The sequence below is a fragment of the Moschus berezovskii genome, chromosome 10 (genome assembly GCF_049115385.1).
Source record: "Moschus berezovskii isolate FMDL1 chromosome 10, NW_MosBer_1.0, whole genome shotgun sequence".
Classification (NCBI taxonomy): Eukaryota; Metazoa; Chordata; class Mammalia; order Artiodactyla; family Moschidae; genus Moschus; species Moschus berezovskii.
This window is the reverse complement of record NC_142469.1, coordinates 78017601-78088546: the sequence shown is the minus strand read 5'-3', so window position 1 is coordinate 78088546 and position 70946 is coordinate 78017601. Positions and strand designations below refer to the sequence as shown.

Genomic DNA, 70946 nt, shown 5'->3' with positions numbered 1-70946 from the left:
AAAGTAGCTTTCTATTTTACTTCTTTTGTAAGTTAGCCTAAATTATAATGGGAAGACTGTTGGTTAATCTATACCATACGTATTCTCCATCATAATATTCAATTGTCATCCTTCCAGGATAAAGAGCCTCCATTTCAGCCTAATCATTTTTGGCAGTGTTTCTATCCCTAATACACAAAATATGGCTACAGTTCATAGTCACATCTTCATTTTTAAGCACCATTTGAACAAAATATCTTACTAGGCATTAGGGAAAGTACATAAGAAGAGTGTTTCCTACCTTCAAGAAACTCTTACTCAAGTATGCAATTTATAAGCTAATATGGGCAGCACAAATGGGCAACCAGAAGGAAGGACAGGGAAAGAAGAATGATTATCTGACCTCTTTGCTCAAAGACCTAAATTGTAACTGAAAACAAACAAACAAAGGACCCAAAGTCAAAGGGTTTTCAAGGAAAAGACCAAGATTTTCAAAATACTTATTTTGTTTCTCAGGCAAAACAACAACAGAGTAATTCTATAGAAATAAAGTGAACATACTGTGTTAAATATCCAGTATGTTAGTACAGAGCAAAAGTTTCTTGTTTGGGAAATACTGTTTAGAATAAAAGCTCCAAATGACCACAACCAATGCTCTTAACTTAACACGCACGTTATCTATGGAAGTACAAAGCCAGTTGAGAGCTGAAGCCAAGAACAGAAGTCTGAACAGACATAAACTCCCACTGGGCAGAACAGTTTTCTATAATCTTTTTAAATAATCTTCAGACCAGCTTCTATGCATCCCTTAGGAATAGGACCCTAATAAAGTCCATGGCCTATGAAAGCTATTTATAAAACTTTTCTGAGAAGGTTACACAAATATATTGTCTCAAGCACGGTGTAACAAAAAGTTATAACCTACTCCTTAGAGGATATCCAAGTTTTTAACAGATCTTGAAGCTATCTTTATGTAGGTTAGGGATTTGCAAGGAAAAAGTAGTCTGATTATACTTCTTATATGTATTCAAATCTGCTGTGATAATTCTTTATCATCATAATAACCACCATCATTTATCTTCTAGACACTAAACTAAGCACTTTACATATATTTTCTCAGTTAATCTTCATACACACACGTACACACAGAACTATGAAACAGTAATATTATTTCTATTTTAGAGAAGAAGAATGGGGATTTAAATAAACTAAATGACTTTTCTAGCATCTCATAATAACTAACCAGTGAAACCAGGATTCACACCCAAGCCTCCACCCCAACCACTGACCATAAAGCCAGCATGGGCTGAGCAATCACTGTGTGTGTGTGTGTGCATGTGTGTGTGTGCGCGCGTGCGTGCGCGCTCACTGCAATACCCTTATCAAGTGGATTGGTATGGACACTATAACAACCTATACTAACCAATCTGATGCTCAGACATCAGCCTTACAAAAACACCAAAAACCTGTCAAATCCCATTTTTAAATTCTTCATGTGTCAAAAGGGATGAAAATTAGTACCAGTGTCTTTGTTTACAATTATTTAATGGGGAGACCCAGCATATTGAAAAAGAAATGTGGAATGGGTTTTAAAATCAGATATTCCCTCCCTACCAAGTATAGGCTCAGTGGTAAAGAATCCGTCTGCCAATGCAGGAGACAAAGGTTCGATCCCTGGGTCAGAAAGAAATCCTGAAGGAAGAAATGGCAATTCATTCCAGTATTCTGGACTGAGAAATATAATGGACAGAGGAGTCTGGTGGGCTACAGTCCCTGCGGTTGCAAAGAGTCAGACACGTGGAAGTATGTGTCTGGAAGTATGGAAGCCAGGATAAACCTCTGACCGCATTAGGATTAAATGTCTATGGTTTTCATTTATTCAAATTCACACTTAAGTCATTATTTCTGAAAAAAAAATCCTGCCAGTGATATTAGCTACCAAGTGGTAAACTAGATTTCAAGTTCACCTGCTGAATCCATAAATGCTACATTTATGCATTTGTTAACCCAAGATTTTAATGGAAAAAATGAACATATTAATAAAATGTTCTATTTAGAACACACAAGACAAATTTATGCCATTAAGGAAGGTTTGCTTTCTCAAAATGGGGCCAGGGTGGGGGAAAGGCAAGCACTACCCAAAGCAGAGTATATGCAGACTTGAGGAAATTAAAAATGAAAAGTCAGTGAAAATGAGCAACAGAAATCCGTATTTCAGAGGTAAGGTTTTTGGGAAATATCTCCTAAATGAAACTTCAAAGAATATAGAATTTTTAAATGAAAGTTGAGGCTGGAATGCAACTCACCAATGTAAAATAAGCCTTTGAATCTTTTATTTGCTAACCAGAGTAAAGACCTAACATAAGTAGCAAGAAAATTTCTCAATTTCGGGCCTCATTTTCTCCACTTTTTCTTAAAACCAATTCATGGTAATTCACCATGGTTAAATTTCCTGCAAGAAGCTAAGAAAGCATAAAAGTTCTTTACACACATGCAAATTTATGTATATGGATAGAGAGATATAGATACTGATATATATGTATTTTGGAAAGATCCAGTTGCACACTGCAGGCTTGTATTCCCTGGAAGCTTCCCCCTCAAGGAAAGCAAACTGGATACTAAATAGAAGCTGAGGTCTTAAGATCTTGAGTTCCATAGATTTACCAATCTAATCTTTTCTCTCCTGTACTAATATTGCAACAAAACAGACGGTAATAGTTCAGATGCATATATGTAATTTTTTTGACCTGAGCTCTGGGTTCCTTATTCCTTATTATTAAGATCACTTTAGAAATTTGAGAAGAAATAAGGAAGATGAGTCTACTGTTCTTAGAAAATTACGACTCCAAAGGAAAAAAAAAATAGAGATTAGAAATCCCCTAGCTGGGGATTAGGCATGTACAGCTTAGTTAGGCATGTACAGCTTTCTAAAACCCATAAAAATCTCAACATCTGACCCATTTCATTTTTACAAGGGAAGGGGCGATTGCTCTGGAAAATATGCGTAAAAATCCACAGCATTCAGAGGCATTAAACAGTTTTATTTCACATTTGTTTCCTGTGTATCCTGCTTGATAGACACACTGCAGCACCTGCTGCTGTAAGTCTGCTCTTCCTCAGCTCCCAGGCTTCTCAGTTCAGAAAGCACTGGTTTGTGCAGCTTTTCCAACAGCTGAGGTCATGCTGCCCTCTTCTGGTCACTGCACAGAATGTCCTGAAATGACCCTCGAAAGGAATGCAAAGTGGAGAACTAGAGATTGTTGGCTGGTTTATAAAGTGTTTTTCCGCAAGTAAATTAAAACCAATTTTATTCAAGATGGTGACTCTATAATAATTTTAAATTTGGTATGTTTTAGATAGAAGCTATTCCTGAGAAGTTTTGAAGTCTTTATCTAAACGTTAAATTGATAGCTCTGATTTTTTTGAATATTGTTTTCATATTACCTAAATTTTAATGATCTACTTTGTACTATGTTTACATAAATAAAACATTTTTAAAATATTAAAAATAACAATCATGTATGGTAAGCTGTAATATTGGGGGTGGGAGGAGACGGGGACGACAGAGAATGAGATGGCTGGATGGCATCACCGACTCGATGGACATGAGTTTGAGTGAACTCCGGGAGTTGGTGATGGACAGGGAGGCCTGGCGTGCTGTGATTCATGGGGTTGCAAAGAGTCGGACACGACTGAGCGACTGAACTGAATATTGGCTAAGGCATTCTATTTCTCTCCAATGAATCCAAATTTAGAAACACTCAATGGGAAGCAAGGAAGTGGAAGACAAAAGCTAACAACAACAGAAATTATACTGGAATTTCACCAAAGCACAAATACAAGAAAATAAAGGCACTTTTCAAAAGGTTCTTTTTGTCTCTAATTTTCAGAATCTGAAAACATATCCACTAGAATTCCATATCTCAAAAAAATAGTTTTTCTTCTGCTCTTGTTATCACTACAAATCAATAACTGGCATGTTAATGCAATTGTTTCTCCAAATTTTTGTGGACAGGAGCTGCATGTTAGTCTAGCATGAGAATCCATGTCTTACACTCATTCATCTTAAAGAGATCTTTAAAAAGCAGGTTCTTCTCTGCAAACATTAGCAACATTCTGTCAACACTATGGAATGGATACCTAATCCTGGATTATTTTTTAAAAGTTCAATTCCCCTAGCAATCAATTATAGATAGCAATATTCCTGTATTTATAACTGCTTCCAAAAATTACATTAATTTTTTACTTTATTTGATGGCAAGGTAAAGAACTAGCTGTTCAGTGCAGTTCAGTCGCTCAGTCGTGTCCAACTCTCCGCGACCCCATGAATCACAGCACGCCAGGCCTCCCTGTCCATCACCAACTCCCGGAGTTCACTCAAACTCATGTCCACCGAGTCGGTGATGCCATCCAGCCATCTCATTCTCTGTCGTCCCCTTCTCCTCCTGCCCCCAATCCCTCCTAGCATCAGACTCTTTCCCAGTGAATCAACTCGTCGCATGAGGTGGCCAAAGTATTGCAGTTTCAGCTTTAGCATCAGTCCTTCCAATGAACACCCAGGACTGATCTCCTTTAGAATGGACTGGTTGGATCTCCTTGCAGTCCAAGGGACTCTCAAGAGTCTTCTCCAGCACCACAGTTCAAAAGCATCAATTCTTCGGCGATTTCACCTTCAGGCAGGTTCTGTTCACATCACTCATTTCTGGACAAATGGCTCCCCACGTCTTTCCTTCTCTTTAAAGGCACATCCTTGAATCTGCTAGTTCACCTGTGTATTAAGGGCCCAACAAGGATTCTGTTGTTAAGTCCCTAATTCAGGAGACTCCATTGTCCTACATCACTGCTGGTGACCTAAATTAAAGGGAACAAGTGCAGATCAGGAAAATACTGCACAAACTCAAAGTGCACAGTGCAAATGATGGCCTGAGGGAGATGGTGCTTATACATATTGGCTTTGTAAAAGACATTCTTCCACATCAGTACACACCTCCATGGAAGCTAACAAATTGCCCTTATTAGCTTATTTTTCAGGCACTAAAAAGCATTAATGGACTCATAGTATGTTTATGGTCCTCATCCCTGATATTCTTCATCAATACACCCGTATCAATTTACAAAGTATATTCCTTCCACATACATTAAATAGAGAATATTTTAATCTTCAACAAAATGACAATTCCTGTCATCAGTTTAGCCACATGTCCAAAGGCTTCTTGGAGCATAACCTGGGATATGGGGCTCTGTCCTCTCAGATAGAAAATGAGGGAACCAAATGAGACCATATTCAGGTCTTTCCAACTGAAAAAATTCAGGTTCTAACTGCAAGTGGGGTCTGCAATGGGAGACCTCAGACCTAAATTCCCAGCTCAGTTCTCTCTGGTCAAGACAGAGCGTCTTCTCCAGAAATACAGGAGGAAAGTAGCAAGGCCACATTTTGTTCAGCATACACAGTTACTTATAGAAAATAACACAGCCAGTAATAACTCTAGAGAATAATTTACCATCAGTTCAGTTCAGTTCAGTCGCTCAGTCGGGTCCGACTCTTTGTGACCTCATGAATCGCAGCACGCCAGGCCTCCCTGTCCATCACCAGCTCCTGGAGTTCACTCAAATTCATGTCCATCGAGTTGGTTATGCCATCCAGCCATCTCATCCTCTGTTGTCCCTGTCTCCTCCTGCCCCCAGTCCCTCCCAGCATCAGTCTTTTCCAATGAGTCAACTCTTCGCATGAGGTGGCCAAAGTGTTGGAGTTTCAGCTTTAGCGTCAGTCCTTCCAATGAACACCCAGGACTGATCTCCTTTAGGATAGACTGGTTGGATATCCTTGCAGTCCAAGGGACTCTCAAGAGTCTTCTCCAACAACACAGTTCAAAAGCATCAATTCTTCGGTGCTCAGCTTTCTTCACAGTCCAACTCTCACATCCATACATGACCACGGGAAAAACCACAGCCTTGACTAGACGGACCTTTGTTTGCAAAGTAATGTCTCTGCTTTTTAATATGCTATCTAGATTGGTCACAACTTTCCTTGCAAGGAGTAAGCATCTTTTAATTTCATGGCTGCAATCACCATCTGCAGTGATCTTGGAACCCCCCAAAATAAAGTCTGACACTGTTTCCACTGTTTCCCTCTCTATTTCCCATGAAGTGATGGGACCAGATGTCATGATGTTAGTTTTCTGAATGTTGAGCTTTAAGCCGACTTTTTCACTCTCCTCTTTAATTTACCATAGTCACCATTAATGATTATTTTAGATGATCATATTAAAGAATATCACTTGTGCCATTAAGTAGAAGACTTTGTCTACTTCCCTAAATTTTGTATCATTTAGAAATAAGCTGAGAGGTAATCATGATAGATATTATAGAATATAATGTTTTTTTACACTAAATGATTCATCTTACATAGAATCCAGAACCCAGAATTACATAAGAACCCCTTCCTGGTAGACCCTCTTCAAAGGTCTAAAATCAAACATGAAGCAGTTTGGGAACTGCCTAGGACAGCAAAATGTCGAGATAAAAGAAATGTCTGTATTTCTTTTCACAGTTGTTTAACTTTCATTATCAAAGTACCAAAGCAGAAATCAAGGAATCATAGAAATATAGGAGTAAAGGAACAGTTTACATGCTGTTCCACTCAATGTGACATAGGGGTTTTGTTTTTGTTACATGTTTATATGTTGGAGAAATTTTCCTTTGGTTATTTTCCTGTTTAGATAAAGCAATAAATAAGACTTTGCATCTCTTATCCAAACTGATTGGTAATTGCCAAATGTGAATGCCTTACTAGGAAGGGTTGAAATGTATAGGTAGAGCAAAATATTTTAGTTTGCTGCTGAGAAAAAAATTTCAGCACGTAAGTACAAGTCTGGGGACTGGCAATGATTAAAGCACACAGATACCATTTCAGTTGAGACTCACAAGGGAAAATAACTACTGGGGCAGTGCCCAATGCAATAGAAGCATGACTGGTCAGCTAATATGCAACTAAATTATATTTATTTTCAACTAATGATTTCTAATGTTGTGAATGCTGACCTTCTAATATCAAAGATGAATGTTGACATTCTCTAACTGAAGAAAATAATGTGTAGAATAAATAAATCTTTTTAACTATTTCAAAATAAGCTGAATACGCATCTCCCTCTCTCCGTCTTCCCCTCATCTCCCTCCTTCCGTCTCTCTTCCCGTCTCCTCCACCCGCCCATCACTCCTTTCCAGTCTTGTCTTTCTCTGCCTTCTTCTCTCCTGCATCCCTCAGAAATACAGCTTGCTTTAAAAATGTTACCTTCACTTGCCACAAATAATCTGTAATCTTACTTGAAAATGGAGAGTCCTGAGATTCATCCAACAGGCAGGTTTCTGCTTCATTAAAGAAACTGTTGTTGTCCACTGTTCTACTAGCCTGATAGAAGAAAGGTCCTCGGCAGTTTTACCAAAACACAGAAAGTTCTTTGAAGAGAAGCTCATTTCTTACCCTGTCTTATTTTTCAGTTCAGTTCAGTCGCTCAGTCGTGTCCGACTCTCCGCGACCCCATGAATCACAGCACGCCAGGCCTCCCTGTCCATCACCGACTCCCGGAGTTCACTCAAACTCATGTCCAGAGTCGGTGATGCCATCCAGCCATCTCATTCTCTGTCATCCCTTTCTCCTCCTGCCCCCAACCTTTCCCAGCATCAGAGTCTTTTCCAGTGAGTCAACTCGTCGCATGAGGTGGCCAAAGTATTGCAATTTCAGCTTTAGCATCAGTCCTTCCAATGAACACCCAGGATTGATCTCCTTTAGAATGGACTGGTTGGATCTCCTTGCAATCCAAGGGACTCTCAAGAGTCTTCTCCAACACCACAGTTCAAAAGTTTCAATTCTTCGGCGATCAGCTTTCTTCACAGTCCAACTCTCACATCCACACATGACCACGGGAAAAACCATAGCCTTGACTAGACGGACCTTTGTTGGCAAAGTAATGTCTCTGCTTTTTAATATACTATCTAGGTTGGTCATAACTTTCCTTCTAAGGAGTAAGCGTCTTTTAATTTCATGGCTGCAATCAGCATCTGCAGTGATTTTGGAGCTTAAAAAAATAAAGTCTGACACTGTTTCCACTGTTTTTCCATCTATTTCCCATGAAGTGATAGGACCAGATGCCATGATCTTTGTTTTCTGAATGTTGAGCTTCAAGCCAAACTTTTCACTCTTACTACCACCCAAAAGGATAGTTTCAAACTGTAACTGAATGTTAGCTAAAGCTCCATCTGACCTGCAGGCTATTAGCAAGACTCCACAGGGCAGCAGCACAAGCTGGGACCCTTTGAATGAGCCTCACTTTACACAGCAACACTAGGCAGGCGATAATAAAGGTAATAACAAGTTTTATGCCTTGACCAGTTATTTAAAAATCGAAAAAAAAATCTCAGTTTCCTCTCCACATAGGGCTTTGAACTTTGCTTCTGCACGTTAACATCATCTGCATTATCATTTTCATATTTTCTTGAAAATAAAATTTCTAGACTCTCTACATGACAGAAATCTGGAATCAAATTTTGAACTGGATTATTTTATTTCAAAATGCAGCTTGTGGATGGGGGTAGAAAAAGTTTTATTTCTTCTTTAAAATTATACATGCATACTCCCTACTAAAAATAATGGCCTAACTGTATCGCTTTATGATCCACGTGTGGGTAGGTACCTCCCAGAAAGACACAACACACACCATTTAGCCACACATCTGCTGACCCCTGGAACTCACTAAAGTATATCCAAGTATCAAATCTAAAAGAGAAGACAGAATTTTTAATTTGCAGTGTTTTGTATGTTAATACTTTATTTTCCCCTTATAGATCTCATATTTACTTTTTTATGTGCATTTTGCTCCTTTTAACCTGGTGTCAGCCCTGCAAAATATCATAAGCCTTTGACCCCATATTTCTCTAACAAGCCAACCAGGTTCAAATGGTATTTTTACATCTGTTTGTAAATCTTAGTTGGGAACAGTTGAGAGAAGGAAAAATAAAGGCATTACTACGTTTGTGTAAGGTTTAACTCACATCAGTTGTACAATACTGTGCTGTTGGCATGTGTCTCAATAAATAGGCTTCAAAAAGAAATTACTGCAGTGCAAAAATACTTTCCCTGAACTCACATGCTTTTTACTGTTCCCGGGTCTCATAATAGCTTTTAAAATTATTTTTTCAGACTCTTAGATCCATGTACCCCATATTGTGATAGGATATGTTTCTCTGCCCTGCTCCCTAGAGGAGAGTTGGAGACAGGGGAGGTTCAGACAATTTGGCACCATCCTAGTCTAGAAGAGGGCCAACTTGGAGTCATTCTGGTGCCAGAAAAAAAAAAAACATAAGAAATTTAAGTGTCAAAAATGGTTGAGAAATTTAAGCCTATGAAGAGAACCCTCAAATTAACTAAATTGGCAGTTCATATCTACTCATCCAACAGAAAATATTTGAGTGCCTATCACACCAAGCACTATTCTAGGCACCAGAGATACAGCTCAGAACAAAGTCAGTGCTTCCTTGGAGCTATACTGTGGGTTATAATTCAGAGTACAGCTGTGGCTTTGCTGCTTTCGAAATTATGCCCATTTTTCAGAATAGGCCTGCTCTGAAACCTTTTGGCTTTCAGGTGGCTTCAGATAAATTCTTGGTATAGTGGCAGAGAAAGAGGCTTAATAAGAATACATAATCAAAAAAAAAAGAATATATAATCGACTATCACAGAGCAAAACCTCTTCCTCGAGTTTCTTAGTTGTAGTTAGTCACCACTATTGACTTCCCCAGCTAGGGAGTGTGGATTCTGCAATATCAAGACAAAAAGCAAGCGCAACCAGAAATGTACTAAAGCCCAACAATTTTCCAGGGGTGGGAGAAGAATCTTCTTCTACCGGGAGCTTGCAGCATAGTCTATGCTTATCTTCACACGGATAGGTCGCTCTGACACTAGCTTCTTACCGCCCTCTGCTGGCCAGGTCTAAATTCAGTCTTTTAAACCAGTCCTGATGCATCCAAGTGCTATTTTTACTGTTGGACAAACCACGTGTTCACAAACCATAAAAAACTGTTAAAGCTTTATATTAATGCTATTTAAAATTAACCCTAAGAATATCTTGTACCATTCTCACTTCAAGAATTTTTTCTTACTAAAAATGCAATGCACATTAAAGCAAAAAAAAAAAAAAAAAGCAAAAGAAGCAAAACACCCACCTTTCCAGAAACAACCATTAAAACCTTGATGTATAATTCTTTCTTCTGCAGGGATGTGCCCTTATATTCCTTTCTTAATTTTTACAAAATGTGGTCTTACTGTGCATTTTCTGAATATTGCTTAAAAATATACTGACAAATGCCCTTCCATTCTGTCCTTATAGCACTGTAAAATCCCACTAATGTACCCTTTATCATCAGAAAATGCAAGATTAACAGAATCTTCCAGGTTGGCGGAGCCACAGAATAACCACCAGTCTTTGTTTCACAATCCAGTTTAGCTCCTTAACAGTAAATTTGAGGCTCAGCTTCTACGTACAAGAACACTTTGGTTTCTTCTCCTGTTCACTCCCTTCCCAAAGCCAATGTGCCACTGAAAACAAACTAGGAATGTATGTGGTGAAGGCAGTCACCGAACATAACACTCTTAAGGAAGCTACACTTCATACAAACTAGGAGAGAGCTTAGAAAACTGTCCATTTCAGTGCAGGTCTTAAAAACTCAGGGTAACCCACCTCCCTCATTTCTAAGTCTCTTCAAGCAAAACCCAGGTTGCAATGCAAATCTAATCAGCTGACTGTGACTCGGCCTTGTAGGTTTTAGATAAAAAGCTAAAGTATCTCACACATGATAAAGCATTAATTTAGGTGTGCTTATGCCATCTGAGGGGCTTCCCTGGTGGCTCAGAGGTTAAAGCGTCTGCCTCCAATGCGGGAGACCCGGGTTCGATCCCTGGGTCGGGAAGATCCCCTGGAGAAGGAAACGGTAACCCACTCCAGTATTCTTGCCTGGAGAATCCCATGGACGGAGAAGCCTGGTAGGCTACAGTCCACGGGGTCGCAAAGAGTCGGACACGACTGAGCGACTGAACAGAACAGAACAGATGCCATCTGAAGTGTAAGCCTTGCTTTTTAAAAAGGGTTCAAATTTTTGCCGAGAGCAACAGCACCACCAGTCCTTCTGAACACTGATGTATTATTTCTGTAGCCCAAACTCTAATCACCCCCTGGGAAATTCATCTTCAACTTTGATCCCCAACTACCCCTCTTCCCCCAGCACCTGGCCACCTGCAATGACTCAAGACTTCTTTCAACAGGTTCTCACTGGGAGGTTGGGAAGGTGTGGTTGCCTTTTGGGCACCTCTACAGCCCAGCCATGACACCTCCATTGCTCTTGTGGATTGAGCTTCAAGAGGACCCCAGCTGGGACAATGCCCTATCCCTCTGTGCCATCATCCTGCCCCATCCTCAGCCTGGAATGAAGGCCAAGATCTTATTTCCACCCCTTGGTTAAATACCCTCTCTTCCCACTATCAATCAAGTGTCCGGTGCATTCAAATCTTGCTTGTGCCTAACATTTTCCTTGAGCCCAACTCTTTGTACACTCATCTATAAAGAAAATTAAAAAAGCAAATTCAAGCACCATATTAACGGTTAGGTTAGTCTTCAGTAAGACTAACAGGTATTTCCATGTTTCCAGGTTTTGTAACACCTCTGCCTATATAGTGGTTTCAATGCCTGAAGAGGTCTCAGCCTGATACAGCATTTTTACAGTTTTTCTATGGATGTCCTGGTTGTTCTTTGGTAAGAATTTGAAGTGGCTTACCAAAAATACACATACTAGAAATTTTAATAAAATCAGGACCACACAAAAAAATAGGAACAGCAAAAAAAACTGCCATGGAGGTTTTCTTGCAGCTCAAATGAACTGGGAGTCTCACTGTCCCTGGGAGAAAAAAAACAGTACCGTGTAATGGACTGGCCAGAATTCCTTTGGTAATGCCAATTATTTTCCCCAGTAAAGACACCTGCTTCTGCCCTGACATTTTAGGATGGATGAGTTCCCTCATATAAACCTGGACTTCCCTGGTGGTTTAGATGGTAAAAGTGTCTGTCTGGAATGCAGGAGACCCAGGTTCGATCCCTGGGTCGGGAAGATCCCCTGGAGAAGGAAATGGCAGCCCACTCCAGTACTCTTGCCTAGAAAATCCCACGGACAGAGGAGCCTGGTGGGCTACAGTCTATGGGGTCACACTCAGACACATCTGAGCGACTTCACTTTCATATACAAGTCACAACCAGAAATCACAACTATAATTCTTAGAGCTGGGTTTTGAAGGATGCACCTCAGGAGAGGTAAAACAGGTCATGAAGAACGTCAGTCCACTGCAACTGAGCAGTGCAGATCCAACACTGGGGCCACTGAAACCTGGTCTATGGGCTGTGAAACAAGGTAGGAGCAGAGGACACTCAAGGGCTCTAGCTTGGGGAACACAGGCTAGCTAACTACTTAGTGCAGAGCCTAGTAAAGCTACTCAGTCTGGATCAATAGGCCTTTCTCTCAAAAGTCACTCAGTCCCAGCTCTACAACCCCATAGACTAGCCTGCCTTGCTCAGACTATGGAACTCTCCAGGCAAGACTACTAGAGTGGGTAGCCATTCTCTTCTCCAGGGAAGCTTCCCAATACAGAGATCAAACCCAGGTCTCCCACAATGCAGGTGGATTCTTTACAGCTAAGCCACCAGGGAAGACCCTTGTGAAGTGGAAGTGAAGTCGCTCAGTCGTGCCATCGCTCTTTCTGACCCCATGGACTGTAGCCTACCAGACTCCTCAGTTCATGGAATTTTCCAGGCAAGAGTACCAGAGTGGGTTGCCATTTCCTTCTCCAGGGGATCTTCCTGACCCAGGGTTGAAACCCTGGTCTCCCGCATTGCAGGCAGACGCTTTACCATCTGAGCCACCAGGGAAGCACTTGAGTCCTGTCCAACTCTGCAACCCCATTTACTGCAGCTCACCAGAATTCTCTGTCCATCATCTCTTGGTGTTTGCTCAAACTCATGTCCCTTAAGCAAGGGCTTTGTGCCATCATCCTGCCCCATGATGGACAGGTCCATGGGACTGCAGTCAGACACAACTGAATGAGAGTAACAAAGGTCAAACAAAGCCTTCCTGGCACTAATTTTGAGAAGGGCCCAGTGAGTCAATACGAAAATGCACATTACAGTAATTCAATTTTTCCTAGCCTGAATTACACTAATTCCCATAAAAGATCAAACAGAAATATGGTTTTCCTACTACATAAACACACTCAAACAGCACCAAATACAGTACAGAGAATCTATTACGACATATAAAGAAACAATTAAAAGCAATTACTTTTCCCATGTGCCCTGTCACTGCACATTTAGACTGGTAAACTAAGAAACTCAAAGTACCCCATTTGGTTATCTATGAGGGAATTTCATATTCCTACAGTCTCAACTTGACTCAGGCTTCAAGTACACAGCTCACCATTCCCTCTCCCTGAGAATTTTGGGGACTTGAGTACATGAAAGCACATGCTTCTGTGACTGAAATTCAAATAAGAAACCCTGACCTGCCCTAATGGGCTTATACAAAAACACACCTGGACTACATGTACCTTCTAGAGCCCCACAGCCTAAATCCAATCCAGTCCCCTTTGAATTTTGCTGATTTGTCCAGTTCACTTTACTAGGCTATAGGTTGGCTTGTCAGTCATAAATAGCCACCCAAGAAAACCCTGACCATCACCAAGCCTATCTTCTCTTGGGCTCTTCTACTTGCCAACTGAAATTACTTACTGGTCCGGAAAAATGCTTTCACTTAGAAACCAGGACAAACAGCATGCATCCAGTTATTTTGCAATGAATCTTTTGTCCTTCATTAACATGCTTTAATTTTACTGCCCCAAATAAAAAGCCAGAGATGGAAAACAAAACTTAGTTTTTTATTTCATCATTTCTTGCATTTGAAGTACTCCTCGATGACATCCTTGGCCTGAGATTCTTTGCCATAGTCCTAAAAAAACAAATTTGATTTTACTAAAATATACAAACTCCCAAGTTGTTAGCACTAGTTACAGTGAAGCTTTACAAAAAACAATAGCACATCTTATGAAGTACTTCCCACCATTAAAATGCCTTGTAGCCATTTTCAGGGACCTTAATGACTTCAATGTCTTTAAGGCTCGTAACATGGCTTTCCTATTGCCAGCATTTTCTAAATTTCTGCAGAAACACATTCAGGTACGCAGATTCTTTGGCTGGCTTAATTATGGCTTATTTCCTTTTACTGTAAGACTTTCTACATCTGTTGAGAATTACACGTTTGCTTTTAAGTGACTTTTGACTTATTACAGGGTTAATTCATTACTGACCAGGGGATTTTTGCTGAAACTAACACCTGTGGCCTGGCCAAAAATTGTTATTTCATTTAAACTTTCAGGACTATCACATTCAATATTTATATCTGATACAACTGTATTATCCAGCACCATGAGTTTCATTTTCACTTTCTATATCAGAATCAATCACTAAGATGTTTTTGCTTGTTTTCAATCTGCCTGTGATGTGGGAGACCCGGGTTTGATCCCTGGGTCAGGTTTGATCCCAGGTAATGACCTAGGTCATTACCCCTGAAAGGGAATGGCTAGCCACTCCAGTATTCTTGCCTGGAGAATTCCATGGACAGAGCCGCCTGGTGGGCGATAGTCCATGGGGTCACAAAGAGTCAGATATGACTGCATGACTAACACACTAAAAAACAATCATCTCTGACACTAATGTTACTTGGACATAAGATATCTACATAAAACTCATCCAAAAATTCACACAAAATTCCACGTTGTGTCATTTCTGACAATTTTACGGTAACACGTTTGTGTTGTAATATACACAAAGATGGGACAGAAATCTAACCACAAAATGTTAACAGTCATACTTTGTATAATGAACCCTCAATCACTTTAAGCTCTAAAAGTTCTGCATGGTAATGTAACTAGTATCACTTCTCCAGACAGACATTAATACATATCCCATGTTAAGCATGGTTACCCAGTACAACATTTAGCCCAGACATAAATATCAACTTACCTTAACCACCACACAACTGCAACCAACCACTTTACGGGGTTTTCCCTCTCTGTCAATTTTACAGAGGCCTACCCATTCCCCTAGTTTCTTGTTGTCATCAACCTATTAGGGGGAATAATAACAGAAATAAATCACCACACTAGCAGGCACTAGTGCTACTGACAATACATTAGATGAAAGGTGGCTATAGTCAGATAGGGTGACTTGGCAGTTTCCTCACCGCGGTTCAGTAGAGGGAGCCAGTTGTCATCATGTACAGCCCGAAGAAACCTATCAATACCCTACGTAGCTTATTCTGTATAACATAAAACTAGCATTTAAATCTTCAGGAATAAAAATGCTTCCCTAACTAGCTTTAGCACAGCCCACAAATGCCAAGTCTGTGATGCTTTTCAGACCTGCAGAAAAGAGTTCTTTACAAACTTTCTCTGGTATTATAAAAATCATAATGGGTAGCCTTTATATGGACACAGGTCTGCAACTGGCCTTATTTATAGTAAGCTAATTTCGCTTTCACAAAAGAAAAATCCAACTTACCTTAATCAGGTTGATTTGATGCTCAGCACAAAGGGCCTCCACCAACTTGACATACATAGGCTCATCACAGTTGGATGCAAGCACACATAGATGGGCTTGGCGCCTGAAATGCAAAATCCAATAGAAGCTAAAATTCGGATCTAAATTCACCTGCTGTCTGTAAGAGAATTATCTTTGCACTGGATAAACTGGCAAAAAACCTAACCAGGCATTGAAGAACACAACTTCAGTTTGACGTAGCTGCCAGAAGGCATATTATTCCTCTACTTCTATCGATCTATAGAAGTACCTAATCTTCAATAACTTGTAAAACTCATAATTTCACATACAGCAACTGTTTAACTGTTACCTGTTACAGGGCCCAATCTAATATTGCACAGTATCTTCCTGCAGAATAGTAAAGGAGATTCTATCAGCTTTCCAAGAAGGGCTGGTTCCACTGGGCAATTTAACTCAAATGAACAGATTTAAATTCACTCAGCTTAGACCTTAATTTTGTCTTTAAACCTTAACAGCTGTTTTGCCAAGATAACCAGCCCAAAGACCTGAGTAAATTTACAAGTATTTCTCATCCACGTTGACCTCTACAGCTACTGCTCTTACAAACTTCATGCTAAATCCGAATGTTTTTGCCACAGTAATTTAGTGGTTTAAGTCTCCAAAGTTCCAAATGAAGGTTCCCATCTATTCCCGAACTAACAGTGAGATTAGCCCCCAAACCTACAGGTTTGTCAGACTATGAGATTTCACTCATAGAAGGAGTGAAGGGGTATCCGACAACTTAAGTCATCATTCAAACACTGTAGTTTTACTTCAATAATCAAACGTTCATCCCCATTCAAAACCCACACACGCAGCGGGCCATTAGAGTTCTGAGCTGATACCTTTTCCTATGTTTCCTGTAGAACGGATGTCATTCAGAACTTTTGCGCTAACACCATGAACTTCACGCTTTCTTCCCTCGGCTGCAGTTTTGCTCCGGTTCCAACACCCCACAGTATTGAGACTGATACACGTACTTGTCTAAAGCTTTCGCAGCTTCGCGAATTCCACGTGCTAAGCCATCGTGGATGAGGGCGGTCTTCAGCACCTCTTGCAGAGCAGTATTAACGTCCATTACACCTCCAGCAGCGATGCTAAAAAACAAAAATTTTAAGTTTTTTAAAGTGGTAGATTCTCGCCCACCATCTAACGCCTTGGACTCGGCAGTCATCAGCAAGATAGGCCAGGTTCGCTTACGGCTCCACGGCACACCTAGAAACCACGCTATCGGGTCCAGGCCCACGCTTTGCCCGCCCCACCACCCAGCCCTGGGCTCACCCTTCCTCGGCCATGGCGGTGGGTTACGGGTGGAGCCGAATCTTGAATGCACTGCAAAACAAACAGCAATAAAGTAGTTAAAGAAACGATCCCGATTAGCCCCAGATACTCAATTCCACTCCAAATAAAATGCAGCCACGCTACATAACCAACACCCTTAGTTTCCCTTACTCACCCCGAGCCTCCGCCTCCGCGCGGCTCCGCGGCGGCAGGGAAAGAGAACGAGTGCGCCCGCATGACGGTATTTAAGGGTTTCCCAGGACCCCTGGGAGCATGCGCACTTCCTTCTATGGAAGAGCTGGCTCTGGCAATGCCGGGCCTGGGGAATTTCTGTTTCCGGATTGAGGCGGTCCTGAGACAGGACTCCTACTAACTTTCTGACTCTGGTTGGCCGGTCATTGGCTCGCGGACCAGGCAGTAACGCGGGCAGCTTCTGAACGTCATTTCCCGCCAGAGGCGCGGCCTGCGGAGGCCCAGAGAGCTTCTTCTACGGAGCGCGAGAAGGGCCAGGCTCTCGTGTCCTCGCGATCTTGTAAAGCTCTGGGAGCCCAGGCAGCCCAGGCTGAGGCGGAAAACTAACTTTAACCCTTACTACGCCGTAATTGTAATTTCCTGTCGACCCCGCTAACTGGGCCTCCCTGAGCGGCACACGCGCTCCCTTCGTTTCTAAGTCACTCTGAATGCTCGTGAATTTGTCCATCTGTGGGTGATCGCGCGCGTGCTTGTGTGTCTATGTGTTTTCCTGAAACGACAGCCAACACATTTTCGCTACTTCTGAAGCACATCGCAAATTCCACTTTCCTGATCACTGTTAAGTGAAACCCCTGGCCAGCCTAGTGATTGGTTACGTTTCCTAATGTAGTTGGTTCTAAAAGAAGTTTTGGTTTGGGGGGTTTTGTTTTTAGGGTTTGGATTTTTGTTTGTTTTTTTAAAACGCTAAATTGCCCCGTGGATTCGTAATCCCGCCCCAATCGGGATTTAGCAGGTGCATTTGAAACACAGTGTACCAAACATAGAGACAGGGTCTGTGAATACAGAGAAGAAAACGTAGTCTTTGAGAAATCCGGCGTTAATTTCGCCTTCCAGGACTGGCGGAGTTAGTGGAATCTTCTCTGAGAAGTCAGTTTTAACTTCGACTTTCTCGGAAAGCAATATTCTGAATTTTGCATCGACTGACCATTCCCCCACCAGCATTTCCAACACTAATGAAATACATGAAATACAGCCTGATGTCATCAGTACACTCCTTTTTCTTGTGTTCTAACTTCCTCTTCTGACAAGTAGCCAAGACAGCAATTATTAAGCTTTTGATAGGTGCTAGCACCTGTGCATCCAGCGAACAACGAAGAGCAACAGATAACTGAGTACTGTGAAAAAGAACCAAAGATGAGTAACATGTTCAGAGAGTGAGGTACAGTTAGCCAGAATAGTAATATACTGGAATTGTAACCCTTGTTCAGTATTAACTGTCAAGCTTTTGTTGTATTAATGTTGAACCTACTTATTTCCATCCATGCTGCTGCTGCTAAGTCACTTCAGTCGTGTCCGACTCTGTGTGACCCCATAGAAGGAAGCCCACCAGGGTCCCCCGTCCCTGGGATTCTCCAGGCAAGAACACTGGAGTGGGTTGCCATTTCCTTCTCCAATGTGTGAAAGTGAAAAGTGAAAGTGAAGTCGCTCAGTCGTGTCCGACCCTTAGCGACCCCACAGACTGCAGCCTACCAGGCTCCTCCATTCATGGGATTTTTCTAGGCAAGAGTACTGGAGTGGCTTGCTATTGCCTTCTCCGATATAGTCACTAGCTGTCCATAGCTCATCCTAAAAAGTTGTTCACTTATTCACTTAACTATTGAGCTTTTTTTTGAGGGGGGGCAGTTTATAAAGATGATTATATTTATTCCTGCTGCTCTCATGTTTGTGGTGAGATTAAGATTTGAGCCAAAGTTGATAACACCTGAAGGCCTCAGGGGAGTTAATAGCTAGAGTCATTCTCATACTGGCAGATTATAACGCTTAAATAATGTACACAAATATATGTCTGAAATACCTATGAAAAATAAATTCTAAAGTTTGTGTGTTTTAGAAGCGTTAATGATAATAGGTAATTTTGTTTAGATGTCAGTTTATGTACTATTGATTATATTTTCTCCCTTAAGTATCATCGAAACTTCATGTGGTAGTGGTGGTGTTAGCCCTTTTAATAGGGAAAGAAATTTAGGCTTAAGGAGTTGCCCAAGCTACACAGCTAGTAAATGTGGAAACTGGTATTTGAGCCCAACTGACTTCAAAGATGATGCTTCTAACCCTTCAGCCATTTGGATGATTGCCCAAATGTGGGAGGGAGATCAAGATTTCAAAGATAACTCTTGACATTTCACATTTGGCAATGATACCACTGGTTCTACCTTCATCATGTAAAAAGTCACATAAACAGAGAAAGGGAATATTGCAGTGTCAGGCAGAAAAAGAGTCAGCAGTAGAAATTGGAGTTTCTGAATCGTCTAAGTGTAGATGTACTAGTTTGCTAGGGCTGCCATAACAAAATATGGCAAACTGGTAGCTTAAACAACAAAGTTATTTTCTCATAGTTTTGAAGACAGGAAGTTTGAAATCAAGGTATTTGCAGGACTGGTAACCACTAAGGGGGGAAATCTGTTTCATGCATTTCTCTTAACTTCTGAGGTTTGCCAGGAAACTTGATATTTCTTCGTTTGTGACAGCGTAACTCCAGTCTTCACAAGATGTTCTCCCTGTGTGCATATCTGTCTCTGTGTCCAAATTAGTTATATATAGAATAATTCTATTTCCAAATAAGATCTTGATATGGGGTGCTGGGATTGGGACTTTGACCTATATATTTGAATTTGTGCAGACACAATGCAGCCCGTGACAGATGTGAAAAGAGAAGGGGATGAAGAACTGTTTAAATGATAGGAAAGATCTTTGTGTTGAACTGAAAAAAAGCTTTACTTGGAAGACCAAAGGTGAGAACAGAAGCTAAACCAGTGCACAGGAAAGATTTTATATCATGGAGTGGTGGGGCCTAGTGGAGCTGAGTTCAAATTCCGGCTAACTCTGTGGCCTTTGGCAAATGGCTTACTTTTCTGAGTCAGTAAAGTGGTGATACTACTAGACTATTATGAGGAGTAAAAAGAGATAATTGTTAGAAGTGTTCACCACTGCCTGTGAGGTAGTAGCTGTTGTTCAGTCTCAGTCATGTTCGACTCTTTGTAACCCCACGGACTGCAGCACGCCAGGCTTCCCTGTCCATCACCATCTCCCAGGACTGGCTCAAACTCATGTCCATTGAATCGGTGATGCCCTCCAACCATCTCATCCTCTGTCGTCCCCTTCTCCTCCTACCCTCAATCTTTCCCAGCATCAGAGTCTTTTCCAATGGGTCAGTTCTTCACATCAGGTGACTGAAGTATTGGAGCTTCAGTTTCAGCATCAGTCCTTTCAGTGAGTATTCAGGGTTGATTTCCCTCAGGATTGACTGGTTTGATCATCTTGCTGTCCAAGGGACTGTCAAGAGTCTTCTCCAGTGACATAGTTACTTACCTTATAAATAACTTCACAGGAGAATACATGGAAAGGTTTTTTTGTTAATTTTTTATTAGAAAACTGAAATTTACGATGTGTTTATATCACTCACTGAGTACACGGCATTTAAAAACAACATCATTACAGAAAGGTAACAAAAAATACAAAGTCTGAAAACCTACGGGATATGGAAAACATTATCCACTGAGGCCTTAAATGTAGTAGACTTTACATAAAAAGGAAAAGCAATGAGTATACAAGTATACAGCCAGTTTAAGAAGTTAGCAAAATAAACAGAATAATCATAAAGAAAAGAAAGCAACTAATACATACCAGGTATTAATGTAATAAAAATAAAGATAAAATTGAGAGGCTCAATTTAACCTTTCTCCTGTCCTAAAGCATCTAGAATTTAGTACAGTGACTTCCATATTGGAGTCACGAAACCAGTGTGCACTAAATGAATTCATGGAATGAAATAAGATCAAAGAAGCATCTGGGTAGTCAGCACACCAAAAAGAAAGCCATGTTGACATCTACTGTGACAAATTAATGCCTGTTGTGAGCTAGTTGGAGGCTTTGGAAATCCCAGAAAACCACTTTTAATTTGAAAATGTTTAAATGTTTCCACTTTGGGGAGTAGAAATAAATATAATGGATGGAAATGGAAGCTAAAAACATGAAAACAACTCAAAACTATTATCCTGCTGAAGCTGCAGAACATAGGTCTAGCCTCAGCTTATATAGCATATAATTTTAAACATATTGAAGAAAAATAATTTAGCTGAAAAATAACTGTAGCAGAATCCAATTATATCAAAGGATGAATCAAAGGAGAAAGCAGTTGGTGAGAGGAAACAGCATAAAAAAGAATAAAATAGATGAATGAGAGTAGAGTGGAATAGATTAATGAAGTCTCTAAGCAGCAGTTTGTAAAAATAATGTGTAAGTTTTCTGAAGTCTTCCTAGAAATGTTTGCTCAGCCCTTGTTTTTCTTGCTACCAGATGCTACCCAGAGCTGTCTAGGTGCTGTGACGGCTCACCACAGGCCTGGTTCAGGATTGGTAGGAACGAAACAATTAGAGGCAATACTTAATGTTCATGAATAAACTAGTTATAAACCAGCAACACGGGCAATTTATAGACCAAGTAAACAGTGGCTAATGGAGCAAACCATACATTTTTTTAAAAAATATTTAATTGGAGGCTAATTACTTTACAGTATTGTATTGGTTTTGCCATACATTGAAACCCTACATTAACGTTAAATTTATTCACTTGGCCAACAAGGAGGACCTGGGTGTGCAAAATTTCAGCTCCCAATACTGCTTCCTGTAGACCAGCGCTGCTGTTATCTGTGTAACTTTTTTTTTTTTAATGAGTCCTGATGCTCTAAGGTGTACTCAACAACTGCAGTTTTTATTGAAGAATCATTGGAATGAAGGGGCAGGGAGGGGGCGGCTTCCCTGATGACTCAGACAGTAAAGAGTAAAGAATCTGCCTGCAATGCGAGAGACCTGAGTTCGATTTCTGGGTTGGGAAGATCCCCTGGAGGAGGGTATGGCAACCCACTCCAGTATTCTTGCCTGGAGAATCCCCGTGGACAGAGGAGCCTGGTGGGCTACAGTCCATGGGGTTGCAAAGACTCTGACACGACTGAGCAACTAAGCACACACATTAAAGGGGAAAAAAAAGTCCTTCTTACACAACCGTTTTAATCCCAACAAAGAAGTTAAAAAGGAAGACTGGTAGTTAAGAATTCTTCATATAGATGCCACTCTATATATACTATTTTCTAACTCTGTAGGCTTGGTCAAAGTACTTCTAGTCTCTGGGTCTCAAAAGTGCTTCGGCTGTAAAAAGAAGTAGAGAATTGATGAGATGCTCTTAGGCACGTGGTTTGGACATTCTATGTCATCCTTTAAACACTAATTTTAACTTTTGGTAAATGCTGAGCATCTGTGTGGTCTGCCATAGTCATTTTGCAATATTGTATGACTCCAGACACATGACAGTTAGCTGTAGTTGCTGTCAGCTTCCCTCCCATGTCTCCAGATTACAAATGGTTTCTTTATTTGTAAATGACAGCTCTTCCTTTTTTATATTAGGACAAGTAAGCATGTTCAGTATAGAAAAATTGGATAGTTCAATTCAGTTCAGTTCAGTCACTCAGTCGTGTCTGACTCTCTGCAAAATTGGATAATATTGTATCAATTACAGTTCACTGCATGCAACAGAGTAACCTATTGTTTACATAAATCACCCCCTCCCACCCACCCCCTCCCCGGGCTGCTCCGAAATGAATATGCTATAGAAAGCAACTAGTTGGCTCAGAGAATAAAGTGGTTTGCTGAGTAATCAGGTTTAGGGAATGATAGAAATAGGGTCACTCCAGAGATTTTGGGTACAGGAACTTTTACAAATTATTTTAACTTTGTGCTTCTCAAACTATCTGGCTAACTATATGACTAAATGAAGATCTTTCACCCAACCCATCACAGTTAAATAGTTTAATAAAATACAATAAATATTAATTACTAGTGGTTTTGCAAGACTAACCCTCTTGCAGATAACAAATGTAAGTCTAAAAAATTTAAAAACAACTATCTGAAGATACTGAAGGATGGCCAAAAGCAGACAGAAGTGGAGAGTGGGGTTGGAGATTGACACCTGGGAAAAGGAATGGCACTGGCTGCATTCCCATGTTTATGGTTTTTAATATGAGGGGAGCCCCCAGTCAGTGCCACGTGGAACAACTAATAGTCAGAGGTCCTCGATTTTACTGCCTTGAAAACCAGAGGACAGAGTTTACAGCAAACATAGCTGCTGAAAATGGAGGGGTGGGGTAGTCCCAGGAAGGAGAGAGCCAGAAAGGTGAAGACCAGTATTCTGTGTAGTTATTCTGTGTAGAGACTCAGCTAAATCTCTGATTGGCCCCTGTACACATGCATATTGTTCATTGTTGTTGTTTTCCAGTCACTCCTGTCCAACTCTCTGTGACACCCTGGACTGCAGCACACCAAGCTCCCCTGTCCCGGAATTTGCTCAGATTCATGTCCATTGAGTCGGTGATGTTATCTCATCATAAAGTTTGAGTCAAGGTAGCTTAACTCTGCTGAAATTAGAAAAGAAAAAGCAATCAATATTCTTTGAAAGAACCCAAGAGAATCCAGTTTCCACAATGTATTATTCATGATACATTATTTTTCTCTTATTAATTAAAAATACATACAACTAAAGTAAAAAATTGTAATGCTTATGAAAACTAAAACATAAATAATTGGAAGCTGACACTGGATAACTGGATCTACATGGTGGTAAGGTTCTCATGCTTTGCATGAAGTGCTACAATATTAACTCAAAATAGACCAGAAATGTTAGGAATGTGTTTTGAAAACACTAAACAACCACTAAAAAATAATACAAAATGACATAGCTAGAAACACAATAGATAAATTACAATGTAATTCGAAAATATGTTTTCAATTAAACAAGAAAACCATAAGAAAGAAGAAACTAATTTAAAAAATAAACAGGAAGATATAAAACAAATAATAGAATAGCAGACTTAGGGGACTTCCCTGGTGGCTCAGTGGTAAAGAATTCACCTGCCAATGCAGGAGAGATACGGGTTTGATCCCTGGTCTGGGAGGATCCACATGCCGCACAACAGCTAAACCTACGTGCCACAACTACTGAGCCTGTACTCAAGCCGCAGTGACTGAGCCCACACACCACAACCACTGAAGCCCCCATGCCTAGAGCCTGTGCTCTGCAACGAAGAGTAGCCCCACTTGCTACAACTAGAGGAAAGCAGAAGCCACAATGAAGACCTTGCACAGCCAAAAATAAGTAAGTAAATAAAATTTAAAAAAACAGTAGACTTAAATCCAACCATGTCAATACCTTAAATGTAAATAAACTATTTGCTCAAATTAAAAAATAGAGATCATTAGAATGGATTTTTAAAAAATCAACTATATTCTGTCTATTAGAGATGCATTTTTAATATCCAAGACATGGATAGGTTAAGAGTAAGAGGATGGAAAAAGATATATACCATGCAACCAATAAACACTGGATGTGATTTTAGGCATGTAGTTCCTGAGTGGTGTGTACAACCCTCCTGATGTGTTACCAAATAACTTATGATAAATTCATTTTCTGCTCAAATGAACAGAAATAACTTATTTTAATAGAAACAGGGAACCCTGATTGATACAGATACTAGGAAGAAAAATAAAGAAGGATAAGGGACAAAGGGTTATGGTATGGGGCTGTATTTTGGATAGAGGGGTAAGATTGAACTCAGAGGAGGTGACATTTAAACAGAGACCATATTATTATTCCATCTTAATTTGCGAAGAAAAACGTCCATATTCTAAATCCCTGCAAGTTATAAACGTTACCTTTTGAAAAAAAGGGACCAGGTGTGATTAAGTTAAAGATCTTGAGATTAAGAGATTGTTTTGGATTTTGTCTCCGTGAAATTGATCTTGAACTATTGGCCTGCAGCGCTGTGGTTATTTTAAGCTCCCAAGTCATGGTTATTTGTTACAGTGGTTGCAGAAAACTAATAACATGATAATATTTTCCACAATAACACTAAGGATCTGGAAGGAGGATTGGAAAGAGAGGTTAGATGTGAGAGGAAGATAGGAGTATGAATATATGTACCATAAAATCTTTATGTAAATTAAAAATAGATGGTTGCAAAACAAGAATATGCATTTTATGAAAATATATACAAACAAATTTTGTATTAAACATGCAAGAATGATTATTGATGGGGAGAGAATGGGAAGAGGGATACAGAGAAAGAGATGACAAGAAATGAAAAATTCATTTGAAGGATTAGAAGATGAAGTTAAGGAAACTTCTTATGAGATGGAGCAAAAAGAAAAAGAGATGAAAAGTAGAGTAATAAGAGGACCAGTTTAGCAACCCAAGAGCTGCATAAAGAACAGTCTGGAAAGAAAGAACAAAAAAAAAAAAGAGAATGCAGTCATCAAAGAAGTAATTCAAGAAAATTCTCTTCTATGGTTTGATGTTAGATTGGAGCGAGAATGTAGAGTAAAATAAGATTGGAGAAACTGGCAGGGGTTAGAGCAGAAAGATTCTGGAGTCCACCTGAAGAAAATTTTGCTAGAGCTAATCCTGTTTAGTGTCTCTACAGGCTCTCCTTCAGTTCAGTCCAGTAGCTCAGTCGTGTCCAACTCTGCGACCCCATGAATCACAGCACACCAGGCCTCCCTGTCCATCACCTTACCTACTTGTTTTCCCAGAAATATTTACATAATCTTCGAGACTCACTGTAATACAAGTAAACAGTTCTTCCAATATGTTTCTGTTATAGAACTCATTGCATTATAATAGATTGTTAATCGGTGTCTGTTTTATCTGCTAGAAGGGAGTATGTATGTTACCTAAGGGCAGAAACTGGATGGAGCTCACTTATTTTTGAATTCACAATGCCTGGCACAGGATAGTAACTCAATAGTCCTAAGTTATTGTATTTCACCTTGATCCCAAATTAAGAATTTTCCATTCCTTAAACTTTAACCCTTCCCAAACAGTAAATCAGTTGAAGGTAAGTGAAGCCTCTATTTTTTTGCACCAGAAAATTGTGAGGGTGAGAATAACATAGCAGTCTTCACTTTCCAGAGCCAAGTTCACATACTTTATCACCAGTGCCCACAGCCACTCTCCATGACAGGTGTTACAATCCCAGTCACACAGATGGAGAAACTGACCTGTGATGCAAAGTCACAATCAGCTAGTACAGTCATCTCTGGATATCCAAGGGTATCTGTTCCGGGACTCCCAACACCCCAACTCAGATGCTCAAGTCCCCTATATAAAATGGCATAGCCTTTGCATATAACCTACAGCACATCCTTCTATGTGCTTTAAATCTTTTCTAGATGATTTATAATACCCAGTGCAGAGTAAATGTTATAAATGAAATTTAAATAATTTACAAATAGCTGCTCCTGCTTGGCAAATTCAAGTTTCGCTTTTTGGAAATTTCTAGAAAAAATTTTAAAAAATATTTTCAATTTCCTTCCTCCTTATTTGAATCCCAGGAATGCAGAAGGAGGGCATGTCCCGCTGAAGACAAGTGCCTGAACTGAACCTCAAGACTCTCTTTCCAGAAATAGTTCTCCCAGCCACTTCACCATGTGTCTTCAACATTCATTATAATTCTTGCAATTTTTTTAAAAAGCTCAGAGTACTTCACATCAGTTAATTCATTTCCAGGTTACTAATGTCTGGCTTCAGTGGTTACAAACACTACGCCATTCACCCATTATAAAGAATAACTCACTCAATAAAAATTGTCCTGGCTACTCTCCCCTTCTGAAATAGGCTGCATTCTGCCTATGGAATGAACATCTCTCTAAATAAATTTTATTTTACTTAAAGAAAAAAGAGTCGTAATAAACCTAATTTTCTAATTCATATTTGCATTTTTAAGTTTCTCAGTTGTGTCCGACTCTTTGCGACTATGGACTGTAGCCCGCCAGGCTGCTCTGTCCATGGGATTTCTCAGGCAAGAATACTGGAGTTGGTTGCCATTTCCTTCTCCAGGGGACCTTCCCCACCCAGGGATGGATCCCACGTCTCCTGACATTCTTTATCACTGAACCGTCAGGGAAGCCATTTTTCAATTTTATGTATTACCTATCTTTTCTGTGTCTACATAAGCTTCCTTTCTTACTCTTGGTATTCCTAAATTTTACTCATTTTAAGATAGAGGGTTCAGTTATATGAATTACAGACTCATTTTTTTTTTTTTCTTTCCCATACAGAAAGAAAATGGACAAGACATGAGAGTTTGTGGACAGGACAGGTCCTGACTGTCGGTGGATAACAGGCTGAGCCTTAAAAAAAATAAAAAAGTCATCGCCCCGCCCCGCCCCGCCTCCGGGAGCTCCGCCCTGCTGTCCAGGTCTGCGTGGAATTCCGAGCCGCGCGGCCCTTAGGCAATCCGGGAAGTCTAGGCCGCGCTGAGCGGTGGCCGTCTGCACTTCTGCTCGTTCGAGGTCGAGTCCCAGGGACTTGGACCCGGGAGCCGAGGCGCCGGAGACCGCGCACCGCGATGGACTCACTGGAAGACCCCGAAGGCCCACGCCCCCCAGGAGGTGACGGAGAGCCGGAGGCCAGTTGCACCTCCTGTGGCTTGGGTTCTGTGTCTTTTAACAGCGATTGAAGTGCCTTTAGCTTGGTTTGTTTTAGAGAGTTGGGAAAAGGCAGGGTCCTGGCAGTGGGTTTTTTCCTCCCTGGAAAGGGTTAAAGTTTGGACACTGGCGTGACAGGATGTGGTCTCCTCTTTTAAGTAGCGGGTGTGTTTAAGAATGCATTCAAATAAGTATGCCCTTTAGGAAAACGCAAATGGTGACGTTTCCAGCCCCTCTGTTATTCCCCTAACCCCTTTAACTCTTTCAGTTCCTTTCCTCGTCCACCACCAAAATTTTTAAAACTTAAGACTTTCTTGTGTTTCACGGATTTCTTTTTCTAGACAGCAATGGCAACCTCTGAAATTACAGAGCCATTCAAATATATTTTCTTAGATTTCTTTTCTCTCAAAACCATTTATAATTTACAAATTGCAAATAGATTTACTGGGTGTTTGGAACTGAGTAATTGACCTGATGTCTTTAAATTAAATGGTAATTTAGCCCTGGGAAAAAATATTAATTGATGCAGAAGGCCAGTAATTACTGTAAAACACTACTGATTTATAGATTTATGACACTTGTTTTCCCAGGAGCTTCCATTGTAAGTATTGCTTCTCCATTTCAATGATTTATTTTGTTTTTTCCTATTTACACTTCATTTGACTTCAATAGTTTTTCTGCTATTCAGTCAATAAGTCATGTCTGACTGGTTCAGATTCCATGGACTATAGCCTGCCAGGCTCCTCTGTCCATGGGATTCTTCAGGCAGGAATACTGGAGTGGTTGAATTTCCTTCTCCAAGTGATCTTCCTGAGCCAGGAATCGAACCACATCTCTTGCTTGGCAGGCAGCTTCTTTGCCACTGAGCCACCTTAATAAACCACTAACATGAAGTGGTTAAAACATGATTGAGTCCATGTAGCATATGAAGCTAGAAACCTGAGAAAGTGGGCTTCCCTGGTAGCTCTGACCGTAAAGGATCCACCTGCAGGTTTGATTCCTGGGTCGGGAAGATCCCCTTGGAGAAGAGAATGGCTCTCCACTCCGGTATTCTTGTCTGGAGAATTCCGTGGACAGAGGAACCTGGCAGGCTACAATCCAAGGGGTCCCAAAGAATTGGACACAACTGAGTGAGTAACACTTGCACTTTTCAACCTGAGAAAATACATTACTTCAGAGGACAGTACCATTTGGAGAGCACCCTGTGGCCTCATCATTCTTGAAAGAATCTATTAAAGGTGCAATGAATAAGCCTTAAGGTGAAGGCAAAACAAAGCAGATGGTTTGATAAATACTGCTCTGAAATTCTAATAGGGAACAGTAATGTAAATGAAAGTGATATGTTTTGAAAATTGCAGTGATATACAAGGATTGTGTTACATTGGACCAAACATGCTATATTCAAAATAGCCTTTAGCTAAGCAGATATTACCTTCAGAGTGCATTGTCTGTACACAGAAATGACATTTCTGTACTTTGATCAGTAGCCCCAATTACATGTCTTTAATTGCAGCCTATTTGCTTTCAAGGTGATGGCCCTCCAGGAGGTGCAATGGAGACATCCAGGCGGCTTTCAAGAGAACAAATTTTTGTACTGATATCAGCAGCTTCCATTAACTTAGGTTCCATGATGTGCTATTCTATCCTTGGACCCTTTTTCCCCAAGGAGGTAAGACATTTTGATATTCATATGAACTGTTAATGTTTTTAAAAAGCCTTTGACAAATTTCACTTGACAATATGGAGAATGTAAAAACCTGCATATAGCAAAGATGATGTATAGAATTTTAGCCAACAGAAGAATTCTTATAGAATATTTGATACCAGAAGGGAAAAAAATCAGTCATAATAACATCATCTTGAGAAGTAATTCACCTAAATATAATTGACCTTCTGAAGATTGCTTTGCTTACCATGAAGTTTGATTCATCTGTTTGGTTTCTGCAACTGATAAAAAAAAAAAAAGGAAGTACACTGAATAACTGAGATTTCAGTGTTCTTGCGAAAGATCTATATTAAGACAGTAACAGTTTCCTAGAGTTTGGGTTTATGAATATTTTGGAATTAGGAAGGCATGGTCCACTCCATTTTCTGAGTTGAATTTCGTATGAAATTTTGTGTGGAATCTAGTTGCAATATTTGTGCCAAGGAGGAATTCTGATTAATATTGATTAGGTCCTTCTAATCATAGCATTTTATGTGGTGTTTGGGTCTATGGATAATGGCACAGACGTGAAGGAATAACCCCTAGAGAATCCATCTGGAATCTGGAGGTTGGTGAGGTGTAGTCTGGAAGAAATGACACTGTCTTGGCTGAGTGTAGACAATATGCCTGTGTGTTCTGCTTCATGCCCTCTTCGAAAGCCTCAGCTCATGACGCAGCGGTCCTCCCCAGTCCTCTGACTTCTTTGATAACATGTGGTCCTTCCTTCTGTGTGCTACAAAAGACAATAAACATGGCTTCTCTGCTAAAAGGACAGTAGTATAACCCTGTACCCATTAAGTTCTTTTTAGTTTTCAGTGTACTTGCAACATGTTTATCCCATTTGGCTTCTGAAGCAATTCTGTAAGGTAGGCAGAATAGTCAGAATCCCATCCTATTGCAAATGAAGAAACAGACCCCAAAGTTAAGTGACTGGCCCAGTTCAGTTCTGTTTACTGAATGACAGTGGGATGTTTAACCATTTCCCACCCTAGAGTGTGCTAGGTATTGGATGTATTAGGGCTGGAAAAAAATTAGGAAAATGCCCCTGTCTCATCTGTCTATTGGGAGGGAAGAAGTATGAAAAGAAAGTTGCAGAGTATTTGAATCTCCTTGAAGTGGATGTCCAAAGTGTAAGGAGACTCTAGGGAAGGGAATGGTTACTTTTGCGATGAGTGAGGCTGGCTGGTGTGGGAGAGGAGAGACAGAGTAATACTGAAAGGGACTTGGCAGGGTAATCCCAAGGTGAGTCTTGGAAGTGGTAGTTCCCAAGGTGAACAAGAAGGGCAAGGGTCCTCTAGGTTAGAAACTCACAGGAGACAGTCACGAGATTAGCAAAGTAAATAGCATGTTCTTAGGGAACCATGGACAATGGTGGGGCTTGTGTCTGGGTGCAGTAAGGTCCATGGGAGCTGAGGATCTGAAAAGGCAGGTTGGTGCTCAAATGCAAGGGTCCTTCCATGCAGGTTAAGATGTTGTCAGTGAGAAGTCATCAGAGATGTTTGGATAAGACAGATTAGACTGGACAGATATGGATTTGGGGGAAAGAAAATGAGGAATGGAAGCTGTGGAATTAAGACAGAGAAGAACAGGAGCAGTGGCCAACTAGGTAGAAGGGCGTGTCGAATTCAGCTGGAACTCAGTGAGAGTAACTAGTGTTAGATTCTTCTTAGTGAAATACAGTGGAGAAGGCAATGGCAACCCACTCCAGTACCCTTGCCTGGAAAATCCCATGGACGGAGCCTGGTAGGCTGTAGTCCATGGGGTCGCTAGGAGTCGGACACCACTGAGCGACTTCACTTTCACTTTTTACTTTCATGCATTGGAGAAGGAAATGGCAACCTACTCCAGTGTTCTTGCCTGGAGTCCCAGGGATGGGGGAGCCTGGTGGGCTGCCGTCTATGGGGTTGCACAGAGTCGGACACGACTGAAGCGACTTAGCAGCAGCAGCAGTGAAATACAGACATAGGAAAAGCAGGCTGTGGGTGTGTGCTTTCTTTCTTTTTTCTTAAGTGTTTGATTTCGTTTTTTGCTTGCAAAAGGCAGGAGAGAGAGCATTCTAACTTTAAAAGGTATAGACATGAAGAGTGGGCTCCTCTTTTTCATTTTTAATAAAACCATTAGGGTTGACAAACACACTGGCAAAACTTGCTCTTCCCACTTTGTATTCTGTTATTCTTTCCTGTTTTGTTTGTGTTTAGTTGCTAAATTGTGCCGGACTCAGTGCAATCCCATTGATTGTAGCCTGCCAGGCTCCTCTGTCCATGGGATTTCCCAAGCAAGGATACTGGAGTGGGTTGCCATTTCCTCCTCCAGGAAATCTTCCTGACCCGAGGATTGAACCCTCGTCTCCTGCATTGGCAGACTGTTTCTTTATCACTGAGCCACCAGGGAAACCCCATCATGCTTCTTATTAACGAACTAATTAGGTCAAGGAAAAACAAGGTCCTTCTTTTAACTTGTGTAGAATTAATGTTTCTACTCATCCTCTTTCTGGCCCCCTCCTCCTTTGGCAGAGGATAATGAATAAGCTATTGCTTTTGATAACCATTCTTGCCATCCTAACATGCAGCAGGATCTGCATGTCAAAGCAGTATTCAGTTGCTGCTGTGGTGTGTGATTCTAGAACATGCTAAGTCCCCATCCCGCTTTCACAGAGAATGTGGGAACCTATGCAAGATGGAAACTGACAGGACTGCTATGACCATGACACAAGTAACTTTTGCAAGTCTGAGTCCTCATCTATAAAAAGGGGCCAGCTAAAAGTACATTCCTTACTTGTTGTTTGAAACCATATAGATCAGCTCATAATGGCTCATAATGAGGGGCCAATCAATGTTAGTTGCTGTCACTACTATATGTTTTCAGCCAGACTTGAGAACTAAATAACTTTCAGATCTATTAAGCAAACAACATGGGTATAACTTGACCAATGAATGTTCTTTCTGCATTTTTGGGGGGGCCACATCTTGGCCATTGGGATCTTAGTTCCCCAACCAGGGATCGAACCTGTGCCTCCTGCATTGGGAACGTGGAGTCTTAACCACTGGACCACCAGGGAATTTCTTGTTTCCACATCTTAATTGACCCCTTTGATAACACCTTCCCTTTGAGTTACCTGTTCTGTGTGACTAGGACTGCTATAAAGTACCACAGACTGGGGACAACAGAAATGTATTGTCTCACAGCTCTGAAGTCCAAAATCATTGTCATTGGTAGGGTCGGTTCTCTGAGGGTTATGAGGGGAGGATCTGTCCCAGGCCTCTCTCTTTGGCTTGTAGGTGGGCAACTTCTCCCTGTGTCTTCTCACATTATCTTCCCTCTGCACTTGTCTCTCTGAAGACACTTCCCCTTTTTACAAAGATACGAGTAATACTGGGTTAGACGCCACCCTTCGTGACCTCTTTCAACTGGTTACTCCCGCAAGACTTTCTCTCCAAATAAGATCACCTTCTAAGTTGCTGTGAGAAACCTAGACAGTGTATTCAAAAGCGGAGATAACATTTTGCCAACAAAGGTCCATATAGTCAAAGTTATGGCTTTTGCAGTAGTCATGTACAGATGTGAAATTCAGACCATAAAGGAGGCTGAGTGCCAAAGAATTGATGCTTTTGAACTGTGGTGCTGGAGAAGACTTATTAAGAATCCCTTGGATAGTCAGGAGATCAAACCAGTCAATGGAAATAGTCATTGGAAGAACTGATGCTGAAGCTGAAGCTCCAATACTTTGGTCACCTGACGCAAAGAACTGACTCATTGGAAAAGACCCCGATGCTGGGAAACATTGAAGGCAGGAAGAGAAGAGGGTGACAGAGGATGAGATGGTTAGATGACATCACTGTCTCAATGGATATGGGTTTGAGCAAACTCCAGAAAATAGTGAAGGACAGGGAAGCCTGGCATGTTGTAGTCCATGGGGTCACAAAGAGTCGGGCATGACTTAGTGACTCAACAACAACAACAGCTGAGGTGCTGAGAGTTAGGACATCAGCATAAGAAGTTTGAGGGACACAGTGAGCCCCCTGGCACCCCCTGATGCTTGGTGTGGTAGAAACATGGACTCCATGTTCCTGTCTACATACAGCATGACCTTTGTCTAGGATGCCAGTGAAGACGTTTTTCATAGTGAGAGCTCTCTATACCGTTATCTCATATGATGATGAGTGATGGAAAAGGAATGGTTAATCCTGAGTCTCATCAAATTATGGGCTGAAATCCCACCCAAGCAGTGTCTAGAATGCTCTAGGTCCAACTTCTCCACTCGCTCCCACCACCAGGCACTTAGGGACCGCACTTCAGGGGTAGGAAGTGCTTCCCAGAGTGAGAGGGCCTTTCCTTCCTGTAGTTCAGCAATGAAAAGTAGAGTTCACCTGGACTTCCCTGGTGGTCTAAGAGTTAAGACTGTGCTTCCACTGCAGGGGGTACAGGTTCAATCCCTGGTCTGGAAGTTTCACAAGCCATGTGATGGGACCAAAATTAGAAAAAAATAAAGTTCACCCATCTGGTTTCCTGTGGTATGATGCTTTGAGAAATGTAGGATTTATTTAGAAACACAATGTAAGAATATATTTTTTTAAATACAAGGATTGAATGATTATCATAACTTCCTACAGGAAGTGATAAATATTTTTATCTTAAAATTATAATTAGGGTGAAAAGATAAATAGAATTAAGGCTGTTGTGGATGACTGATTTTAAAGGGAGTATGTGTGTGCACACACATTTCTATATTCAGAGTAGAGTGATTTGTGGAAGAGCTGAAGCTCTGGCAAAGGATGACTCTAAGTCACATCTTCTAACTATAAATATTCACTGCTGGCTTCTGTGTGATGCATAGAAGGTGCTGGATAAATGACCACTGACTGCTCGAGAGAACAGATGTGTGTTTCAGACTTAGTGCTTCATGGTTTGCCAAGTTGTCAATCTTATCTTAAAAAATTAAACTCATATTTTAACCCCTTAAATGGTTATAGCTAGAACCTGATCTAAGGATCCACCATAATTCCAGGGTTTTAGAAAAGTTTTCAAACCTCTGTCTATTCAGTTGTACAACACAACTAATAGTAGCATTTAAAGTTCAAAAAAATAGTTTTAGAATAAACACTATATCATCTATAGCAATTGGAGAATGTAATGGCAACCCACTCCAGTACTCTTGCCTGAAGAATCCCATACATAGACAGAGGAGCCTGGCAGGCTACAGTCCATGGGGTCATAAGAGTCGGACATGACTTAGTAACTAAACCACCACCACCACCACCATCTGTAGCAAATTTCGGAGCCACTGACAGAGTAGTCTATAAACAATCATAGGAGTCATTGATGGGCGATAAATTACTCCAGATGTTTCAGCAGCATGTTGGGAAGACAGGGGGCTTCTTTCGTCTGTGTCATTGATGTCAGGAAAGGAAGCTTTATCTTCTGTGGACTGTTAGGTAGTTGTTATCAGAAATAGAGAACTGAATGGTCTGAATGGTCCTTGGGATGATTCATGTACCAGCTTAAGGAACTTTCTGTTCTTAGATTTTTTGACCAGCAAAGTAAAGTAGTTGTTTGGGGATTTTTTTGTGTTTTTTTTTTTTTAGTGGCATTTGATCCTATAACTAAATGTGATATTGAGTTGGAAAACCTTCTTCCTGTGTATTTCACCTTTATGCTCACACTGCTACCACACTCACAACACGTTTGACGCCAGATCTGTAGGTTTTTTCCTCATACCAAGCAATTCTCTGTGACACCAGTTGGATGTCCTACCATTCAATTCAGTTCTGACACTGATCTGCATTAGCCTGGACCCCACAAGTTAAGAGCTAAGTCCCACAAGACTGCCCTCTGCTTCAGATGCCAATCGCAAGTAGTAGGTCTCCAAGTTACCCCCAACTTCTGTCTAACTTGGCTACAAGTCACAGGTTCCCATATATTGTGTGTGTGAAGCTTCTTCACTCATGTCTGACTCTTTGCGAGCCTATGAACTGTGGCCTGCCAGGCTCCTCTGTCCATGGGATTCTCCAGGCAAGAATACTGAAGTGGGTTGCCGTGCCCTTCTCCAGGGGATCTTCCCAACCCAGGGATTGAACCTGTGCCTCTTATGTCTCCTGCATTAGCAGGTGGGTTCCTTACCACTAGCACCACTTGGGAAGCCCTCCCATGTGTTAGGGAAATTAAAATGGGGGAAACCTTGTTCAGGCTTCAGAAGCAGGAGAGCAGGCCTCTGACCTACTTCTGACCTCCTGGACACTGCGGATCCTGCCTGCAGGCACAGCAAGTCAGGCAGCACTTTAGATAAGAAAAGGAGTGGGTCTTGGAATTGTTGAGCCTCTGAAGATCTGGCCAATCCCTGGGGTCTAACAAAATCCTATGACTCACAAAGCGAAATAAACTGCAGTGTAAAAGTTTAAAAAGAACCCCAAAACCAGAGCTGCATTTTTGCATGCAAACTAATGATGATATCATTTTGAGGCCTGGGATTATAAGTGGGAGCCCCCTAACCACAATTTGCAGTCTCACCCATGGGGTGGACACACCTTTCGGGACCTTTTCCTGTTGCGACTCCAGATTGCTATTAACAAGGGACTTCCCAGCACTGTTCAAGTCTGGATGTAGGTTGTTGGCTCAGTTTGGTGGTGTTTTGTCTGTTAGTTCTCTCTCTTGTTTCTATTTCTTTTTCTTTTTTAATGACTGCGTTTTGAAATTAAGTCAAATCTATAAAAATTGAAATTGTTTATTTGTGTGTAATGAATAGTTTCTTTTGTTAGCAAATGCTTTGAACTTATAGGTAAAACCTTAGGCAAGACACAATGACACCCCCCCCCCCCCCCGCACTTCTCCACCTAGGATTCAGTTACTTCCTGGAATGGCTTCCAGAACTCAAGGGAAACACTTGCTTAACACTATTATAAAAGGATGTGATAAAGTATATAGCTGAGCTTGTAGATGGAAGCGATACAGAGGGTGAGGTATGTGGCAGGGGCATGCAGCTCCCATGTCCCCTGCAGGTAAGCCACATTCCGAGATCCTCCATGTGTTCACCAACCCCAGAGCTCCCCAAGTCCCACACCTTAAGGATTTTTATGGGGACTTAATCACATAGGCACGATCAATCATTAACTCAGTTTCCAGCCCTTCTCTGGAGAATGGGGTGTGAGACCAAAAGTTCTAAGCTTCTAATCATGGCTTGGTCTTTCTGGTGACTAATCCCCAAGCAGGAGTCACCAAGAGTCACCCAGGAGATGCCAAGGGACTAGGAGCTTAGTGTCAGGAACCAGGGTCAAAGACTGAATATTAGAACATTATTACTCCTAGGGCTCTTATCACTAAGGAAGTTACAAGGATACTCAGAGTTCTGTGCCAAGAACTGGGGGCTGAGACCAATAAGTATATTTTCTATGAGCTCAAAGATACCAAAAAGAAAGCATTTCAAGATCAACCGTTGGCTTAGTTCTATAGGAGAAGCAGAGCTTACATTTCCTCAACCAAGGCTTTTTGTTTTGTTTATAATCTGATTCTGATTTTGGCCTCTTAAAGCTAACAATTCTTATTTTGGTTGGGGGCAGACTTTATTGAGGTATAATTGTTAAACAAAAATTTATTTAATATAATATACTTATTTAATTAAATAATATACTTATTTAATATAGCCATCTCAATGAGTTTTGACATATGTACACCATCTACGATGTCATCACTGCATTCAAAATACTAAACTTATTCAGCACCTCCAAAAAGTCCCTTGGGTTTTCTTGTGGACTTTTACTTTCTTCTTCTTCTTTTTATGGTGAGAACATAACATGAGCTTATCTTACTTAACAGAAAATTTATATCCAAAGAGCTATAATTTCCCACTGCCCCCTTCCCAAAGTCCCTGACAACCACCATTCTGAGCTCTGCTTCTCTGAATTTGGCTATTGTAGATACTTGATACAAGCGGAATCATTGTGTTTGTTCTTCTATGAAGGCTTACTTCGTTTAGCATAATTTCCTCAAGATGCATCCATATTGTTGCAGATGCCAAGATTTCCTTATTTTTGAGGTGACTAATATTCTGTGTTATGTATATACCACATTTTCTTTGTCCATTCATCTGTCGATGGACATCTGAGTTATTTCTATATTATCTTAGCTATTTCTTAGTTGTTTCTGTATTATCTTAGCTAATGCCACAGTGAGCATGGGATTGCAAATATCTCTGAGACTCTGCTCTCAATTCTTTTGGGTATATACACAGAAGAGGGATTGTTGGATTATATGGTAGTTCTGTTTTTAATGTTTTGGGGATCCTTCATATTGTTTTCCATAGTGGCTGCACCATTCTGCATTCCTGCCAACAGTGTGTGAGGGTTCTGAGTTCTTCACCTCCTCACCAACACTTGTTATCTTCTGTGTTTTCAATTATTGCTATCTATCCTAACTGGTGTGAGATGGTATCTCACTATGATTTTAATTTGCATTTCCCTGATGATTAGTGATCTTGAACAGCTTTTCTTATACCTGGTGGCCATTTGTATGTCTCTTTTTTAGAGAAATGTCTGTTGAAATCCTTTTCTCATTTTTAAGTCATGTTCTTTGTTGTGGTTTTTTGTTAATAGATTATTGAATTGTAGGAGAGTCTTACATATTTTGGATATTAGCTGCCTATGTGGAGATGGTTTACAAATTGCTTTCTCCCATTCTGTAGATTGCGTTTTCACTCTGTTGATCGTTTCCTTTGCTGTGAAGATTTTTAGTTCAGTATAATTCCATTTGTTTGATTTGTCTTGTTGCTTAGGTTTTTGGTGTCAAATACAAGAAATCATTGCCAAGATCAATGTCATGACCTATATGGGAAAAGAATCTAAATAAGAGTAGACGTGTGTATATGTATAACTGATTTACTTTGCTGTACAGTGAACTAACGCAACATTGTAAATCAACTATACTCCAATAAAAATATTTTTTAAGAAGTCCCCCAGCCACCATTTTCTTCAAAAAGTTTAACAGTTTCAGATTTTATGTTTAAGTCTAGTTTGCTTTGAGTTTAGTTTGTGAGAGGTATAAGAAAGGGATCCAGTTTCACTCTCTGCTGCTGCTGCTGCTGCTAAGTCACTTCAGTCGTGTCCGACTCTGTGTGACCCCATAGACGGAAGCCCACCAGGCTCCCCCGTCCCTGGGATTCTCCAGGCAAGAACACTGGAGTGGGTTGCCATTTCCTTCTCTCTAGCATGTGGATATCCAGTTTTTCTGACATCATTTGTTGAAGAGAATGTCTCTTCCCCATTGTGTGTCCTTGGCACCCTCGTGGAAGATGAATTGACCTTGTTTGTTTAGGTTTATTTCTGAGCTCTCTCTTCTGTTCCCTTGATCCATATGTCTGTCTTTAGGCCTGTATTGTACTGTTTTAATTACTACACATTTGTAATCTTATTTTCAAAATCAAGAGTTGTGATACCTCCAGTTTTGCTCTTTTTTTCTCAAGATCGTAAAGTTAACAATTTGTTTTACGCTTGGTGAGTGAATTCTTTTCATGTCAGAGAACTAGGTTTTACTACAGTTCCCTTTCCTTTCTTTGCCTGTTTATTCTGAAATAATAATCTTTGAAATTGCTTTACAGATAAAGGTTACAGAAGGATGATCCTCTGATCTAATAGCTCCATTTTTTTCCATACTGTTGCTAATTTATCTTTCAATCTTTTTCTTTTCTGTTTCTTTAAAGGCTGAAAAGAAAGGAGCCAGCAATACAGTTATTGGTATGATCTTTGGATGTTATGCTTTGTTTGACTTTCTGGCATCTTTGGTATTTGGAAAATATGTAAGTATTAATTTTTTAAAATGGTGTAATGAGTTATTCTAATTTACAAGTCTAAAATTTCCACTGATGCAGAAATAACAGCATTGTATGTTATGAACTGTGCTTCATTTGACAGTTCCAATCTTATGGTTGATTGATTTTTAACTTCGTCCATGTTTGTAAGAATGCGTGTTGTCATTCCACTGAAGAATTACATTTTGTTAACTATATATATCGTCCCCAAATCTTCTGTTTCCTGATACAGTGGATTTGTTTATGTCACTATAGACCTGTAGCAGTCATCAATTTACCACTTTTCTTTGACATTTATTATAGCTTGTACATATTGGAGCAAAATTTATGTTTGTAGCAGGAATGTTTGTCTCAGGAGCAGTTACAGTTCTCTTTGGGTAAGTCATGTTCTGATATGTTTGGGAGCCTGAACAGATTTCCTAATTTATCTTCAGTTTAAAATGTTAATGGTTTCTTTAAATCAATCATTACCATTGATTATCAAATTCCTGGCATGTGACTAATGGTGAAGGAAGTTGGATGGTGTGGAGAATGAAATGAATGACATTAATCTTAAGAAAAAAATCCTTTAGGGGATCACCATTAAGTTGGCTGCTGAATCTATTCTTTAGGACTTCTGTGACTTTAGTGACAGAAACTTGCCTCACTTTTCTGAGTCACAAATTTTTTTGGTTTAAGCAAAAGGGTGAGTTTCTTATCTAAACAATCAGCTAAAGAAGATCAGAATACAGATGTTAAGATAATGTTATCAGAAGTCTTTCTCAGGTTCCTGATTTTACTTTTTTTTTTTTGCTTGGTGAAGACCTAAATCTGAGTCTTTCTACATAGGTTATTGTTAGATTGACTCTACATTTTTCAAAATGCTTATTTAGTATTATTATTTAAGACATCAAATATGTCAGTAGAAAAGGACAATGAGGCTGTTATTATGACTCAAATTGTTCCTACTAAAAATATAACAAAGAAACTGAAAAATTCATGTTCTAAATTGACTTATTTTAATAACTATGATTGAGGTATTACTGTTTTCAGTGAGTACAGTTTAAAAAAGTAAAATCATTTTGGCATTTGAGGATTATCTTATTCTTTTTTAGTCTCTTGGACCAAGTTCCAGAAGGACCAGTGTTTATTGCTATGTGTTTTCTACTGAGAATAACTGACGCAGTAAGTTTCGAGGCAGCAATAACTGCGTCTTCTTCTATCCTTGCAAAGACTTTTCCAAACAATGTGGCTACAGTATTGGTAAGTATTTTATACACTTTTCCTATTTTCCTTTTAGTGTAGGCGAAAATATTTGCTTCACCTTTCAAGCCAAAGCTGGGGCCCATTCTTCTAGACCTGCTTTTGTTCTGTTCTCTGTTTCTTACCTTTTACCCCATTTTCTACTTTCCTGGGCTTCAGTTCAGTTCAGCTCAGTCGTGTCCGACTCTTTGCGACCCCATGAATCACAGCACGCCAGGCCTCCATGTCCATCACCAACTCCCGGAGTTCACTCAAACTCATGTCCATCGAGTTGGTGATGCCATCCAGCCATCTCATTCTCTGTCGTCCCCTTCTCCTCCTGCCCCCAATCCTTCCCAGCATCAGAGTCTTTTCCAGTGAGTCAACTCATCGCATGAGGTGGCCAAAGTATTGGAGTTTGAGCTTCAGCATTAGTCCTTCCAATGAACACCCAGGAATGGGCAAAACCAAATGCTCTTTTTTACCTCTAAAAAAAAACGCCTCCGTAGTAATATTTGTTATCTCTCTGTAGCCTAGATTGTGGCTGGGCTGCCTGAAGCAGATTTATACTAGAGTCCTGCTCCCACTTTTCCCAGAGTCGTGGATAGGGTCTTAGAGAGTGTCTTGAATTCCATATGTGCTTCTGTGCAATGGGTCTGCGGACGGACTTACTTTACCATAAAAATCCAGAGCCTGGTAGCATCATATTGACATACATTCTCGTATTTTGCCCAGATGCCTTGACACGATGTATTAGTGACATAGCAGATTCTTGTCCCAGCTCTTAGCTGCTGCCTTCTCTCCTCCAGACGCAGGCATTCCTGAAGGACTCCTGGTTTTTATATGAGAATAGGTCTCAGAGACCTCAGATCTAATCAGCTCAGTACCACATTCCCTTATTTACCCATATTAATACTACAGTTTGAAAGTTTTGTCCATCAGGTAAACTATTTGCTGTATAAATATAAATATTCACACTTTATTAAGTATATACCCATTTGTATTTATACAAATACATGTATAAGTACATGTACTTACATAATGTAAGTACATATATCTTTGTATGTATTGTATATCTGGATAAATTCACTTTAGGTTCTATAGCAATTTGTCATGTCATGGTGGCCACTGTAACAGATATACTATTTCCATTTCCAAAAAGTATATTTTTTGGAAGGGGTTCAGAAAGATGCTAGTCGGTTGACATGCTCTATAAAACAAGGTTTCGTGGCCGAACATGTTTGGAGTAGGGCTTTGCTGTCCTGCAAGTTAGAGGTGGTCAGTTCACATTAGCGTGAGTTTTCATTTTATGTGTGAACAGACTACAACATTTGCCCATTTTCTCATAGTACTGCTGATTTATCTCATCCATTAATAGTTGCTGTCATGGTGCTTTTGGGAAATTAGTCTTTTGTCAGTACTTTTCCCCCATTCTTCGCTTGTCTTTTTTTTTTTTTCCGTCCATAGTTTTTCATATTTTCATGTAATCAGAGTTATCAGTCTTCTTTGTGTCTTCCAAGTTTTTATGTCATAATTAGAAAAATTTGCTTCACTGTAAGGATTAGGGAAAAAACTCTCATATTTTATTTTTCTAGTACTTTTATAATTTCAATGTGCATGTTTAAATTTTTGGTCTATCTTGGATGTGTGTGGGTGGTGTTTGTGTATAAATTGTAAAGTGGATAGAATTTTTTTCAGAACTTTCCATTAAATCTTTGTTCATTTTTCCAACGAAACATATTAACTCAATTTTCTTTTGTTTTCCCATTTTTAGGGAAGTCTTGAGACTTTCTCTGGACTGGGACTAGTGCTGGGGCCTCCTTTGGGTGGCTTTTTGTATCAGTCCTTTGGCTATGAGGTGCCTTTCATTTTTCTGGGATGCATAGTTCTGCTGATGGTTCCCCTCAACATGTGTATTTTACCCAATTATGGTAAGACCTCATTTATTTCTCATTTTAAGAATCTTAAATTTTAAGTATTTTTATGCCTTTGTAGGAGACCAATTTAACATATACACACTTTCATTTTATATAATCACTAATAGATTTGTAGTGCATGCTGAAAGAATCAATTCTCTTTTCAGAAATGTTGTGGTAGGCAATTAGTTTATATAAATTGTCATAAATTCTTTCTGACCTATAGAACTGAAGTGAAGTCGCTCAGTCGTGTCTGACTCTGCGACCCCTTGGACTGTAGCCCACCAGGCTCCTCCATTCATGGGATTTTCCAGGCAAGAATGCTGGAGTGGGTTGCCATTTCCTTCTTCAGGAGATCTTCCCGACCCAGGGATTGAACCCAGGTCTCCCGCATTGCAGGCAGTCGCTTTACTATCTGAGCCACCAGGAAGTCTGACCTATAGAACTAGAAAATATTAAATTTCATATCATAAAACATATGCAGTGCCCACCAGATGTCTTCTTGGATTCTGAAGATTCTTTACATCTTTTAATGTAAAGAATCTTTCCATTACAAGGCATTGTGACAGGAAGACAAAATTAGACCTTCCTCCCCCAGGTTTCTTGTAGCTGTGTGTGCAGCACAGCTCAAGTGTGAGGACTCGGGGCCACATTAGGCATAATGGGAATCATCTTGGCTCCGAAGCTCCATGCCTCGTAGGAGTCAACCTATCCCATAACAACTCCATAGGCACAGCTGCCAGGGTCTCCACGAGGCACGTTCTGGGTACAAGAGTCCCCAAGCTCAGGGAGGCACAAAGCATCAAGTAGTGATGGTTAGTTTATAGTTCCTTCTGTACAGATGAAATTTACCAGTCAGGGATTATTTTCATTATAAGCCAGATTGCCTAGTGATGGAGTTGGCATTTTACCATTACCAGATTACTACTGCCATAGAGCCACCAAATTAGCTCGAGAGCTGGAGGAGAGCCTGTCTCTCTGTGCATAGTGATATTTGTTTCTGTAGTCAGGCATCCCACACTGGCCTTCTGTTGGGTTCACAGGTGAATACTTGGCTAGTAACTAAGAAACTGACACCAGGTCAGATTCTCTTTCTCAATAGAAGAAAGAGTTCTGTTTACTCTTTATCAATAACATCATATAGGGAAAAAAGATGGCTTACTAGTTAATTGTGGGATGTGGTATTTAGAAATTCTGTAATTAGGTGCTGGACTGGCCCCAGCATCAGTAATTCTTTGAGTCCTGGCCTGCTCTCCTCATCTCTGCCCCTCACTCCCACAACATGGTATTTTTTGAAGCCCCTCTAATCACTGTCAGCCTAGTTACTTGGTACTTATTTTTCTTTGTTCCTGTTATTCCTCAATTAAAATTTTCTTGCATCTTCAATTAAATCAAAGCTCCAGTTGTTATTCAGTTGCTCAATCATATCTGACTCTTTGCAACCCCATGGAGTGTAGCATGTCAGGCTATCTCCCGGAGCTTGCTCAAACTCATGTCTGTTGAGTCAGCAATGCCGTCCAATCATCTCATCCTCTGTCGTCCCCTTCTCCTCCTGCCTTCAGTCTTTCCCAGCATAAGAGTCTTTTCTAATGAGTCAACTCTTAAGAATTGGAGCTTCAGCTTCAACAACAGTCCTTTGAATGAATATTTAGGATAGATTTCCTTTAAGATTGACTGGTTTGATCTCCTTGCAGTCCAGGGGACTCTCAAGAGTCTTCTCCAACACCACAGCTCAAAAGCATAAATTTTTCATTGTTCAGCCTTCTTTATGGTCCAGCTCTCACATCCATACATGACTACTGGAAAAATCATAGCTTTGACTATATGGACCTTTGTCAGTAAAATAATGCCTCTGCTTTTTAATACACTATCTAGGTTGGTCATAGCTTTTCTTCCAAGGAGCAAGCATCTTTTAATTTCATGGCCACAGTCACCATCTGCAGTGATTTTGGAGCCTAAAAAAATAAAGTCTGTCACTATTTCCATTGTTTCCCCATCTATTTGCCATGAAGTGATGGGACAAGATGCCATGATCTTCGTTTTTTGAATATTGAATTTTAAGCCAGCTTTCTTACCTCCCCTCTTTCACTTTCATCAAGAGTCTCTTTAGTTCCTCTTCAGTTTCTGCCATTAGTGGTGTCATCTGTGTATCTGAGTTTATTGATATTTCTCATGCAACCTTGATTCTAGCTTGTGCTTCGTCCAGCCCGGCATTTCACATAATGTACTCTGCATATAAGTTAAATAAGCAGGGTGACAGTATACAGCCTTGATGTATTTCTTTCCCAGTTTGGAACCAGTCAGTTTTTCCATGTCTGGTTCTAATGGTTGCTTCTTGACCTGCATACAGATTTCTCAGGAGACAGGTAAGGTGGTCTGCTATTCCCTTCCCTTTAAGAATTTTCCACAGTTTGTTGTGATCCACACAGTTAAAGGCTTTAGTGTAGTCAGTGAAGCAGAAGCAGATGTTTTTTTCTGGAATTCTCTTGCTTTTTCTGTGATCCAACAGATGTTGACCATTTGATTTCTGGTTTCTCTGCCTTTTCTAAGTTCAGCTTGAATATCTGGAATTTCTCAGTTCACGTACTATTGAAGCCTGGCTTGGAGAATTTTGAGCATTATTTTGCTAGCTTGTGAGATGAGTGCAATTGTGCAGTAGTTTGAACGTTCTTTGGCATTGCCTGTCTTTGAGATTGGAATGAAAACTGACCTTTTCCAGTCCTGTGGCCACTGCTGAGTTTTTCATATCTACTGGCATATTGAGTGCAGCATTTTCACAGCATCATCTTTTAGGGTTTAAAATAGCTCAGCTGGAATTGCATCACCTCCACTAGCTTTTGTTTGGCCCACTATGCTTTGTTTTGTTTCCTAAGGCCCACTATGTTTTTATGAACAAAATGGTTTGGCAAACTTTCCATTTATCTAAGTAAGGATCTTGTGTTTAGATTGAATGGGAAAAACTGATATATAAATTTTTAAATCTCACAATATATAGTGTTAAAACTGATATATATATTTTTAAATCTCACTATATATCTCACAATATATAGTTTATATATATAAATATAGATTTAGGTGTTCCCATTAAGGAGAACCTTTAAAAATTATTGTTTTAGGAAAGCTTATAGGTAAAGCTGGAAAGTTAAATTTCCTTTTATTTTGATGATATTGGCAGAATTTTGGGTTCTATAAGTTCTCCACTCGTTTACTTCCTTTTAAACCCATAAGCACTGTGGATTTGGGTTACTAAGGGTCGATTTCAGTCCCTTGCTGTCTCTCATCCTTTATGTCTGCTTGCCAAGTCTCCTCTTCTGTATTGTGCTAAAGAAAAAATTTTCCCCGGCCATGCTATTTGGCATGTGGGATCTTAGTTCCCTGACCAGGGGACCAGGGATGAACCCATGCCCCCTGCAGTGGCAATGCTGAATCTTAACCATTGGACTGCCAGGAAAGTCCCTAAAGAAATATTTTTAAAACACAGTCATGTACATGACAATCCTCTTTCTTTTAATTTGATTTTTTAACATTTATGTTTTTAACTGGAGGATAACTGCTTTAGAATGTTGTGCTGATTTCTGCCATACAGAAAGGTGAATTAGTCGTTAGTATACACATATCTCCTTCCTCCTGAGTCTCCCTCCCCCCACCACTCCCTCCTCCCACCCCTCTAGGGATGCTTGTGTGTGGTGCTCAGTCCCTTCAGTCATTCTCACTCTTTGAGACCCTGTGGATAGTAGCCTGCCAGGCTCCCCTGTCCATGGGATACTCCAGGCAGGAATACTGGAGTGGGTTGTCATGCTCTCCTCCAGGGGATCTGCCCCACCCAGGGATCGAACCCACATCTCCTGCATCTCCTGCATTGCCAGTGGATTTTATTTTTATTTTTTTACCACTGAGCCACTGGGGAAGCCCCCTGTAGGGATGACAGTCCTCTTAATAACAATGCCTGAATCCATGAATTGTGAGCTTTACCTTGCAAGCCACTAGAAGCTGTTGTTAGAGGTTTCTCAGGCAAGTCATATGAGCTGGACTGTCTCCCACTTCCACTCTACCTAACTCCAACTCATCCTTCAAAACTTAATCGTATGACCTCTTCTGGAAAGTTTCCCTGAACCCCCTCAATCATTGATGTAAGTGCTGAGTCATTAGTGCTGCAGTGCTCCGCATTTTTCCTGTTCCTTCACACCTGAAGGCCTCTCCGCTTCCTTACCTCTCAGAGCAGCTTCCTGTGGCAGGCATTGTCAACCATGGAGTCATGTCCTCCAGGAAGAATGTATCAGAATTGGAGGAAGCAGAGAGATTACTTAAGGAGGTTGGAAAAGCTCCCTGGGCGATTCTGCTCTGTGTCTCTGGAAACAGGTATCACCCTAAGTTTTCATTACTTGAGCTTCTTCAACAGCTTAGCTAAACTCATGATGTATTCATTTTCATGGACATTCCTGTATGTTCTTATGGTGATAATCCCCTTTCCCACTTTACATTCAGAGAAAGGGACCATTTATTTCATAATAGTTTGTCTTATGCCATAGACCCATAATACTTCTATATACACAATAAATGTAATTGATTAAAGTTGATCCTTTATCATTGTTATTTTAAACATCAGTAATACACAATCCAAAATCCATAACCAGTGAAGTTTCCTTACTGGCCTGCCTCACTGAGCCACATGGTGGGCTTCGCCCTTTTCTAAGTCAAATCTGTAGTGAAACAGGTTGGGCTCGCGTTTGGTTCATCATTGACTATTTGGCTAATAATTAAGAAACCAATGCCACAGTTTAACTGTATCCCTCTTATCCTGACAAATATAGCTGGACCACGCTTGTTGCTTCTTTTGTACTTTGCTTCCTACTGAATCATTATTCACCAAGAATTTATTACATAATGAGTTCTGTTGAAATGAAGGTATGTCAGTGCTACTCTGGCCCTCAGAGCTTCCTGGCCTAGCTCACTGCACAGTCTCCTAACTCGCCTCCTGTCTCTATTTCCCAGGAGACCACAGGTGTAGCTCTTTGAACTGCAAATCTGATTTTCACTTCTTGTTTGAAACCTCTAGTGATTTCCTGGGCTTCTTAGCCTACTTTACAAAGTCCTGCATCATCTTATCACTACATCCTTCTGCAGTATGATCTCTCCTCCCGACACTCCAATCTCCACCCTCCTTCTTTACTTTTGCTCTTCCATTTCCTCAAACGGAATAGTTGCAACCATTCCTGGATAATATGCCTGGGTTATTCTTTCCTCCTTCTTTGCTTGCTCATCTCAAGCTCATCCTTTAGACAGCAGTTTAGATATTACTACTTTCATAAATTCTCTCCTAAACAGCTTTCCCTCTTTTTTAAGCAACCCTCTCATATGCTCTAATTGCTACCCTGCTAGCTCCATCCTGGCTTTCACCACACCTTTTTGTAACTTCTCTATGAGGTCAGGATCTGAGTTTGTCTTCTTTGGCTTTGCGTGCCCAGTGATTTGGCATGGTATCTGACTCAGCAAAGATTTTGTTGAGCACGTTAGTTGGAAGATAGGAAAGTCATCAAACAATAAACCATGTAAAATGAAATGCAGTTTAGGTTGCTCAGTTATGTGATAATGGAGGTAAAATTTGCAGGATGCTTAGGACCAGAACAAGGCTTTACAGAGTGGCTCAGTTCAGTTCAGTTCAGTCGCTCAGTCGTGTCTGACTCTCCGTGACCCCATGAATCACAGCACGCCAGGCCTCCCTATCCATCACCAACTCCCGGAGTACACTCAAACTCATGTCCACAGAGTCGGTGATGCCATCCAGCCATCTCATTCTCGGTCGTCCCCTTCTCCTCCCGCCCCCAACCTTTCCCAGCATCAGAGTCTTTTCCAGTGAGTCAACTCGTCGCATGAGGTGGCCAAAGTATTGCAGTTTCAGCTTTAGCATCAGTCCCTCCAATGAACATCCAGGATTGATCTCCTTCAGAATGGACTGGTTGGATCTCCTTGCGGTATAAGGGACTCTCAAGAGTCTTCTCCAACACCACAGTTCAAAAGCATCCATTCTTCGGTGATCAGCTTTCTTCACAGTCCAACTCTCACATCCATACATGACCATGGGAAAAACCATCGCCTTGACTAGACGGACCTTGGTTGGCAAAGTAATGTCTCTGCTTTTTAATATACTATCAAGGTTGGTCATAACTTTCCTTCCAAGGAGCAAGTGTCTTTTAATTTCATGGCTGCAATCAGCATCTGCAGTGATTTTGGGCCCAAAAAAATAAAGTCTGACACTGTTTCCACTGTTTTTCCATCTATTTCCCATGAAGTGATGGGACCAGATGCCATGATCTTTGTTTTCTGAATGTTGAGCTTCAAGCCAACCTTTTCACTCTCCTCTTTCACTTTCATCAAGAGGCTTTTGAGTTCCTCTTCACTTTCTGCCATAAGGGTAGTGTCATCTGCATATCTGAGGTTATTGATATTTCTCCCAGCAATCTTGATTCCAGCTTGTGCTTCTTCCAGCCCAGCGTTCCTCATGATGTACTCTGCATATAAGTTAAATAAGCAATATACAACCTTGATGTACACCTTTTCCTATTTGGAACCAGTCTGTTGTTCCATGTACAGTTCTAACTGTTGCTTCCTGACCTGCATACAGGTTTCTCAAGAGGCAGGTCAGGTGGTCTGGGATTCCCATCTCTTTCAGAATGTTCCACAGTTTATTGTGACCGACACAGTCAAAGGCTTTGGCATAGTCAATGAAGCAGAAATAGATGTTTTTCTGAAACTGAAAAACTAGCAGGGGAAAAAGAAGGGAGTTATAGGATATGACTGGAGGCTTGGGAACAACCATGCCTGGTGCTTGAGACAGTGTGGAAATTGTGTTACTGTTGGGGAAATGGCAGCTCCTGAGGTTGGTGCTTCCCTATAGATTAAAGGGCTTTCCTGTAGCTCAAACGGTAAAGAATCTGCTTGCAATGCAGAAGACCAGGGTTTGATCCTTGGGTTGAGAAGATCCTCTGGAGAAGGAAATGGCAAACCACTCCAGTATTCTTGCCTGAAGAATCCCATGGACACAGCAGCCTGGCGGACTACAGCCTGTGGGGTTGCAGAGTCGGACATGACTGAGCAACTAACGCGAGGTTGGCTTTCAGCTGACCTTGGTGCTAAATTGAATGTACTCATGATTCACTAGCATCCCTTTCAATCCAGTGTTTTTCCATAAGCAGAAAAAAATTGTCTTGTGTTCTTTGACTCAGATTCCTCCTCAGCATGCACACATTGTTGCCTGATAAAGCGTTTGGTTTTTCCTACCAAGTGCAGCTTTATGTGTTCTCTATCCCATCTGGGGAAAGCCTTCTAGATTATGACCTACAACCAAGACCACTTCTTCGCCTTATACTCTGATTCCAGTTGATTTTTTTGAATCTGAGAAATTATTTTTTAAGTTCCTGGAAATGGCCTCTAGGTTTGAATAACTTATATGGAAATGTTGATAATGTGCAATTTTAGGCAAACTCAGAGATGTGGTTGTTTGGATTACTGGATAAAGATGGCGTTACCAATGTTACTTTTGAAAATAGACTGAAAGATTAAGTTGAGCCATTTTAATTATTCTAATTTCTTTTAAAATTTTTACCCCAAAGAGTCTGATAAAGGGAAACACTCATTCTGGAAACTCATCACTTTACCCAAGGTTGCCTTTTTATCCTTTGTCATCACCTCATTCAGCTCCTGTTTTGGCTTCCTTGATCCTACACTGTCCCTCTTTGTTTTGGAGAAGGTGAGTAGCCTGGTGATGAAAACTCCTCATTGTGGTAGGTGCACATAATTGCTTATTCTCAGGCCCTGCTTGCTAGAAAGTCCTGGGTGTGGCTGCAAGGAGGAGGCCGAATGAAATCTATTCATCACGATAGCCTGTACCTTCCCTCTGTGATGTCCCTATAACTAGGGGTCTGATTTGTGTAAATGAAAGAAGGCTTTCATCTGGTCTCTTTATCGTAGGCCTTGCTCTAGTCATCATAGATCTGGCTTGGGCAGCATCCTGACTGCTTAACAAGGATACTTTCCTCTATTTAAATTCCATTGAGGCATTTGAGGTTGAGTGGCTCATTTAATGTGAGGTGTCCTTCTTTTCTAACAGATCCCCTCTGGGTCCATTTACTTTTAGTCTATTGCATATATTTGAAAGACTATGAACTATATTGATCTGAAATGGGAGAAAGGAACCAGGAGTCTCTATTTTTTTAATGCTGAAAATGACTGAATTTTAAAGTTTGATGTCATAGCAACTTGTTCTTTGATATTTTTGAAAAAAGATTATTAAGAAATAATGCAATAGAGTATATTACTGAGTCTGATAGTTAATTATACTAGAGAGTTAATCTGTGTTTATAAAGACAAAAATCTACTAGCTGCAGCCATGTTCACTTTGAGGCCCTAGAATGAAGAAAGCACCATTATCAGAAACACAACCCCTTCAAGTCACTCAACAGTTTGGGGTATTCTACAGGTAAACTTGGGGACTGTAATTTTACTGCCAGGCCCAAGTTTTGGAAAATAATATAATATCACAGTTAAGCAGTGAGCATCTATGAGGTAATGCATAAGAAAAATATCTTGTGTTTTCAATGACACATTCCATTCACATTATCAACAACGAGTCTGCTTAAGAGTCATTTTTCTTCCTTTTAAGAACTCTGTCCAAACCTTGAAAAAAATTGTAACAATCTTTCATAAACCCGGGTTGCTCATGTCTAACTTATAAAAATCTTTAAAAATGTACTTCCCTGTTTTTCTATCACATTTTTTTTTTCCTGTTGCCCTTCTTCTGCCTTATCTGTTCTTTGAATTGGCTTTTTTATTGTCCTGTCACTGGTTGACCAGTCTTTTAGGGAAGGAAGGGGTCCACCCTGTCTCCCACTAGTTGTAAAATCAGAAGAGGATATTTCTGGCTTTTATATCTTGCTACTGTCTTTAAAGGGCTAATTTTTAGCTTGAATTATGTCATAAAAATTGTTAAAACATATACTGACCTAAGTAGATCCCATGTGCTTAAGTAAAGAGTAGTTAAGGAAATTAAGGAAAATGAGAATGACTCAGATAACCAATAAAGGCATTTATATCATGTTGGTAACAGTAACAGAGTTATGAGGTAGCTTACTATTTTTAAAGCCTTTTTAAAAGTGTCATACCATCTAATTCTTTAATTAGTGACTTCCTTTGAGATGGATAGAATAGACATTATCATCAGTGCTTTTTACATCATTGCACTTTAGTCTGTGGACAGACAGCATACCGGGGATTGTTGCTTGACATGCAGATTCTCAGGCCTCCTCCCAGACTTTTTGAATTAGAAATTCTTGGACTGGGGTTCACAAACCTCTTATGACAAGTTCTCCAGGTAACTTTTTGTGTATACTAACGTTTGCAAAGCACAGGTTGACATGTAACAATGCTGTGGTTCATAGAAGGGTAATTAAAAAATTTACTATCAAATGCTAACAAAGCAAAAACATCCTGTATTTCTGACCTCTGGTTAGGTTTCTTCTCCCATAATGAAAATATAATCCATTTACAAACATAAGACAAAAATCACGAAGGATGCTAAGTGTTAGTAGTAGCCTCATGGCAGGTGATAAGAGCTGAAGAGATGTAGAAGGAAAAGATAAATGTTTATTTTTAAAAATGATTTAACCATGTAACTTTAACACGGGATTTCTTTTACAGTTTAATTTACCAGCTGGATATGTGGGACTGGTATTCCTGGGTTTGGCATTATCCTATGCCATTTCTTCACCACTGGTGGGCCTACTCAGTGATAAAATGCCAGTATGTACACTTCATTGATATTTAAGAATGACTTTTGTATGTCTAGACTGGTGGTTGTCCAACTGTACTTCTGGAGTTCTGCAGGGCTACTGATTAGAATGAACATATTCAAAATTTTTAAAATGTTATCTTTACTGAAGTATAGTTGACAAATAAAACTTTAAGATATTTGAAGTATACATCATGGTGATTTGGTATATCTACACATTGTGAAAGGATTCTCTCCATCTAGTTAATTAATATATCCATCACCACAGCTATCTTTGTGGGGGAAGGGGAGAAGTGAGAACATTTAAATTCTTATATATTCATTTTTTTGAGCTGATGGAGAGGTTTCAGTGTGAGGTCTCAGTATCTTCCAACTTGTCATCACCCTGAGCTGATTCACTTTTCAATTGCTTCAGCTGGAAAAAGGGGAAGCTTATGTCCAAACTGAAAATCCCATGGATGGAGGAGCCTGGTGGGCTACAGTCCGTGGGGTCGCTAAGGGTCGGACACGACTGGGCGACTTCACTTTCACTTTTTACTTTCACACATTGGAGAAGGAAATGGCAACCCACTCCAGTGTTCTTGCCTGGAGAATCCCAGGGACGGGGGAGCCTGGTGGGCTTCTGTCTATGGGGTCACACAGAGTTGGACACGACTGAAGTGACTTAGCAGCAGCAGCAGCATGTCCAAACTGTTGAAAAACTCCTGGATTAGACTTTTCTAAAGGAAAAAGTTCCCTTGATGAAAAAAAAAATGGATTGACGTTAATAATCAGGACAGAGCTCAAAGGTACTTACGACTTGACCAACTTAAAAGGATAAAATGTAGTTTTTCTACGAGAGTGAAAGGACTGGTCATGTCAATATGCATCGTTATCCCAGAGGCATCCTGAAAGAAAGTTTCTTCTATTCTCCTTTCACTAGGTTTAAATGGTTCAGTCTAGATGACTAGTATAGAGAGCTTAGTACTATTAACCAACTCTCAAGCTTCTGTGATACTAGTGCTTATTTTCATGTTTCCCCTCTTTGTGGCACATGGGTATATATTTATGAAGACTGATTATGTGGAGATCGCTTGGTAATCCAGGTGACGAAAAGCAAGTGTCTTAAAGTGTTTGGAGCTTAGTTTTAAGATGTAGCTGTATATATAACTGAACGGATATCATACCCTTGTAATGTTTAGCCTGCATTTCAGTAGTTTATAAGAAAAAATTTTATTTGATACTTTTTTAAATGTGAATTTTTCTAGATAATGCATCTACTTGGTTGTTTCTTGTGGTGACTGCTTCTTTCAAATTGTTATATTTGAAACAGTTCATCATTTGCAAAATCTACAATATACTCCCTTTCCAAGGGATCTTGTCCTTTGCTCATACCCTGTCTTGAGGTATACTGATTGCACTTGCTTTTGTGTTTACCATCTACCCTGTTTTCTCTTACATGTAAAATTTTGTTTTCTTCAATGTATTGATTTTTTTAAAAAATATCATGATTTGTATTCCTTGATGATTTCTGTATGTTCTTGGATTATGGGAGGTTTTTACCTGTAAGTCTCTTTGGACTTTCTTTCTCAGCACCTAAGGAAATGGCTTCTGGTTTTTGGAAACTTAACCTTAGCAGGTTGCTACATGCTCTTAGGACCTGCCCCATTCTTGCACATTAAGAGGTAATTTTTTTTCTTCTTTCAAATTTTCAGCCAAATATTATTGAGAATTATTTTTAAGAATTTTGGTGTAACACTGATATGCTTAGTATCTTTGAATCTTATTATTTAAATAATTATCAGATTTAGGACGATATTGAAATATTTGTTTTACTGACAGTATTACTGGATGCTAGCAATGGTCTAAGCGAACATCAGTGCATAAAATCTATATCAAATGAGAAAAATGCTTATTTTTTCTTTGTGTTTCAATTGCAATTTGTTTATTTTAAAAATAGCGCTTGTTATCTACCTTTCGCTGATTGTTCTTAGAATATGCTTTTTCTTTTTTTTTTTTTTTCACTACTTCTTGCTCCTTGAGGTAGGAACTAAATTTTTTTTGTTTCTGTGTCATCCTTAGTATATGGTAGCTGCTTACTAAAGCTCGTTTATTATAACTTCTTTGCTAAAATAAAGTGAGTTACTTAAAGCTTTTTAGGTACCTCTGGGACAAAACATGACATGGAAAAAAGCAAGGATTTCAGAGTCCTTCACGTTTGGGTTTGTATTTGGGCTTTGTGCCTTCTTTGGTATGTGAACTTAGGTAACTCATTTAACTTCCAAGAGCCTAGGTTTTCTTATCCACACACAAAACAGGTGATAATAGAACCATTGGAATAACTTTCTAGGCTCAGGATGAAGTGACTCCAGCCCAGGGTGCCATATCAGCAAACCAAAGCTTAGAAAACTTTCATATCCTTGTAAATGTTCCTCCTGACCAGAAAGCAATATATCCAGTCAGCCAGTCACCCCCAGATCGCCAACCCTGCTCTGGCTTTCTCTCCCCAGACAAGATAGACTGTGTGGCCCTGGCCAATCAGATATTTTCTGATTTTCTCTTCCTTGTTCTTCACTCTTTACCCTGTAAAAGCTTCCTGCCTTCCATCCCATTTTGCAGTCCTCTGAAAGGAGACCATACACTTCATGAAGTGTTAAGTAAAGTTTGCTTCTATCACCTAGATTGTCTTCTTTAAAAGTTGTTTTAACAGACTCACATGGCAGGGTTGCTGCAAGGATTCAAAAGAGCAGTGGGTATGAAGTAACTGACATAGGGCCTGGCAAGGAATGAATAGCAGGTTCCTGTCACTTCTTTACCGCGTCCCTTCTGTGCCCTTTTTCAGTCAATGGAATTTTAAAACTAAGTGCTTGAAGGAGTGACATTAACGTTGACATTTTAATCAACTTTGAAAGGATTTTATATGGTGATAAGGCAGGATGATTCCGGGCATGTGACATGTGTGGCCAAAGACCTCGGGATAGCAGAATGAATTGATTTTTTTCCATCAAAATGTAAAGATCAGATGGGAATAAGAATCAGACTAGTCTTGTAATCTGTGAAAGGAACTTCTCCCAGGATCCTGCCTGCCCTTTTTGGCATGAAGCTTTGTTGTCTCTTTCAATGTTAATTTTTTTTTTTTTCTCCAAAACTTTTTTTGCAGTCAGCTCTGGTTGTTGGTGCTGATATTAGTCATAAATGGTATCTCTGCTGGAATGAGCTTAATTCCAACTTTCCCAGAGATTCTCAGTTGCGCACAGTAAGTTACTTCCGTTGCTTGAGCTATTGTTGTAATTAACAGTAAACATCACAAGCTTTCTTGAATTTATCAGTTTTTTAGGATGTTGGATTTTTTTTACATTACTAAATCTTCATGATTTCATGTCACACAATATTATTATAAATATTATAAGCAACAATACAATAATATAAATGATGATATAGAGTAATATTAATAGTGATAGGTAAAATGGGTTGTGGATAGAAGCTTGGCTTGGTTTACACCTTGATACAGATACACTTTTAAAAAGTCAAAGCATATATATATATATATATATATATATGTGTATATGCATAACTGAAGCCCTTTGCTGTACAATAGGAATTAACACAACACTGTAAATCAATTATACTTCAATAAATTTTAAAATAAAGCCAAAGCACAGTGGAAAGACCTCAGCATCATTTCCCTCTCACAGTGGAGGTCCATACAAGGACACAGAGTGACCACGTAAAATGATTTTAGCACCAATTCCAACGTGTGTATTTTCCTCCCTCACACCACCAAGTACTTCTCTGAAACCAGGTGGGTGTCCTGCAATTCAATTAATTCTGAAACCATTTAGGTGGAGATAGCAGCAGATCCCACAGGTTAAGGGCTCAGTCCCACAAGACTGCTGTCTGCTTCAGAAGCCAATTTCAAGTGCAAGTTGTTACCTGTGTTTCTAACCCACTGGCTGTAAATCAGCAGTTCCCGTGACTTGGATTTGATTAATTTACTAGAGTAGCTCATAGATCTCAGGAAACCAGTTCACTTGTCAACAGTCAGATGACAGAATACAAAGGGCAGTGAGGTCCCAAGCAATGGAGCCTCTATCTGGGCCCAGCACTGTGGCACGTGGAAGCATTCTGGCTTCCCAAGCTGGGAGAATTCTGAACTCAGTTCCTTTGGATGTTTATGAAAGCTTCATTACATAGGCATGGCTGATTAAATCATTGGCCAATTGGCGATTGATTTAATCTCCAGCCCCATTCCCATCCCTATGGGGAAGGGATTTGTGGGGCTGAAAGTTCCAACTCTCTAATCCATATTGATTCTCCATGCAGTATAGGTGCTGGTCCAAAAATCATCTCATTAATACAACAAAAGACACTTTTTTTTAAAATGGCTTTCATATTTTAGGAAATTCCACAGATTTTAGGAGTTCTTTGCCAGGAATGGGGAAGACCAAATATATCTTTTTATTATGAAGTACTGTACCACAACAGGCATTTGTCACTTGGCCGTCAGTCTTTAGTATATGTGATGATGAATACAAAGTGAACTTGAGCAAGAACATAACTGTTGGGTCTGATGTGCCAGTTCAACAATCCTCATAGAAATAAGCAGCTGCTGCTGTGCTTTCTGAAAGTTGCCCATTGTTCTCTTTACATGTTTGTTTCAAGATTGCTTAATTGTATACTTTAATAAATATGTAATGTAAGTGGGTCATGATTCTTATTATATCCTATATATACAGTAGAAGCATTTCTGGAAAACCCTGGAGTAACCATAAGTAAGAGAATATCTTCAAATTAGTTTAACTTTTTACTTTAGAAATGGAGTGTTCTTGCTGTCGGGTTTGTCCAGATTATCCCTGGTTTGGTTTAGTTTATCTACCATATGCTATTCCTTTGTTTCATGAAAGTTTCCCTCTTAATCATGAATATACTCGTTTCTTTTTGCAGTGAAAATGGATTTGAAGAAGGATTAAGTACCCTGGGACTTGTGTCAGGTCTCTTTGGTGCAATGTGGTCAGTTGGGTGAGTAGCTTTGGAATTTAATTCACACTTGTAAGTTGGAGACTACTATTCCCATTTTACAGATGGAGAAATTCAGACACTGAGAGATCAGATGAGCTGCCAGAAGGTGCATAATTCTCTTAGGGCAATGCTGCAGTTTGACCCATGCTATCTGACTTCAAGATCAGTGGTTATACCAACAGTTTTAATAAGGTAACCACAATGGTCTCATATACTTTGTCTTATTTAAGCTATATTTTAAAGTTCTTTTAACAGGAGCGTGTCTCAGGTTTAAAGATGTATTCATTTATTCATTCATTTTTGTATTTATTTTTTACTCTGTACTATGTTGTTGTTCAGTTGCTAAGTCGTGTCTGACTCTTTGCAACCCCACGGACTATAGCCTATCAGGCTCCTCTGTCCATGGGATTTCCCAGGCAAGAATACTGGAGTGGGTTGCTATGCCCTCCTCCAGGGGATCTTCCCGACCCAGGGATCAAACCCACATCTACTGCATCTTCTGCATTGGCAGGCGGATTCTTTTCCTTTGAGTCACCAGGGAAGCCCACTCTGTACTATACCAGAGAGATAATTATATGCTAGCTGTGTAGCTGTCATCAATCAGTATGTACTGAGTTATTTTAAATACAAATACCTGGAGAGAATATAAGAAAGACTCTTTTGAATGCATGCCATCTTTTTAAAATTCTCATATAAGGCACCAGCTTTTCAGAAGCAGTCATAATTTTAAGATTGTTTAAACATTTCAAACATTATCCTTTTCAGGTAGAATTATTTTCTTACTTCCCTTGTGGCTCAGCTGGTAAAGAATCCGCCTGCAATGTGGGAGACCTGGGTTCAATCCCTGGGTTGAGAAGATACCCTGGAGAAGGGAAAGGCTACCCACTCCAGTATTCTGGCCTAGAGAATTCCATGAGCTATACAGTCCATGGGGTCGAAAAGAGTTGGACATGTCTGAGCAACTTTCACTTTCTATTTTCTTACACCTAATGCCCTGTTCAGGGCTTTCCAGGTGGCACTAGTGGTAAAGGATCCGCCTACAAAGCAGGAGACAAGATGAGGGTTTGGTCCCTTGGTTGGGAGGATCCCCTGGAGGAGGGCATGGTGACCCACTCCAGTATTCTTGCCTAGAGAATCCCATGGACAGAGGATCCTGACAGGCTACAGTTCATGGGGTCACAAATAGTCAGACAAGACTGAAGCAACTTAGCATGCACACACATGTAGTTTCAATATAATGAATTGAAGAGGTCATGTAGCCCATAAGAAGTAACTTTTGGGGGCTCTATTTAATCCTCTTCTTTCCGTTGTTAGTGCTTTTGTAGGACCAACGCTGGGGGGATTTCTCTATGAGAAAATTGGTTTCGAATGGGCAGCTGCTCTACAGGGTCTCTGGGCTCTGGCAAGCGTGAGTAATTAGTCTTTTACTTTCATTTTTCTTATGTTTATGGAGAAACGTGACTTGGATAATTGACGTTAACCATATCTTTCTTTGTGTTAAAGGGACTAGTGATGGGCTTGTTTTATCTGTTGGAGCACTTGAGGAGAAGGAGGAGGTATGGTCAACTCTGGAACTTTTTTCCTCCCTTTAAAATTTGCCTAGTGGGAGTGGAAAGCAAACAGCATTTTACACGCATTCTCCAGTCTGAAGATCTCTTGGCACTCTGTGCTTCATCACTTGATAGACACATATATGGAAATAGTTGGGTAGCGATGTAGGTACGGAGTTTTTTTTAAGGTGAGAAGTATTGAGGTTGGCCTCTTGTTTCCTTCAATATAGATCTGAGCTTCAAAATATCCTTGGCACAGAGGAGGAACGGACTGCTCTCTTGTCTGATGAAAGGTAGCCTTAGGAATTTCAACCAATACAGGACTGGAAGATGGATGCTCCTGGCCTTGAACATCAGTGTGGACTTTCTTAATTTTTATGCACAAAACTCCATGGACTCCACACTAGCATCCTGGAAATGTTAACATAGTTTTGGGTGATCCTGTGTTGGGCTACACATCCTGTCATCCCGAAGAACTAGCCTACTGAACCAGTCATATTTGAAATCTTAAATATGAGAGGAGTCTTTGAAAATGAACAGAAGTTTGTGGTTCTGAGTGGCTGGACTTGGCCTTGAAGATGCTGTTGACTCTAGGTGTCCGTTTCATCTGTTTACTTTTTACTGAGTGCACTGATTCTGTGAATGTACCTTTTTTATTAATAGGAAAAGAAATGAATTGATTTGACATGCCTATAAATAATGTAAAGATAACTGAAAATATACAGAATAATTACTGTGAAATCAGTTTTTAAAATAGTTGCTTTCTCTGTGTCCTGAGTTTTTGTTTGTTTGTTTTTGTTTAAAAAGCAATTTCCAGCCTATGGTATAAAAACTCTATTGTATATCGTGGCCATCAGCTTTTCTAAAAATTTTGTTTGTGTGAAAGATACAAGAATAATATTACTTAGCACTTTCAATTTTGTAACATACTGTGAATTAGGATCTTGATTTATAAATAATGCTTGGTTTAATATTATTCATTTCTCTTAATGTCTCTGTTTTAGTTCTGTCATTAAAAAAATTAAATATTTCCAATAGATGTATCCCATTTCCAGAGCAAGTGAGTCCACAGGAATACTTGTTCTATGTTAGGGAAGGGGTTCCTCTGACTTCATGTAAAATCCATGTCGTTGTTTTGAGTGACTCTCTGCTGTGCAACTCTCATACCTCCTGATCCATTCTCATAGTATAATAGCTACATTTACCACCACCCCCAATTTTTTAGTAGACTAAATGGTTTTTCATCTATTTAGTAATTCAAACATATTGAATGCCTTCTCTAAGCAGACATTGTGCTTGGTATTACAAAATTAGCTGTGATCAAGATAAACAGTCTAGCCTTTATGGAACTAATATTTTAGTGGAAGGGATAAACAATAAATAACTAGAATCTCTAGTTATCTATGACAGAAAAAACCTGGTGATATGAAAGAGTAATTGGCTGGAGTTGATTAAGTGTGAGGATCCTCCTTTAGATAAGGCCTGTCTGTGGAGGGGCATTTGAACTGAAATCTGAAGGATGACAATGAGACAGCCACTGAGAGGGGAGAGCCCTCCTCAGTTTGCACAAAAAAGCTTGACATGGTCAAAGAGAAGGTGGCCGTGGTCCACAAGGCTGGATACCGGTAAACAGAGGAATTTGGAGAGGTGGGGAGCGACTGGGTTTTGAATGGAGGATACCAGAATTTGATTCATATTTCAGGAAGCTCATTGTGTTTGCATACTAGGGGTAGAGGGAGATCTTTGGAAGCTTTGAGAAAGTCATTAATAGTTCCAAGCAAGAAGGTGATGAAGTAGAGAGAAAGGGACGTCTTTGGAAGTGGAAGCAACAGGGCTTGTTGATATGGAGAGAGGAGAGGGAAATTCAGGACGACTCCTAGGATCCGGCTTGAGAGTATGGGTGGGCAGCGATGCTCCTTAGTAAAATGGGGAAGAATGGGAGCAAAGCAGGTCCTGAAGAAGCAAAACAAACCTTGCCCTTTCACATCACTGGAAGGGAAAAAAAAAGATCACAATACCCAGATTGGATAATATGGACAGAAACTGGACCTAAGGACCATTTTGGAAGGCTGCTGCTGCTGCTGCTAAGTCGCTTCAGTCGTGTCCAACTCTATGCGACCCCATAGATGGCAGCCCACCAGGCTCCACCGTCCCTGGGATTCTCCAGGCAAGAATACTGGAGTGGGTTGCCATTTCCTTCGGAAGGCTGCTTGGCATTAATTCCCCAAACTGAAGATTCACAAGCCCAGTGAACTCTTCATTCCCCTCCTCCCTCCAAGCCCCTTAACCCTGAGAACTCCACAGGGTGGTCCAGGGCGTGCCAAGCCAAGCACAAATGGCCTATCACTCCTCCCCCGTTTGCTGGAGTGGCACTAGGACGAGTGTGACCCCGGCCCGCTGCACTCGTGTGCAGTGCGGAAAGGGCCAGGCCCGGAGCATCCTGGCTCCATTCCAGTGCTTTTCTTCCCCTGGGCGAAGGCTGGAGGAAAACACCAGGCTGCCGCTCGTCGGCGCAGGGGTCAAGGATGCCGCCGAGTGTCTGCAGTTCCCAATTCTGCCACGTAGGGCCGCTATTAAAGCACCGCCAGGATCCGTCAGCGGCTCAAAGCAGGGCAGCGGCGCCGCAGCTTGCACCGCCTCGACCTGGCGTCCAGACGTCACTCTGGACTGTCGGCCTATTACCGTTAGCGCGCTGCTGACTGTTGGAGAGAAGTTCAAAGTCAGCGCAAAGATTCCAGGCTGTCTGGCGAGAGAAGTTTTTGTTCCCACTCCCAAAACACTGCTGACCGTACGTGCTGTGGGTACCGGTGTATTTAAAGTCACTTTGTACCAAACCAATTTTGCACTTTCTTCATGTTATGATTTTGAAATGTTAAATGACAGAAAGGTTAGAAGTATAAGAAATGATAGCAGAACTTTGAACAATGAAACCAAAAAGTAGGTCAAAACTATTAAGGGGAATCTTTGTTTGTGTTTATGGTTGGTTGGTTTAGTGGTTAAATCGTGTCCGACTCTTGCGATCCCATGGACTGTAGTCCGCCCGGCTCCTCTGTCCATGGAATTCTCCAGGCAAGAATACTGGAGTGAGTTGCCATTTCCTTCTCCAGGGGATATTCCCGACCCAGGAATCGAACCCAGGTCTCCTGCATTGAGGCAGATGATTTATCAACTGAGTTGTGGTCTTCTAAATGTAACAAAAATACCCACTTTAAAAGAAATCTTTTTTTTTTTTTAATAAGGCTGAATGTAGAATATAAGTAAAAAATATCTTTTATGTTAAGATCACATTGCACCCTATACATATATGACATAGACTAATCCAAAGAAAAAATAAACAGGACAAATAAAAATCACAGATTTTTAGAAATTAAACTTAAAAAAATTTGTGATAATTGTTGATTCACATGTAGTTATAAGAAATAATATCCAGAGATCATCTTATTCTTTATCCAGGTTCCCCCAATGGTAACAGCTTGTAACACTTATAGTACAGTATTATAACCAGGTTATATTGGTAGAGTCAAGATAAAGAAAAATTCCCAGTCTTCAAATTGCCCAGGCTGCCACTTTTCTTTCACACCTACTCCTTCCTTAATCTCTTGCAATCACTAATCTGTCTCCTATTTCTGTAATTTTGTCATTTCAAGAATGCAGCATAAAGAAAATCATATAGTATGTTATCTTCTGGGATTGCCTTATTTCACTCAGCATAAGATTCTTGAAACCCATCCACATTGTTGCATGTGTCGGTAGGTCATTTGTCACTGAGTAGTATTACATGATATGGGCATACAGCTTGGTTATTCTTCCATTGAAGGGCATTTGGATTGTTTTCAGTTTTTAGGTAAAACAAAGCTGCTATTAACATTCATGTACAGGTTTTTGTGAGAAAATGTCTTCTCTGGGATAAATGCCCAGGAATACAACTGTTGAGTTGTAAGGTAATTGCATGATTAGTTTTTCCCCCAAATAACCCATATATTTTACATAGGAAATTGGATTTGGACAATAATTATTAAATATTATGCATCAATGAAATATTCTATTTACTTGCTTATTAAGTTATCCAGATTTAAATATGTTAAACATACCTTCTCATATCTAGCTGGCAAGAGAGGTGGATAACAAATACTGAACTGCCAACTGATTTTCATTAAATACAATTAGTAAGTGAGAAAACAAAGATCATGGCATCTGGTCCCATCACTTCATGGGAAATAGATGGAAAAACAGTGGAAACAGTGTCAGACTTTATTTTTTGGGGCTCCAAAATCACTGCAGATGCTGATTGCAGCCATGAAATTAAAAGACGCTTGCTCCTTGGAAGGAAAGTTATGACCAACCTTGATAGCATATTAAAAAGCAGAGACATTACTTTGCCAACCAAGGTCTGTCTAGTCAAGGCTATGGTTTTTCCTGTGGTCATGTATGGATGTGAGAGTTAGACTGTGAAGAAAGCTGATCGCCGAAGAATTGATGCTTTTGAACTGTGGTGTTGGAGAAGACTCTTGAGGGTCCCTTATACTGCAAGGAGATCCAACCAGTCCATTCTAAAGGAGATCAATCCTGGGTGTTCATTGGAAGGACTGATGCTAAAGCTGAAACTCCAATACTTTGGCCACCTCATGCGACGAGGTGACTCACTGGAAAAGACTCTGATGCTGGGAAAGGTTGGGGGCGGGAGGAGAAGGGGACAACGGAGAATGAGATGGCTGGATGGCATCACCGACTCTGTGGACATGAGTTTGTGTGAGCTCCGGGAGTTGGTGATGGACAGGGAGGCCTGGCGTGCTGTGATTCATGGGGTCGCAGAGAGTCGGACACGACTGAGCGACTGAACTGAACTGAACTGAAAGAGCTGGTATCTTTTATTTCGGAGAAGGCAATGGCAAGCCACTCCAGTACTCTTGCCTAAATCTTTTATTTATATACAATCATTGCAAAAGGGAATGATCTGAAGACCAGTTATGATTTTTTTTTCCTTTGGTATCAGTATCATATGTCTTCGATTTATGAAATAAACATGCAGGAGAGTAAGACTCTGAAACAACATACTTATGACCAACCTATATAGCATATTAAAAAGCAGAGACATTACTCTGCCAACAAAGGTCCGTCTAGTCAAGGCTATGGTTTTTCCCGTGGTCATGTATGGATGTGAGAATTGGACTGTGAAGAAAGCTGATTGCTGAAGAATTGATGCTTTTGAACTGTGGTGCTGGAGAAGACTCTTGAGAGTCCCTTGTACTGCAAGGAGATCCAACCAGTCCATTCTAAAAGAGATTTGTCCTGGGTGTTCATTGAAAAGACTGATGTTGAAGCTGAAACTCCAATACTTTGGCCACCTCATGCGATGAGTTGACTCACTGGAAAAGAGTCTGATGCTGGGAGGGATTGGGGGTGGGAGGAGACGGGGACGACAGAGAATGAGATGGCTGGATGGCATCACCGACTCAATGGACATGAGTTTGAGTGAACTCCGGGAGTTGGTGATGGACAGGGAGGACTGGCGTGCTGTGATTCATGGGATCGCAAAGAGTCAGACACGACTGAGCGGCTGAACTGAACTGAACTGAAAGTATTAACAAATGAAACAAAATTTTACATATGCAGTTTTTCATTAAGAACAACTTGCAACTCTTAAAATATCTGCACTTTTTTCTGTCAACTACAAACTGGCACTTGCCATGGGCACTCACCCTCTATCTCTACGAAGACTGAATTATTTGCTGCCACCTCCTCTGAGTTTCAACACCCTCTGAAAGGAGTTCAGTGTGGACAGCAAAAGTGAGGCACTCAGTGATCGGGGGAGAAAACTGGCAGGACAGGTCTCGACATCTTAGACATTTCAGGAGCCTATTTTATGAAGCCAGTTCTTGTATCTCCTCATATCTAGAAAAGCACTAAAATCCTTCATAGTGGAAAACTGTTCCTCCTCACTGGCAGAAACCTTCTGGAAAAATATGTGCTTGATTGCATGTATTTCCCCCTTCACCAAAATCATATGTATACTGACCTTCCTCCATCTGTCTCTTTGAAGCAGTTTCTCGAGCTATCTGAAGTGCAATCTCCCAGGCTGCAGTCCTCATTTTGCCCAAAATAAAATTCAACTGGCAACTTCCATGTTGTGTGTTTTCTTAAGTTGACCTTTCTTTCAGAAAATCGACAGATCCACTTTGAATCACAGTTTATTTATAGATGACAATCTAAGAAACATGATATTCAGTAATAGCTTGTGATTTATAGTTTAGTGCAATTGCATCAGTGGTACTAAAATAATCTGGAATGTATTTCTTACTGATCATGGCCAACAGTAGCACAACAAATACAAAAAGCAGTACATTATTATCATTTTTAAGTTTTTGTCATTCAAGATAAGTTTGAATACCAGATCTGTTAAGTCACATTGTTATATGTTTCAAAAATTACAGTCATGAAATCTGTTGTTGGCTGATTTCAATTTCTTGTTGGCATGAAATCAGTTTCAAATCAGAATTTGAAAAGAGCTTTTTTTCTCTTTTAAGAGAGTTAAAGCCAGTGTAGGTAAATATTTTGTTTGAACACGTTGACCTGGAATAAATAGATGCCCAGATATTTCTTCAACAAAGATGGGTTTATTTGGAATCAACAGAAAACTGCAAATCAGGGTTTGTAGCCATGGTGACGGAGAAGGCAATGGCAAGCCACTCCAGTACTCTTGCCTAGAAAATCCCATGGATGGAGGAGCCTGGTAGGCTGCAGTCTGTGGGGTCGCTAAGGGTTGGACACGACTGAGTGACTTCACTTTCACTTTTCAGTTTCACACATTGGAGAAGGAAATGGCAACCCACTCCAGTGTTCTTGCCTGGAGAATCCCAGGGACGGGGGAGCCTAGTGGGCTTCCATCTATGGGGTCACACAGAGTCGGACACGACTGAAGTGACTTAGCAGCAGCAGCAGCAGCAGCAGCAGCAGCCATGGTGAGCCATGCACAAGTCCCCACACAGCAAGGGAAAGAGAACACTTTTATAAAGGGAAAAAGGAAGTTGGAAGGGCACTGGTAAACAAACAGGCCTTGGGATTTCATTGGCGGAGTCCTTGCCTGGGAAGATGAATTTTTCTTTTCCCCTTTGGGCTCTGCTATCCTCACAGGGTATGAGAGCTTCCCCTCTGATCTCCCAACTCTATTTAATTGAGATTTCTGTTTACTAAATTTTTGCAAACATCATATTAATACTTTTCATTCAAATATTTTCAGAACTTAAGTGAAATGAATGATTATATTCATTTCCTCTGTTGTTTTTGATTGCTATTACTGGTTTGCTGTTGCCTCTTTCATTTATGTATCTGATGACCATCAGAGTTACCTGGTTGTCGGTGTCCATTCCTAAGAGCTGGGTCCAGCCTGCAGATCTGGAACACGAATAGTATGAGGACAAGGATGTGCATTACGTACCACTGCCATCTGGCAGTAAGGAAGTTACAAGATTTAATTACATGCATGCCACTGCAAATTCTCTGAAAGAAAAAATATACTTGAGGTCAAACACGTTGTTAATTGGAAAAAAATAACCGCGCAAAAAAGAAAGATCTCCCCACACTTTTTCATTCCTGTACCTGGTGAATTTGTCTTGATTTGTTCTCAGGACTCAGAGGAGCAAGAACTGCCAAACAGATACAGCATATTAATTGATCTTCCATATAAACAAATTTCACTTAGCAAAGGCTAAGTTTTGGATTCTGGGTGGGTCAAAGCAGACAAACACAGACTTCAGCTTTTCTTCTCTGTCTTTGAATATAGTCACTTTGATGAATGGCCCAGCTTACAAGAAATGGAAGACGCTGCTCATAAGAAAATTCCTCCCTCACTGAGACCTCTAAATTCTCCACAAACATTTGCCTAACGTCTTCTAGAACAGGGAACAAGAGGCTGTGGGAGGTACTGTGACCCTGCCCTCCCTCCAAGCATGACTGTTGCTTACGAGGGGTGGGGCTGTGACTAGTTTTTAAAGCAACCCCCAAGCTGTTTTCCAGAGCAGTTGCACCGTTTCGCAATCTTTTCAACAGTAACATATGACTAACCCAGTTTCTCAGTAAGTTTTGTGTGTGTGTATGTTTAAATAAATAAGTTTAAATAAGATAAAACAATAGAGTGATGCATGAAATAGGGAGAGTTATTGATCAGAGAGCAAATCTGTGGGGCTGCTAGGGGAAAAACCATCCGGCTGAGCTCATAGGAATGGAATTTAAGGTATAATTCCAAGGGAAGCCATTCAGGTCAGGCTGACGTTAGAAGACAGGAAACATGAGCGATTTTGTGGAAATGAGAAAACAGAGAAGTGAACTAACTGACATTCTTTTAGCAAATTAGTGGCCAAGAACAGGTAGGCATCTGACCTGACCTGTGTCAAAGCTGTACTGGGCATTACCCTCACCAAAGGGCCTCCACCTTTTGGGTGTGAGATAATCATAACAGCAAAAGCTATTCAGCCCACTTATCAACACTTTCCAGGTGAGAGAAATGTAAGGAGAGAATGTGTAACTGGCTCATGGCCGTACACATAGGGAGTGGTTCAAACCCAGGAATTCTGTCTTCAGGGTACATACTTTAACCATTACCCAATATGATCGTGACACTCATCAATACAGTGGGAAAAAATTCATGCCATATAAACAAATAGTAATTAGATGGAACATCATGCAGAATTTAGTTATCTCTACCTGGAGGTAATGGCAATGGCAAGCCACTCCAGTACTCTTGCCTAGAAAATCCCATGGACAGCGGAGCCTGGTAGGCTGCAGTCCATGGGGTCGCTACGAGTCAGACATGACTGAGCTACTTCACTTTCACTTTTCACTTTCACACATTGGAGGAGGAAATGGCAACCCACTCCAGTGTTCTTGCCTGGAGAATCCCAGGGACGGGGGAGCCTGGTGGGCTGCCGTCTATGGGGTCACACAGAGTCGGACATGACTGAAGTGACTTAGCAGCTTAGCAGTAGCAATCTGGAGGGAAGTTCAAGAGTGGATACGTTTTACAATAGAAGAAAAATATGCTAAAAAGAAAGAATATGGAATAAATGTAAGAGTCAACTTTAGTTAGGCCTTGAAGGCTAGGAAGTGCCTAGCTTCTATTGTTCTATTACTTCTCCTGGCTATTTTGTCGTTGTTCAGTAGAAATCATGTATTGAGTTGACCAAAAAAATCATTTGGGTTTTCAGTAACATCTTATGGAAAAAACTCAAATGAACTTTTTGGCCAACCCTATAGTTCCATCTGGCCTCTATGACTGCTTGAAAGAAAAACCCAGTAATCAGAGTTGCCAGACTAGAATAATATACATACTCTTTTTCCTGGTGCCTAAGGTGTCAGCCTCCCCTGGTCACCTGCTCTCTGTACAGAAAGTAAACCAAAACAGAAACTCAGAGGTGACTGAAGGAGCTACAGGTCATGGAAAGAAGAAAGCAGATGGGATCCATCCAACGGTGGGTGGAGGATTTCACATAGCCCAAACTTGTAAGTAGTTACCTCAGGCAACAAACATGTTTTTTCACATCCTTGCCCATAAAGAACAAGGTAAATTATTGGTGAATTATTGTAGTGCCCTCATATTGGTCAACAAAACAGTAAATGTACCACTGCTTGGTGCTTTTCTATTTTTAATCTATCTTTTCATTTTTTTCCCCATGTAAGTACCTGAGATTTCAATTTTATTTTTATATCTTATGTACCCTTTCAAATACAAAAATGGTTTTAATGACCCAGATAGCCACAATAGTATGGTCACTCACCTAGACCCAGACATCCTGGGCCTTAGGAAGCATTAACATGAGCAAAGCTAGTGGAGGTGATGGAATTCCAGCTGAGCTATTTCAATTCCTAAAAGATGATGCTGTTAAAGTGTTGCACCCAATATGCCAGCAAATTTGGAAATCTCAGCAGTGGCTACATATCTGCAAAAGGTCAATTTTCATTCCAATCCTAAAGAAGGGCAACGACAAAGAATATTAGCGTACAATTGCACTCATTTCACATGCCAGTAAGGCAGTTCTCAAAATCCATCAAGCTAGGCTTCAACAGTACATGAACCGAGAACTTCTAGTTATACAAGCTGGATTTAGAAAGGCAGAGGATCCAGAGATCAAATTGTCAACATCCGTTGGATCATAGAAAAAGCAAGGAATTCCAGAAAAAAAACTACTTCTGCTTCATTGACTATGCTAAAGCCTTTGATTGTGTGTATGTGTGTGTTCATTTGCTTCAGTTGTGTGCGACTCTTTGCCACCCTATGAACTGTAGCCCATCAGTCTCCTCTGTCTATGGGATTTTCCAGGAAAGAATCTTGGAGTGGGTTGCCATGAACATGTGGATCACAAATTGTGGAAATTCTTCAGGAGATGGAAATACCAGACCACCGTATCGATCTCCTGAGAAACCTGTATGCACTCCAAGAAATAGCAGTTAAAACCAGACATGGAACAGTGGACTGGTCAAAATTTTGAAAGGAATACAAAAGGCTGTATATTGTCAGCCTGCTTATTTAACTTACATGCAGAGTACATCATGCGACATGCTGGGCTGGATGAATCACAAGCTGAAGTGAAGACTGCCAGGAGAAACATCAACAACCTCAGATATGTAGATGATACCACTCTAATGGCAGAAAGTGAAGAGGAACTAGAGAGCCTCTTGATGAGGGTGAAAGAGGAGAGTGAAAAGCTGCTTAAAACTCAACAGTCATAAAACTAAGATCACAGCATCTGGTCCCATTACTTCATGAAACTAGAAGGATAAAAAGTGGAAACAGTGACAGATTTTATTTTCTTGGGCTTCAAAATTATTACAGATAGTGACTGCAGCCATGAAATTAGAAGACACTTGCTACTTGGAAGAAAAGCTAGATAGCACAAACCTAGATAGCATATTAAAAAGCAGACACATCACTTTGCCGACCAAAGTCTGTATAGTCAAAGCCATGGTTTTTCCAGTAGTTATGGTTTTTCATGTACATATGTGAGAGCTTGACCATAAAAAAAGGCTGAACATGGATGAACTGATGCTTTTGAATTGTAGTGCTGAAGACTCTTGAGAATCCCTTGGATGTCAAGGAGATCAAACCAGTCAATCCGAAAGGAAATCAATCCTGAATATTCATTGGAAGGACTGATGCTGAAGCTGAAGCTCCAATACCCTGGCCACCCAATGCAAAGAACCAACTTATTGGAAAAGATCCTGGTGGTGGGAAAGATTGAGGGCAACAGAAGAAGAGAATGAGGTGGTTGGATGGCATCCCCAACTCAATGGACCTGAGTTCGAGCTTGGCATACTGCAGTCCATGGAGTTGCAAAGAGTCAGACATGACTTAGCAACTAAACAACAACCCTTTCAAATGCAGGCTTCTACATCTGCCTACATAAATAAACAAGTGACTTTGATCCAGGTCCTATGGATTCGTGTCATTTGTGGCAGTCATCCTGACCTTACCCAAAGCATTGAATCCAACTGTCTTAGTTCAGGCTGCTACAAGAGAATACCATCAACTGGGTAGTTTAAAACAACAGAAATTTATTTCTCACAGTTCTGAAGGCTAAGTTCAAGAACAAGGTGCTGGCAGATTCTGGTCTGGTAGGACCCACGTCCTGGTTCATAGATAGTGATCTTCTCACTGTGTCCTCATGTGGTAGAAGGGGCAAAGTGGCTCTCTGGGGTTTCCATTATAAAGGCAGGGATCGCATTCATGAGAGCTTCACCGTCATGGTCTAATCACCTCTCAAGGGCTTCACCTAATACAATCACACTGGTGTTTAGATTTCAACATATGAATTTGTGAATCTGTTTGTGGGGGGAACACAAACATTCAGTCTATAGCACCAACTAAGAGACATTTCAGAAGTTCCTGTTGGTGAAGTCAATTAACTTATGACAGAGTTGGATTAGAACAAAATAAAGGATTTGCAAGTGCAATCATTAAGAATAGAGCTTGTTACTCTTTTTCTTCTGAGGACGGTGTGGGAGCATACTCATAGAAGCCAGATCAAAGAGGCTTCTATAACTTGTCATACCATGGTCCTAAACTTTTGAGAGCAAGAAATAAGAAGGGTAGTTTGAACCATGTGAAATCACTGTTGCCACAGGTCAAAAGCAGGTGGCGATTAGCAACTTCCTATGCCCAACCCTTCCATCCATTCTAGGAGAACCAGGCTGGAATCCTTACTCTCTAAGATTCTCTCTTGGTTTGAGTTGCTTGAACTGTCTGAAGAGTTGAACACCCTTTCAAGTCCAGAGGTGGAGGAGCACCTCACTTGAGTGGGACATGACTCCAAAACGTGG

The 70946-nt window shown here is 40.4% G+C and overlaps 3 protein-coding genes and 3 non-coding genes across 11 annotated transcripts; 1 reads left to right on the top strand and 5 right to left on the bottom strand.

Moving 5' to 3' along the window:
* Positions 1–13924: 13924 nt before the first annotated feature.
* On the bottom strand, positions 13925–17177 carry RPS12 (ribosomal protein S12). Its single transcript, XM_055433585.2, has 6 exons — positions 17122–17177; positions 16947–16997; positions 16646–16762; positions 15627–15729; positions 15090–15191; positions 13925–14016 (listed from the first exon to the last, which is right to left on the bottom strand). The coding sequence occupies exons 2-6, from the start codon at positions 16958–16960 to the stop codon at positions 13954–13956; spliced, it is 399 nt and encodes a 132-aa protein (XP_055289560.1). The 5' UTR covers positions 16961–16997; positions 17122–17177; the 3' UTR covers positions 13925–13953.
* On the bottom strand, positions 14138–14267 carry LOC129561347 (small nucleolar RNA SNORA33). The gene has a single exon (XR_008686972.2). It is a non-coding gene; the product is annotated as a small nucleolar RNA SNORA33 (small nucleolar RNA).
* On the bottom strand, positions 15273–15349 carry LOC129561348 (small nucleolar RNA SNORD100). Its single transcript, XR_008686973.2, has one exon. It is a non-coding gene; the product is annotated as a small nucleolar RNA SNORD100 (small nucleolar RNA).
* On the bottom strand, positions 16353–16425 carry LOC129561386 (small nucleolar RNA SNORD101). Its single transcript, XR_008686998.1, has one exon. It is a non-coding gene; the product is annotated as a small nucleolar RNA SNORD101 (small nucleolar RNA).
* A 10264-nt stretch (positions 17178–27441) lies between the features above and the next one.
* SLC18B1 (solute carrier family 18 member B1) lies at positions 27442–59520 on the top strand. Of its 6 annotated transcripts, none has more exons than XM_055433183.2 (14): positions 27442–27634; positions 29200–29339; positions 39061–39156; positions 39472–39545; positions 40263–40410; positions 42164–42320; positions 49916–50052; positions 51999–52100; positions 53662–53753; positions 55229–55324; positions 57013–57087; positions 58402–58495; positions 58591–58643; positions 58868–59520. In XM_055433183.2, exons 1-14 carry the CDS (start codon positions 27592–27594, stop codon positions 58932–58934), a joined length of 1374 nt encoding a protein of 457 aa, XP_055289158.1. In that variant the 5' UTR covers positions 27442–27591; the 3' UTR covers positions 58935–59520. The 6 variants fall into 6 exon arrangements, 5 of the variants coding, with proteins under 5 accessions (XP_055289158.1, XP_088696892.1, XP_088696891.1 ...); XM_088840766.1 differs by adding an exon at positions 28662–28800 and having other exon boundaries at positions 58591–59520; XM_088840765.1 differs by adding an exon at positions 28662–28800 and having other exon boundaries at positions 27442–27651; positions 58591–59520.
* A 1460-nt stretch (positions 59521–60980) lies between these two features.
* Positions 60981–66635, bottom strand: LOC148776339 (uncharacterized). The gene is made up of 3 exons (XM_088840483.1): positions 66234–66635; positions 65984–66134; positions 60981–61336 (listed from the first exon to the last, which is right to left on the bottom strand). The coding sequence occupies exons 1-3, from the start codon at positions 66315–66317 to the stop codon at positions 60981–60983; spliced, it is 591 nt and encodes a 196-aa protein (XP_088696609.1). The 5' UTR covers positions 66318–66635.
* Between the last annotated feature and the right edge of the window lie 4311 nt (positions 66636–70946).

What these genes read in the sequence shown, in the direction of transcription:
- RPS12 (XM_055433585.2), bottom strand. An exon ending in ATCAAATCAACCTGATTAAG is followed by an intron (nt 15,192 to 15,626) that starts GTAAGTTGGATT and finishes TCCCCCTAATAG; the next exon opens with GTTGATGACAACAAGAAACT. An exon ending in GCAGTTGTGTGGTGGTTAAG is followed by an intron (nt 14,017 to 15,089) that starts GTAAGTTGATAT and finishes TTGTTTTTTTAG; the next exon opens with GACTATGGCAAAGAATCTCA.
- SLC18B1 (XM_088840764.1), top strand. Translation starts at nt 27,592, where the DNA reads ATGGACTCACTGGAAGACCCCGAAGGCCCACGCCCCCCAGGAG. An exon ending in GCAGTTACAGTTCTCTTTGG is followed by an intron (nt 39,546 to 40,262) that starts GTAAGTCATGTT and finishes ATTCTTTTTTAG; the next exon opens with TCTCTTGGACCAAGTTCCAG. An exon ending in CCATTCTTGCACATTAAGAG is followed by an intron (nt 53,754 to 55,228) that starts GTAATTTTTTTT and finishes CTTTTTTTGCAG; the next exon opens with TCAGCTCTGGTTGTTGGTGC.
- LOC148776339 (XM_088840483.1), bottom strand. Translation starts at nt 66,317, where the DNA reads ATGGAAGATCAATTAATATGCTGTATCTGTTTGGCAGTTCTTGCTCCT. An exon ending in AATCAAGACAAATTCACCAG is followed by an intron (nt 66,135 to 66,233) that starts GTACAGGAATGA and finishes TTTTTCTTTCAG; the next exon opens with AGAATTTGCAGTGGCATGCA. An exon ending in GAATGGACACCGACAACCAG is followed by an intron (nt 61,337 to 65,983) that starts GTAACTCTGATG and finishes TCTCTCCAACAG; the next exon opens with TCAGCAGCGCGCTAACGGTA.